Source organism: Gopherus evgoodei, chromosome 2 (assembly GCF_007399415.2).
Source record: "Gopherus evgoodei ecotype Sinaloan lineage chromosome 2, rGopEvg1_v1.p, whole genome shotgun sequence".
Taxonomy (NCBI): domain Eukaryota; kingdom Metazoa; phylum Chordata; order Testudines; family Testudinidae; genus Gopherus; species Gopherus evgoodei.
This window is the reverse complement of record NC_044323.1, coordinates 282524501-282596589: the sequence shown is the minus strand read 5'-3', so window position 1 is coordinate 282596589 and position 72089 is coordinate 282524501. Positions and strand designations below refer to the sequence as shown.

The 72089-nt window shown below is 41.2% G+C and overlaps 1 long non-coding RNA gene and 1 other non-coding gene across 2 annotated transcripts; both read left to right on the top strand.

Moving 5' to 3' along the window:
- Positions 1–16707: 16707 nt before the first annotated feature.
- Positions 16708–16825, top strand: LOC115647294. The gene has a single exon (XR_003999255.1). It is a non-coding gene; the product is annotated as a U5 spliceosomal RNA (small nuclear RNA).
- Positions 16826–31648: 14823 nt separating this feature from the next.
- LOC115645243 lies at positions 31649–52873 on the top strand. Its single transcript, XR_003998691.1, has 3 exons — positions 31649–31744; positions 37005–37009; positions 52837–52873. It is a non-coding gene; the product is annotated as an uncharacterized LOC115645243 (long non-coding RNA).
- The last annotated feature ends 19216 nt before the right edge of the window (positions 52874–72089 follow it).

Here is a 72089-nt window from a genome sequence, read left to right as displayed (position 1 = left end):
GGGAGGGGGAATCTCATTGAAGCTTCAGTCAGAGCTGGCAACTTTAGCTCAATCCAATCCTGTATGTGGTACTTAGTAGGTTAATAAGCACCTAGAAACAGAGGTGCTGGAATAATTTTTATAGTGAAGGTGCTGAAAGCAATTTAACCAAACTGTGAACCCAGGATATAATGGAAACCACTTCAAGCCAGGGAGAGCTGCAGTGCCTCTAGTTCCTGCACCTATGCCTGCAAGCACTTTTTCTGTGTCCTCCATCACCAGCAAAGATAGAGGACTTTACTTGAGTGGGAGGTTTGCTCCCTGAAACTTTGCACTGGAAGCAGCATAGTGAGCATTAAAAATTTCTGGCAAAGTGCAGCATCTTCTTCAATTGGCAGTAAAAAATTCAAGTGAATCACGACGAACTGCTGTAATGGTGGCACTCAGCCCCTACTAGATTACGAACCATCTGTAATTAAAGACTGCACTTTAATCAAATGGAAAAAAGTTTGTACCACTGCAAAGTGTAAATTCACAAAACAGCCCTTCTTCCCTGAAACCGCCCCCTAGGAAATCTGAAAGTTAAGGTTCCAGTATAGGAGCATTTGTTTAGTTGTGTAGCATGTCCTGAATGTTTTGTGGCATATTTCCTGTACCATGTGCTGGGTAATAAGAGAGAACTCCATTCTTTTTCATTTTTTTAAACCTGTTTATTAAGACAAAGTTACAATGAAATGTTAACCCCGTACATGAATATTAAAGAACCTAGCTAACGATTCTGGCTAGCTGGCTGGGGAGCTCTCCTCCTCTGAGTAGGCTAAAAAGGCTGACCAAATTTCCAAATACCTATCCTTGTTTTGTCCCTTCACCTGATGTGAAAGCTATTCCATTACAAGGAAATCCATATTTTACTATATCACAATTCCATAAGAGGAAGAGTCACATTTTCCCAATAATATGCAATACCCGGTAGAGCTCAGTGGTGGACAACCTGCAGCTCCCATTGGTTGGGAATGGTGAACCGTGGCCATTGGGAGCTGCAGGCGGCCATGCAAATGTAAACATACTGTCTGGCAGCCTGTCAGCAGATTACCCTGGCCTGCGGGCTGCGGGCTGCAGGTCACCCGCAACTGGTCTAGCTGCTGATAATGAAAAAGAACCTAACTTATCATTCTGTTTAAAATGTAGATCCTTTACTGGAGCATTAAGTAAGCAGGTCAGAGGATCAGTAGGAAACAAGCATGTTGTCATAAAATTAACCTCTTTAATAATTTCCTCTCCAAACCACCTAATTCCTGCACCACATGTGCAAGTATGTTCCCTTCTCCCTGCAGCTAGACATGCCAAATCGGTGACAAAAATGCAGAATAGGGCTTGTTATTGGCTTAATTGGCTTGTGTTGCTTGTTGGCTAGTTTTTGGCTTGTAGCTTGTTGTACCTTGTTTCTTTTGTTTGATTGGCTACCAGCAAGAATGGCCAAGGGAGTGGGGGGGGCAAAACGGGGCAGGGAGGGGGGAACAGGGGTGCACAGTGGGCTGGCCACAGTCCCAGACTGCTTGCCAGGGGGATCTAGTCACACAGAGTGTTGGGGTTCTTAGGAACTGGCTTGTTTTGGCCTTGTTTTGAAATGGGATTAGCTTGATTAGCTGCGGGGGAGAGATAGCGCAGTGGTTTGAGCATTGGCCTGCTAAACCCAGGGTTGTGACTTAAATCCTTGAGAGGGCCATTTAGGGAACTGGGGTAAAAAAAAAATCTGTCTGGGGATTGGTTCTGCTTTGAGCAGGGGGTTGGACTAGATGACCTCATGACGTCCCTTCCAACCTTGTTATTCTATGATTTTTGGCTTATTGTGAAAGTCAGGGTGCTTATTTACCACATGAAAGTTGGCAACGGTGCCTGCAGCCCCTCTAGCAGAGCGCCTCTCTAGTAGCAAAAATATGATGGACCTCAACTGAAGCCAAATGGCACCTATACAGTAATTTATAAACATTTTATTCTTATTAAACTAAACTGGCTCTTTAATAAAGCGACTATTTACAGAGCTACACCAGCTGCAGTTTAGCATCCCAAGCCATGTGCACAGACTGGCTTCCAGGTAACTTCTCCAAAATCTTCCCTCATGCAACCCAGGCTCCTCCCTGCAAGTTCCATGCAGGCTGCTACAGGACACATGAAAAGTGATATATTCAGCTAATCAACACATACACAGAGACACACACACACATGACTATAAAACAGAACATATGTACAAGGAGGTGAAATTTGGTGTTGGAACCTTAATTTTTGCGTGCTTTTTTATGCCTTTTTTTTTCCATTCCTTTATTTTAAAATAAATATTTTTGCTTTAGTTGCATTACAGTAAAACAGCAATTTTCTAGGGTGTTTTGCTTTTTTACAGAAAATATTATTGAAAAGAAAAAATCCAAAATGAATGGATCTGTGGCGCACAGCCAATCAGCTATTCTTCACATAGACCTAGGGAGCTCTGCTAACTTCAGTAGAGGACCATACAGGCTGTTCCATCAGAACTCAAACAATCCTTCAGCCAATCAGCTGCATAAGTATGTTCTGATCTACTAAAGCCCTTGAGCAAGTGCGCACCATTGTCTCCCCCATGACTGAAATGCCTGTAACTGTTTGCAGATTTTGGGACATTATCTAGCTTTACATATCTGACCACTGCATCTCTCTTTATATGCACAGCTATCTGACCAATTGTAGCTTTACTGTGATTGCTCAGTTCCATGTTTTCAAATTCTCATAATTTTATCATAAGGTCTCTGTAATTGGTCTTCTTGAATATTACTGCAACTGCATAAGTCTCTCTCCCTTGCGAGTTAGGAGTTTTCCTACTACGAGCTCCTGATGATGCTTCAAGTTATGGAATGATCTTGTACAATTATAATTGCAGCAGCTAGGTGTACTACGCTGTGTACTAAAGAAGGAATAGCTACTTGCTAGATAATAAGAATTCAGGACATTTTAGCTAAGAAGGAGTTAGTGACAGCAAGAGGGAAGAATGCCTTGACATCTGGTTTCCCTATGTGACTACCATACGCCAACGATTGTCTTGCCATGCCAAAAATAAGTCCTTTTTTTTTTAAATGGCCTTTAAAAGAGGTAAGTGTATGAAGACCTTGTTGTTATTCTTGGCACCTCGTTGTACCCCAGCTATCAGTGAGTTTTAAGAAATGGAAAGATAAGTATTTGGGACAACTAACTGGAAGCCTGGTTGTTCCCCGAACTTCTCCCCCTGCTGATAGACAAAAGTGCAGAAGTTATTTTCTCATTTTTCCCTTTAGCTTGCCGTTAGCACAGCATTGCTTCATAACCTTCTGTAGTAAGTGTACAAACCAAAGGGTCATTATGTACTTTGTGTGTTTGTTGTTTGACATAATGATTCAGTCAAAAAAAAAATCTAGCAAAACAAAAAAGGAAAAAGTGAATACCTCCCACTACCCCTTTTTTTATCCTTTTCTTACTCTAAAATGTTTGGCACATTTATTTTAGTTCTTTAGTCAAGAACAAAAGATGCTGCTGAATAGCTGAGTTTGATTCCAGTACCAAAGCACTTCACATATCTACACCTGTGTAACCAAATAGTGTAACCAAAATTTTACCTCCGTAGTACAAATACATCACTTCTAATGTATTTTGCCACTCTTGACAGAGGCAGATATGAGTGCAAACAGTCAATGCTCATTAGAACTGGTCAAATAACCTAAAACCAATTCGCTAACAGTTTTCCCTTTTAGAAACACAATTTCAGCTAATATGTACAGTGCTATTATCCACTATGCACACACACTAGTAACCAAAGTACCATTCATCAGAAGTGGAAGTCATTTGTAAAGATTAAATCATCCAATTAGGAAATAGAAAAATATACAGCATGTGATGTAGGCAGCCAATCACAAAGCTCAAACAGCAAAAGTTTCAATTGTTGGTTAATGAATGCCATAACAATTCGTAAACAATCTACAGGCTCAGACATATCTGATGCTGTTTACCAGATAAACAAATCCATTAAATAGTGCTCTGTTGATAATTATTCATATTTCACTTCACAGCAGTCAGCAGCACAAGAACCAATATTCTGTTTCTCTCTATGCCATTCGGTAGGTGCTGGATCATTAGTGTGAAATGCTGAGCAGCTGTTTTGAAATTTATCTAAAAGATGAACTGCAGTTCCTTAATGGTCCTAGTTTGGGAAAATAAATGAAATAAAATAAATCCTTAATAGTAGGGCAAAGGGGAGGACCCAGAAGCAAGACGTTCCTGGCAGTAGAATGACAAAGCGTGCTGCTGGGAAATGCCCTATTTTTGATTAGACATTACTTATTTCCTGTCAACACTCTTTGAATCATGTAAAGGAGTGTAATTGGCCTCAGGATAAGTATTTTTCACAACATAAAGAATGCCAAGGGGTTGTATGTGAATGGACACCCCTGTGATGCAAGGAGAGTAATGTATTCACCACAGAGAGGCCAATATAAATTGAATAAACCACAGACTAAAGTAGCACTGAAGTCAGACTTAATCAACCCATATTCTCCTTTTTTCTGCAGGAGAATCATTGTGATGTCCTACAAGCTCCGTTGAACTCCATTATGCAATCGGCAAGTTTCATTAAATGGATGTGTTTATGTGCTTTGCAGGCACCAGGGGAAATGGTCAGAGGGCAGCTGGACACTCAGAGTTCTCGTTGACTTTCCATAGGAGTTGGGCTTTAGCCAACGGACTTTAGCAAGGAAAGAAGAGGAGGAACTGGAATATAAATATGCAGCAGGGCACCAGGGTACTTTATCTAACCCCAACATTTTGGTTATGTTCAGGAGGGCTAGGTTTGGGTTTGCTGTTTTCCCTGCAAAACTGGTTCCACTCATGCTTATATAAGGTGGTATATGTTTTACTGAGGGGCTCATCGAAAACTAGTGCATAACTGATTTCCCTTTTGTGGTGCATGTCACTACTACATTGTGATGCCTTGTCTTTTCAGTGCATTGCACCTTTAAGGGTATGTCTACCGCAGTGGCTCTCAACCAGAGCTACGTGTACCCCTGAGTGTAATCAGAGGTCTTCCAGGGGGTACGTCAACTCATCTAGATATTTGCCTAGTTTTACAAGAGACTACATAAAAAGCACTAGCGAAGTTAATACAAACTAAAATTTCATACAATGACTTGTTTATACTGCTCTATAACTGAAATGTGAGTACAATATTTATATTTCAATTGATTTATTTTATAATCATATGGTAAAAATAAGAAAGTTGGCAATTTTGTATTTTCACGTCTGGTTTTGGAAGCAAGTAGTTTTTAAGTGAGGGAAACTTGGGGGTAGAGAAGACAAGTCAGATTCCTGAAAGGGGTACAGTAGTCTGGAAAGGTTAAGAGCCACTGGTCTACAGTTCGAACTGGGGTGTAATTCCCAGTTCAAGGAGTCACACTCAGGCTAGCGCTGATCAAGCTAGTGCACTAAAAATAGAGTGCAGCCACCGCTGTGTGAGTGGCTTGAATGGAAAATGATGTTGTTACTAAACAACATGCAGAACATGTAAAGTACTGGCTGCTGCTGCTGCTGTTGCACAGGAGATATTGGAAATCAAAGCAAAAGTGAGGAAACAGGACTTCCTAGAAAGAGATGAGATTAGTGTATGATTGGGGGCAAATGTTACTATGAACCAAAGTGTGAATGAAAGGAAGGGGATGATTATACAGTTATGCCTATGCAACCCAACAGGAAACAAGGGGCCTGCACAGCTATAACTGAGAGCAGGATTTGGCATTTATAATCTCTGACTGGTGATGATAACATGTGAGAAGGACAGAGCACAGTCTGGCTTTCAGCTCTCAGGCTCAGTATGCCGCATTTTTAGGTCTGAAATAATCACCTGAATTTGTAAATTAGCCAAGTCTGATGTGTCACCATTGAGATCCATGGGATTCATGATACCACTTTTAAAAATCACCTTTCAGCTTACCACCACCTTTTAAATATACAGATGCTATACAACCAATCAACAACAAAGGGCCTTCACACAAACATTGGGAAAATCTATGTTATGACATACATTACAACGTGCAGGAACTTCCTGGCCTAGACTTCAGTGCATCAGCAAGCCAGAAGAGGTGGTATAATTCTGACTTATCTCTGTCACATTTTCAAATTGTTTTGACATGTCAGTCAAACCTGTGCAAGACAAACTATGTATTTATCAAGCTGCAGTTGAAAAGAAATAAAATTCCTGGGCGCATTTCCACATACAGCTTGCTGGTATTTGAATGGCAGAAAGAAGTGCCAGTACATAGGAAATTATAGTGAAACATAAAAAATAGAGTGTTATTTGAAAGAGGGTGGGGGTTTTTGTGTTTTTCTTTCTGGCATGTTGTGTTCCACCTATGCACTTAAGCTCGTATGTAACTGTAATGCACACTGCCTATTCTTTCCATTATTTCATCTGTAGCCTATACAAATGTCTGAACTAGATGTCGCTTCGTTTTTTCAAGAATGACCTGAGTGACTGATTCCTATAGGATGCAGACTAACTTCTTTCTCACTGTAAAATCTAAGCAATTCTCTCTGACAGTGTATAATGAAACTATTAATGTAACAGTGTCATAACAATCATAGCAAATTAGGGAGATGACTCTCTTGCCAGCAACTGCATGGATGTTGGTCTTATTCCTTACTTGTGCTCTCTCCGATGCTGGTATTCTCAAAACGTAATCTTTCACAGGACTTGTCTACATGAGGACACTCAGGCCTGGTCTACACTAGGAAATTAGGTTGATATAACTACGCTGCTCAGGGGTATGGAAAGGCCAATGTAGGTAGTGCTAGGTCGACAGGAGAATTCTCCCATTGACTTAGCTACTGCCTCTTGAGGAGGTGGAGTACCCACACCAAACAGGAGAAGCCCTCCCGTTGGCATAGATGGCCACTTTACTGAAGCAATACAGTGGTGCAGTTGCACTGCTGAAGCGTTTTAAGTGTAGAAAAATCCTCAGGACAGTTAATCTGAATTAATTTCACAGTGGATTAGTTAAACTGCATTAAACCCCTGTGTGGATGCAGATTTAAGGAGGACACTAAGATCTGGTCTACAGTGGAAATTTCGGTAACATAACTAAATCAGTCAGGAGTGTGAAAAATCCACACCCCCAAGTGGGGCAGTTACCATCACTTATGTACCTTAAATCTCAGGTAGGTGGATTAACTATGCCAATGGGAGAATCTCATAGCATCTGCACTGAAGGACTACTGCAATGCAGCTGCAGAGGAGCATCTGTAGCATTTTAAGTGTAGACATACACTTAGTCCGAATAAGAGCATCCACACAGAGGTTTAATGTGGTTTAAGTAATCCACTTGAAATTCATACCTTTAGTTAATTTGAATTAATTTTCCTGAGTGTCTGTGTGCAAACAAACCCACAGAATTTAATCCCAGAAGGGAGCATAATGATCATCTAGATTAAAATGTTCAAAAGCACCTAAGTGTCTTAGGCTCTTTAACTTTTGACTTTCAATGAGATTTAGGCTCCTAAACCACTTCTGAAAATGGGACTTGCTGGCTTTTGAAAATTTTACTCCTAGTCTGATCCCCTGTATAACACAGCATATATAATTTCACCCAGTAATTCCTGCAGTAGAGTAAATCATTCTTCCCTCCAATTTAAAGAAAACTCTTGAGCCCAATAAGCTGTGGTTGCACTGGAGCACATCTTTCAGAAAGACATCCAATCTCAATTTAATAAACTTCTCAGTGAGATGAATGTAACACTTCTCTTGGTATGTTGCTCCAATGGCTGACTACCCTCATTGTTAAAAAAATTGCATCTTATTTCCAGCTTGATTTTTTTCTAACTTAAGCTTCCAGCCATTGGATCTTGTTATGCTTTGGTCTATTAAAGGTTAAAGAACCCTGCAGTGTATCAAGTATCTTTCTCCTGTGTTGGTACTTTAAAATTAGTTAATTGCCTCTTAACCGTTTCTTTGACAAACTAAATATATTGAGTTACTTACATCTCTCATTGTAAGGCATGTTTTCCAGACCTTGAATCATTCTTGTAGCTGTTCTGTGAACTCTCCCCAATTTTTCTACATCCTTTTCAAATTGTAGATACCAAAATGAACACAGTAGGCTGGCATTGGTCTCACCAATGCTGTATAGAAAGGTAATATCACTCTATTCAATATTCCTATGTTTATATGTTCATCAATCATGTTAGCTGTTTCCCCATTCTACCTATATAGACTACATACCCACAAGTAATATTTGTATGGGGCTTATCACTTTTATAGCCAAGTCCTGCACAAAATTTTGGTAGACACTATAAGAAAAGTAATTAAATTGAAGGGACTATTTTTCTTCTATTTATTTTATTGAGATGACTGCTTATCTTTGTCATTGGATCATCAGATGTACTCTTTTTAGCAGACTCTCAAGAGTTTGATGATGCAAATTCAGTATTATTAGATAATCTACAGATGGGAAATGAGTAATAATAAGAATCTTGACTATCTCTTATTTTAATCTTCCATTCACAGATCTCACAATAGTATCACAAAATGGGAGCAAGTATCATTATGCCTATTTTGCAGATGGGAAAACTGAGGCACAGCATGATTTGATGTGATTTGCCAAGGGCCACCCAGGAAAATAGCAGCAGAGCTGAGAACAGAACCCCAGAATCCCAGTTCAGTGTTCTGTCCATTAGGACATGCAACCTCCCACTATCAGAAATCATGGCAGACAAATATATCACATTGTGGTATGATCTTATCACATTTCACAAAGTGGGCTGAGTCAGTAGTGGGAAGGAGATAGTCAAGAGACCTCTAGGTACTTTCTGAGTTAGTGCTAATGTTTTAAAAGATATCTTTCTCTCCAAGTCACTTCTAAAGTAATACCACTGCATGAGGGAATTGGAATTTTCAGACAAGAGATCAAACTAAAGTCCTGGACACCATGGTCATTAAAGACCCTATACCATCTTTTAGTAAAGACTGGATAACCTCTATGTCCTGGCAGTTTCCAGATTGAGTGATTACATTTAGCCTTCCTAAATATCTCTTGCAGTTTCAGTTGGTCTCCAGCAGAGATGGCATGTACCTTAACTCTGCAGTTCCTGGTTTTCAGAGGTGTGACTGTGGCCTAGTCTACACTGCGGGGGGGAGGGTCGATGTAAGATACGCAACTTCAGCTACGGGAATACCGTAGCTGAAGTAGAATTATTTTATTCCTACTTATCTCCTGTCCTCACCTCATGGGATGGACGTCCGCAGCTCCCCCGCCGACTCTGCTACCGCTGCTCACTCCGGTGGAGTTACAGAGTCGATGGGGAGTGCGTTCAGGGATTGATATATATCCCCGATAAATCGATCATTACCAGCCGATACGGCAGGTAGTCTGGACATACCCTGTAGCTGAACTTGTCATTCTGGAAGTGCACAGGGCACCACCAGGCAACTTTAATGCAGCGAACACGAAGTTCGGGGGCATTTGATATTCTCTAGCGTTGTCATGTGCTATTAAACAGGAGCTGCAGTGGATTCCTAATGTGATGGGCGAACAATCTCTACATATGATTTGCCTAGCTTGTTGGGGTGTTACAAGGCTTAACCAGTTCTTGCCAATGCTTTGTGATTTTTTTGGATAAAAAGGCCTACAGCTGTACAAAGCTGTACATAACGATAGATACCCTGTGTGACTTAAAGCTCCTGTGTTGCTTTCATGCCTTTGAGAGCCATCCAGCTAATGAAAATAATGTCGAGTGAATGTGAAGACATTTGTAAGATCTGTTTGGTCTGGATAAGTATTCCAAGGCTTGGATGCTTTTCTGAGCCTCCAGGGTCTAGAAATTGAGTTGGAAATCTCACTCTAATCAGTTTTGTGAGTTTTCCAGTAAGTGTGTGAAGCAGGCAGTGATCAGAGCACATGACTGGAAACCAGTAGCTCTGGGTTCTATCACCTGACTTGCTGTCTGGCCCTGGGCAAGTCACATAAGCATCTTTTTAAAGATCATCTAATGAAAATTCTGTCTGATTATTATTTATATTGCATTAGCACCCAGAGACCCTGTCATGGTATAATTCCCCACTCTGAACCTTAGCGTCCAAAAGATGGGGTACCAGCATGAATTCCTCTAAGCTTAATTACCAGCTTAGAACCTGTAGCACTGCCACCAACCAGGAATTCCAGTGCCTGGTACACTCTGGTCCCCCCAAGACCTTGCCCGGGAAACCCCAAGACCCAGACCCTCTGGATCTTACCACAAGGAAAGTAAACCCTTTCCCCCACCGTTGCCTCTCCCAGGCTACCCCTCCCTGGGTTACCCTGGAAGATCACTGTGATTCAAACTCCTTGAATCTTAAAACAGAGAGGAAAATTCACCTTCCCCCCTCTTTCTTTCTCCCCCTCCCAGACTCTCCCTGAGAGAGAAAGTAATCCTAACACAGAGAGAAATTAACCTCTGTCTCCCCCTTCCCTCCTTTCTCCCCACCAATTCCCTGATGGATCCAGACCCAGTCCCCTGGGGTCTCACCAGAATAAAAAGACAATCAGGTTCTTAAACAAGAAAAGCTTTTAATTAAAGAAGGAAAAACAGTGAAAGTTATCTTTGTAAATTTAAGATGGAATATGTTACAGGGTCTTTCAGCTATAGACACTGGGAATACCCTCCCAGCCTAAGTATACAAGTACAAATTAAAATCCTTCCAGCAAAATACAAATTTGAATTCCTTCCAGCCAAATACACATTTGAACTCCTTCCAGCCAAATACACATTTGCAAATAAAGAAAACAAACATAAGCCTAACTCACCTTATCACCTAGTACTTACTATTTTGAATCTATAAGAACCTGTATCTGGGAGATTGGAGAGAAACCTGGTTGCACGTCTGGTCACTCTCAGAACCGAGAGAGAACAACAACCAAACACTAACAGCACACACAAAAACTTCCCTCCCTCAAGATTTGAAAGTATCCTGTCCCCTGATTGGTCCTCTGGTCAGGTGACAGCCAGGCTCACTGATCTTGTTAACCCTTTACAGGAAAAAGAGACATGAAGTATCCTGTTCTATTAACCCTTAACTATCCGTTTATGACAGACCCCAGTGCAGATGACAACACCATCTAAAAGGAAGCATGGTCCAGTGTTTAGAACACTATCCTAGGACTTAAGAGACCCAAGATCAATTCTCTCTCTGCCAGAAATTTCCTGTATGATTGTAGGCAAATGACTTAGGGTTAGTCTACATCAGCAGTTTCTGAACTGTGGGTTGCTACCCAAAAGGGGTGTGCTATTAGCCAATGGAGTCATGGCAACTCTAGTTTGTGGAGGAGGCCATTTTGCTCTGCAAAGCATGACCTCACATATACTGTGTGTGCGAGGTCACAATGCATGGAGGATGCCCTTTTGTGCTACAAAGTGGCATCCTCTGCACAGCATGACCTTGTATGTGTAACCTACAAGCCACCTGGGTGTGGTGCTCTGTCCCATCTAGTGGCACCAAGACCACTTAGAGAGAAATTAATGAGTCTGCTCTACAGCCTTAGCTAACAGACAGTTGGCTTTAACCTCATGCTTTAGAGACTCATTCACCGAGCTTCGGAGGTCCCAGTTTGATCCCACCAACCAGGGTCTGTCGGCATTACATATGCAGCATTTGTATGAGGTCAAGCTCTGCAACGAATGCCATTTTGTTCTTCAAAATAGTATCCTCCATGCTGTCTGGGGTCCCACAAGGAAATAATTCACTAAAACGGGATCCTGCTAGCAAAAACTGTGGGAATTGCTAGACTATACTTAAAAGTTACATCAACATATCTTGCCAGGTACGGGCACCTAGTCATACACCGACAGGAGGAGGTCAGCATAAGAACAACTTCAGCTACAGGGACAGTAGCAATCTTCTGTCTATCTACAATGAGAGTTTTGTCAGAATAATTATGTACATCGGGGCTTGGGTTTTTATATACAAATCTCAAAACAAGATCAAATTCCTTTCAGCTTTGGATTGATTTCTTCTTCTATATAAACTTATTCTGCTCAATGCTCTATAAAACTAGTCTGAAAGAAGGAAGGGGAGGAGCGAGGAAGATTAGTTCTGAATAAACTCAGCTCGTTCACTCACTAGTAGGAGAAATGCATGCAAAGAGTAACACATTCTGCTGTGAACTTCAAACGCAGCTGCTGAGTTTTACTAACCTTCTCCACCCTAAGAACTCAGATAACCCAGGATCTAACAAACCTTGGCATCATGATGTTCCCAAGGAGAATCTTACTTTTGAACTATTTCCAGTTTAGGAAGACAGCTGCTAAAATGAGAGGGCCCCACTTGCATTTAATCCAAACTCCCACCGTGAGAGGCACTGGATCCTCTTTGAAGTATTTTGAGGCTTAGAGACAGTGAGTCGCAGCCCAGTTCCACCACATACTAATTCCCTAACATGCAGGATAGTATTTGATAGACCAGGCAGGGCTTTTCTATAGATCTTTGTGCCTTAGTCTGTGAGCAGGGCTGGCAGTATTTGATGTTTACTTTTTAACAATTTTGACAGATAATATCAAAGCTTATTTTTAAGCATTTAAATTTTCACAGTCACAGGAATTTCTAGGGTGGTGTCAGACACTGGGGGAAGGTCAGACAAGTGTTATTTAATGACAGTAGATGTTAAGAGTCAAATAGTTAAAACACAAATTGTCAACATCACATGTCAAAATATACCAAGTAAACTTCCTTAAATCAAACATAAGCAGCATTTTTCTTACTTTGTCTGAGAGCTTATCCATAAATTTCAATTTTTCATGGAAATATCTTTTAGTCGGCATATGTATGTAGTGAAATTGATGTTTACCAACATTTACCAATAAAAATCTAATCCTTCTAAGCTCATTTATGAGCAGGCTGACACTCAGATAAGTGATCTGAGGACCACATTCATTCACACATACACACACACCCTGACCTTCCTGCCTAATGAGCAGGGAGATGGGACTGGAAAGCCTCCGACAAAACCTAGTGGATTGATTGACATGACTGGAGTATTAAAAATCTCCGGTTATAACCTGTTTAGGCAGGACAGAGTGGGTAAAAGATGAGGGTGGGTCAGCATTCTACATTAGAGACACTAATACCCTGTTTCAGAGTTTGGGTAATTCAGAAGCACAGGCTCTTATATGCATATGGATCGACATACTAACTGGGAAAGCCCAGGAAGGGATACTGGAGGGGGTCTGTTACAGTATCAAACTAGAGAACAGGAGGAGTTGCTCCTTCAACACCGGTCTGTAATGCATGGAAAGAAAATTTGCCTAATCCTGGGAGATTTCAGTCACAGACACATGCTGGAGATCTCATGCAGCTGACAGTAACATATCATGTTGCCCCTTTGGCCCAAAGAGTTAGCCAACATTCAGGATGTAACGGTCTGTGATTTGTCCATGGCATATATACAGAGAGTCAGAAAAATAAATACTCATCCTAAGACGGTGCAACAAACACTACTTTATTTCTTAGACTCCATAAATGTAACATATGACAACCAGTTACAGAAACAGATGACAGACTGCTACCTAAGGCAGAGAGGCACAGCTCAACCCACCTTTTTTCAAGATTGGCTTTTTTCCAGACTAATGGATGAAGAGCCAGATCTCATGCTTCCCTACAAAGCCTCATAGCCTGAAAGCAGGACCAGGAATCCCCTTGCAACTTGAAGCTATACTTATTATTTTAACACAGTTTTCAGTACAATCTAATGATACGCTGTCTGACCCTTATGACCCAGAGTCCAGTGGGGATGCTGGAAGGGGTGACTCAGTCTCAAAAAAAAGCCTAATGATAACCCTGTACAAAGAGAGACAGAAATCCTGAATATGTGGATTTAGAAACTGCTGCAATGGTGATTAAGACCCAGCCATATTTAGACAGAGCATCTATCGAGATGTACCTAAAACCATCATTGTGTTTGGAGAACGGGTGCACATCAATCAAATCTGGTAGCCACTGTGCATCCTTATCTAAAATAATAATCTTCTTTCTGTTTGTGGGATGTGTAAGCATCCTGGTTGTTAGCCATTTGCTAATGTATGCATGGAGGGTCACATTCAAAACAAAATAAAAACGTAAAACCAACAAAGTTTATTGACCAACTGGTGAAACACCGATGTCACAACAGCCTGAGCAAAATCCAGGCATATCAAGTGTAAAGATAAGGCAGGCTTTTAGTGTTTCTTTCTTCCAGTGTCTTCTTGAGTGCCCTAGCTCAGGCTACAACTGTGAGGGTCCAGGAAAAACCTGAAAACTGTAAGAGGAAAAAAGTGTTTTTTCCTGAGTCCCCAGTACTAAAAAATTGGGAATTTTGGGCAAAATTAAAGAGAAACATTTCTGTGGAATATTTTCTTTCAGAATGAACAATGAAAAAAATTAGAAAAATGTTCAAAATGATTTTATTACTGCTGCACTTCCGTCCTTAAAGATGTTTTCTAATAACATAGGTGTCAAATGAAGTTATTTTATTTCAAAACTTATGGCTTTAGGCAATTACAATTCATATATGCTGCAAGCCCTAGATACCATATATATCTATGTAACCCCCTGGGGCATATTATTACAGCTCCCAGTCACTAGAGGAGGCTGTCTATAATATGTAACTAAACTATTGTATGTAAAGTAAATAAGGTTTTAAAAATCTTTAGAAGCTTCATTTAAAATTAAATTAAAATGCAGAGCACTCTGGACGAGTGGCCAGGATCCCGGCAGCGTGAGTGCCACTGAAAATCAGCTAGCGTGCCGTGCACGGCACGCATGCCAGAGGTTGCCTATCCCTGGTGTAATGCAAACTCTGCAAAAAAAAACAAAACTCAAAGCATTTTCTCTGGAAGTATTTAAAGATGGGTGGACAAATGTACAGGGATAAGTTATTAAAAAGATGTTAAAAACTGGTTGAGGCAGAATCAAACACACAAGAACATTAATACAGGAGAGAAATCCATATAGCAGAGTGTATTAGTAGTGAAATGAGTACTAGAAAAGGCTGGAAGTGGGAAAGTATTTCCTTTGTAGACTCACAATGCAGTAAAGGAAAGCAGCACAAGAAATCATAATGGACGTATTATTGCAATAGGATGCACTTCCCATGGCCTAAGTGCTTCAAATTTCAGATTTCATGAAGTTGGGCACACTGGAAAAGATCCATAAAAGAGCAAAAGGAGTTGTAAAACATGTGAAAACTACTCATATTGTATCTGCAGCCTTTAAGAAGCAGTGGGAAGAAAAGTATGGTAAGACTAAAATGGAAACCCTGAAACTTTCTAGCAAAACAAGATGGAGAAGTGTAGAGATGTCATTTGAAGGTTTATTAAAAATGAAGCAGTTTTTCAAGAAACCGTGATAATGGAAGATCTAAAGTAGTTAAAAGTGTAAGGCATGCTCTACTTTGAGGATATCTTTTGGGTTCACCTGCAAACCTCTGAAGATTCAACTCGCTATCTATATCAGACAGCATTTGTCAGACATTATCTTGGCCATAAATTGAGCAGAGTCAATTGTTGTTGAGAATCTTAGTGCATCTCCACTTGAGTCAGGATGATGTAAAAGTGAAGGACTTTATTTGTAGATGGGAAGAATTTTGCTGCAAACCAATACATGCTGTTGCAAACCTCTTAGATCCAAGGTTCAAAGATAGCAATGTTAGTGATGATAGCATTGTTACAGCATTTGACTGGATTACCAAACAAGCAACACTCTTAGGACTAGATGTTGCAAAGTACTTACAAAAGTTGCAGAATACAGAACCTCTTCCAGGAGTGCAAACTGAGAATCTGCTAAGCATATTGTTGCTACAATATGGTGGTAATGCCTTTGCACAATACAATCTCAGATTCCTCTTGCTTCTCTTCTGCTTCAGATTCCTCCATTTTTGGCAGCATGTGAAAGAAACTGGTCAGTGTTTGGAAATATACGCCCAGTCAAGAAACAGGCTACCATGTGAAAGAGCTGACAAGCTTGTTTCAATTCATGCAAATCCTAAGTTTAATATATCTTCATCTTTAACATAAAGATCATAGTGAAAATTCAGAATTTTGAACCCTATGGATATAATCTTTCTTTTTGTTTACAAGCAAACAATATTTATGCTTTCTATTTTCAACCTTTAAAAATTTTGTTTCTATTTTAGAGATATATCAACAGGCAAAAAAAAACCAAAAAACACCCAACACCACCATCACCCAACCGCAAGTACCTTAGAGCAGAGGTTCTCAAACTGGGAGGTGCACCCCACTGGGAGGGGAGGCATGGAATTCTGGGGGAGGAGAAGGCAGCATAAGAAACTGGTTCTGCCTTGAGAATTGGGCACCCCCAATCCTCCACCAAACAAAAAGAAACACATTTATAAACTGAAACCAAAAGATACTTCCCGTACCCCTTGCTGGAGAGATGGGTGGATGTTGTCCTGTTACTAGCCCCAGGGCATCTGTACCTTCCATTAAACAGGGCCTCAGCTTTTGTTGTTTCTCCCTGTAGCATGGAGACCAGCTTCTCATCCTGGAGAAGCCTGTCTCCCTGCTACCCAGAACATTACTTCCCTCCCTGACTCAAGGAGGGGTTTTTAAAGATCTCAGGCAGCTCTTAATTGGACTTAGATGTCCCTAACTGATCTGAGATAACCCCTTCTCAGCTTATAGGAAAAAGGGCCTTTATCATTCTAGGGCTAACATACCTGCCTTCCTTCTCTTCAGATCATATCAATATTTTGCCTTTTATTAAACATTTCCATGGAGAGAAACATTTATGAGTTTCTCCTCATTTTTTTGAACAGCTCTTCCACTCTCTTGCAGTCCTCCAGCCTAACTTCCTCACAAGCGGCAGTTCCCTGCCTGATCAAACCAGCCAAGAGTAACATCCGACACTGACTTCGATGGGAACTCATCCAGAGCCCCCAGATGCACTTCACTGCTTGTAGCACCCCTTATTATTCTATAGCATGCAGCAGTGCGCTAGGTGCTTCGTAGCACATGAAGAAATAAAAGATCCCGGCCCAAAAGAGTACACTCCAAATTTAACAAAATGAGTAGTGGGGTGGCAAGGAGCGAAGAAGAGACATGGCATGGAAAGATGAGAGATGCTATTAATGCAGCTACTATAGTTTATATATGTATGCACTTCATGATGGATCAGGTATATCAGGTTTTCAATGTCTAGAAGGAAACAATACAAGATAATGAAAATGCTCAATTGCTTTGTTGGGAGCATCCTGGGAGATATGAGTTTTCAAAAGGGTCTTGAGAATCTGATCCAAAGCGCATTGAAGTCAATGTGAGTGTTTCTGCTGGTGCCAGTGGACTATAGATCTAGTCATAGAAGGAATAGTTGAGCTTTCTAGGGGCATGACGTAATAAAAAGCATTGAAATGCATTTGGAAACATCCGAGCAATTAGCTAAGACAGTGTCAGGAACTCTGCTAGCTCGGTGTGCAGTTGCCTGGTGACCCAATGAGCTCAGCTGGGCCCAATAAACCCTCGCTAAGTGCCTGTGCTCCCTGGGTGGACAAAAGAGCCAACAGATGGCTATTTAAGCCTTGTAGCCAGAGCAGCACAAGGTGTTCCATGCCTGCAGCTGCACCAGACCTGCTTTCTGTGCAGGCCCTTGTTTCAACCCTAGTCCCTATTTTCCTCAGAACTCCTGCTTCTGACCGTTGGCCTGTCCCTTGACTTATGCCTCCAGTTCTGTGCTCTGATTCCACCCTGAGCCCAAGGCCAGATGCCTGTTCTCACCACTAGGTTGCACTGCCTGGACCCTGGTGTGTATCACACAGCAAGGGATGGGAAAAGAAAAGGTATAGGAAGGTGACAGCTACAACACAAACTGATCATGAAGTTTATTGTCGATTTTAACCTTTGTTTAAATGCTTTGTTATATTAAGATCTGAAGCAGACTCCAGAGCTGGAGGTAAATGTATTGTGCTATATTTTTTTGCTAAGGAAAGCAAGTTAAGTTTGGTTTTTTTAAATTATGATAAGCATGCACTGCAGCACTTTGCTGTTTAATCTCTGTTGATGCTGCCTTTTTGGGAGGATGAACATGATCAGGTTTGCCAATGAGCAGAGTGAGAAACTAGCAAGGCTCTACTCTGCATATTTAATCAATGGCCTGGAGAGGATATGGCTATGGACCACTGCAAAACAGAGTGAGAACAGCCAGTTGCATGAGTTTCTTTGTTCAACTGTGTGTGAATTTAAAGCTTGTTAAGGAGCCCTGGCTGACTGCTCTGGAGACTCAGGTCAAATTGTCAAACCTGTGTGCCTAAAGTTAGGCATCTCCATAAGTGACCTGCTATTCACAGGTGCTAAGTATCAGCAGCTCCTAGGGGAGTTCAGAGGTGCAGAATTCCAAATTTAGGTGCCTAGATCAAAGGCCTGACTTTTGAACTTGGCTCAATTTAAGGGCACCCACATTTTGCCCAGAAGTCCTCTCTGTTTATCCACAATATTGGCACAGCATAGACAGAGCAACACTCTCACTATACAATAAAAAGCCTGCCTCCCTTCACTGATACACTGACAGTAACCAGAAATCAAACTGCAGGAGAGTGGCTAAAAAGGGAACAAGGTAGGTAGAAAAGTCTCCCTGGAGTGAACCAAGTTGCAAGCAATTTCAGCATCTGTCAGAGAGGGAGTGTCACTCATGGCCTGTTGGGCTGAACATTCAACACCCCCTCTTTTTCTCTTCTCCAATTCCCTCCTTCTCCTTTGATGCAGAATCAGCAGTCACAGGCAGGTACCTTCCTTAACAGCATCTCAAGACAAAGCATCGATTTTAACATGGAAAGATCACTCCTGGTATGTCTCACAATTGCCCTCATTTTCATCACTTACATTCCTTATCTATTCATCTGAACAGACAGGGTACTTAATACACCATTACAATTACAATCCACATCCAAAGAAAGTACTGAACTAAGCGTGAAGCTGGAGTGCACACAATGCACCGTGAATACATTATGCCGGCTGCTAGCTCATGACAATGGGCCTGTATAATTAACTGGATGAGGAGATTCAGAAGAGCTGTTTCCAATTAAAAATAACACTTTTGCAAGGGCAAATGAGTGAGGCAGTGGTTGTAATTCTAATGCAGCTCTAGCAGCTGCCTCACTTGTCCTAGAAGAACCTGTCTTCCTGCCCCAAACTGGTGCCCTATACCCTCCTCCTCCTCCTCCGCTACCAAAACAACTTCTCTTCTCCCTCCAGGTGGTGGTAGTGCTTCTACATCCCTCCGTGCTTGAGAGCTACTGACCAGGGCAGGTGGATGGGAGGGAGGGGGGGTTAGAAATAATTTCCCCAGAGGAATTTATTCCACAACAGAGCAAGTCAAAAATATTCAGTCAAAAAATTGATGAAAAATGGTCCTTTTTTAAAAAATATTTTTTTTGTGGAAAAGCCTCTCATGAAATTTTCCATTTTTTGATGAAAAGCAACAATTAAACAGCTTTTGATTTTCTAAAACCTAAAAAATGCTTGGTTTTTTCATAGAAATATTATGAGGAAAAAAATGTAAAATTGGCATTGCTTTTAAAAATTTCCACACAAACTACCATTTTCTGAACAGCTCTATAATGGACCATTGTCAGGGTTCTTGCACCTTCCTCAGAAGGAACTGGTAGTACTCACTGTTAGAGACTGGACTACTGGGATGGCAATTCCTCTGCTTCCATACTGGGTTTAATCATGGTGCTTTTATCCAGGAAGGAGAGAGGGCCTAAAGAGTTCATCCCTACCTGTCATAAAGATTTGATAAGAGCAAGTGATAAATTCACTCATATTGACATTATCATTTCTCTTTGGGAAGACAAATGAGATTGAAAGCACCTCTCTCCTAGGCAACAATTATGGGCTCAGTCTTGTTCTCATTGAAGTAAATGGGAGTTTTGCCAATGGTTTAGCGGTAGCATGATTGGGCCCCTTAAATGCACACTGCATGTTGCTTTCAGTGGTCAGCAGACATCACTTCAGCAAATCAGTTTGTTATGTTGCATTACACAGTGTGACAAAGTGATGCAGTGAATAAGGAACGAAATGCTGACTCTTTCATAAATCTTCAACTTGACAAAGCTATTGTGAACCAGGGAAGCTACTGTCAGTTCGTTTAGCAGACAAACCACAAACTGATGATGACTGAACATTTAGTAAGTGACATCCATCCCTAAGGCGGGTGCTTTGGCCTCAGTTCATCTCTCCTCCCAGTGAAAGGACAGTACACTGTATATATACATGCATTAACCCCAAACAAATTAACAATCACCGTGGGAATTCAGAATTTCAAACTTATTTGTTTAACTTATGCAGTGTTGTTGTAGCTGTGTTGGCCCTATGATATTAGAGAGACTATGTGTGTGAGGTAATATCGTTTATTGGAACAACTTTTGTTGGTGAGAGAGACAAGCTTTCAAGTTTATACATAGCTCTTCTAATTAGGGCCCGACCAAATCCACAGTGCATTCTGGTCAATTTCACAGCCATAGGATTTGAAAATTGGTCAATTTCATGAATGCAGATGTTTACATCTGAGATTTCATGGTGGTATAACCATGGGGGTCCCAACCCATAAACGGCTTGGGGGGGATTGCAAAGGTGTTGTAGGGAGGCTGCGAGATTGGCACCCACATTTCTGTGCTGCTTTCAGAGCCCAGATCTGAAGGTAGCAGCCACAGAGCTTCCTGCAGCTGCAGGACATTCCTGGAGGTGGGTCTGATCTCCCCCATGCTGCTAGGAGCACCCCAGCTAGGGGCTCCTAGCTGCTAGTCCAGAGTTTCCTGCAGCAGGGGGAGGTATGTGGAGACAGGTCTGATCTCCCTCTGAGAGCAGCTGTGCAAGGGAAGAGCAAGTCCTATCTCTCCCCACTCCGGTTAGGGCTAGCATCTAGAAGACCCCGGCTGGAGTGCTCCCCGCAGTACAGATCCACCTCCACCTTCAGGAACCTCCTGGAGCGTCCTGTAGCAGGGGGAAGTATCCAGAAGTGTCTCTGATCTCCACCTGAGAGCAACTGTGCAGGGAAAGAGTAAGTCCCATCCCTCCCCAGCTTGGGGACTAGCAGCTGAAGCCCAGGAAATGGTAAGAGACCCTGGCTGGGGAGCCTCCTAGCCTTTCTCCTCACCCTCCAATAGCTAGATTTAATGGGGGAGGGCTTACTGCAGGGATCGGCAACCTTTGGCACGCAGCCCACCAAGGTAAGCACCCTGACGGCCCGGGCTGGTTTGTTTACTTGCCACATCCACAAGTGCAGCCGATCGCGGCTTCCACTGGCCACAGTTCGCCTCTCCAAGCCAATGGTGGCTGCGGGAAGTGGCAGCCAGGACATCTCTCAGCCTGCACCACTTCTCATAGCCACCATTGGCCTGGAGCAGCGAACTGCAGCCACTGAGAGCCGCAATCGGCCGAACCTGAGGTGGGCCGCGTGCCAAAGGTTGCCGATCCCTGGATTATTGTGTCAGTGGCATGTTTTCCATGGCTGTGAATTTGGTAGGATCCTACTTATAATAATCAAATGGATGCCAAAATGTAAGTCTGTCTCTTGATCTAGCTTTTCAATCCATTGTTCCTGTACATTAGCTTGCTACCATAAGATTGCTTATGAATATTGCTGGTCAGGAATTTTTTGATGAAACTTTTCTTTTTTCGGTGAGAAAAGCCTGATTTGTTAAATTTTTCATATGAATGTACCAGTCTCAATTAAACATTCATCAGGAAGAATTTCTCCGGTCCAGGATGGAATTTCCGGTTAAAATCAAAAGCCTACTATAGAATAACCTGCAGCTTAGGACGCTCACTTAGGATGTGGGAGACCCAGGTGCAAGTCCCTGCTCCAATGAATATTTAATTATTTACACAATGTGGAACAGTTCCAACAGGAGAGAATGAGAGAGATTCATCCCAGAATATACTCTGGCCTGTTGTCAAAACACTCTGCGGGGCAATATGGGAGACTAGCAGAGCAGGGCCTTGAACATACGTCTCCCACCTCCCATGTGAATTCCCTGAACAGGCTATTGGCTGTTCTGGGCTCCTAATCTCTAAAAGTTCTCAAGGTCTCAGGTTCATCATGCTGCAGAGTGGGAACATTTTTGCAACATCAAAACGTTTTGTGGGTCAGGAAAGCCATTTCCCACCCAGCTCTTTGGGCTGCTCTATTCAGCATTCTTCTACTGCACTATAATGTCAATGTCAATTATTTAAAAAATAAATAAAAAACCCAGAAACATGAATCTGTATGTTTCCAAGCTATGCAGAATGCACTCAGCCTCTGTTCAGAATGGAATTAGTGCTGTGCTGCAACCAAAGATGCACCGAAGCTGACAGAGCAGAGCTGCAATTATGGCTAATTACACTGCTCTACAGCCAAAATGCTTCTGAAATAAATGTAGTCCAACTTTACTAATTCAGGGTCACTGAGAACGAAAATGATGCTTAAAATTGTTGATTGGCTCTAGTTTTCAAGATATGCTATTGGGTCAGTATATACGACCCTTGACTTGGGAATGGCGGAGGATAAGTGAGTTATAAAGAGAAGGGATCTCAATTTAAGCCAGAAATGACTAAAATACATCTTTGACTGGATCTATGAATAAATCTATGACTGGGTTTGGACAGTACTTGCTTTTGAGGCAAAACAATGAATGATGCAATCTGAAGCTGGTATTGCGTCATACATTATATGAAATGCATCATGTTATTCCTAGAAGTCACGGATGATGCAATCATAACGAAGCTTACATCACTCTGCTGAACAAATTGCCCTATATCAGCTCTAGAAATCATACAATGTCATGCTCTCTTCTTTGTCAGTGTTTAATTTTGCAAAGGGACACATTTCTGTTTAGCCAAAGTGAGCAGAGATGCCTCGTACTTGTGTGAACAGTGCAGATAACTTCTGCTATGTTTGTGGTGAAGTGACTTTTGCATCACAGAAGGGCAGTATAACCACTATGGTTAAGAAAGCCTATCACCTTTACTTTGGCTGCAAAATTGGAGATCAGGACAAGAGGTGGGCCCCATACATATGCTGCAACACTTGTGCAACAAATCTTCGCCAGTGGTTGAACAGGAAAAGGAAATCTATGCCTTTTGCGGTGCCAGTGATTTGGAGAGAGCCAACAGATCATACCAGCAATTGTTACTTCTGCATGGTGCCTCCAGCTGGGAAAGGTGTGTCAAAGAAGAAAAAGCGGACTGTGCATTATCCAAACATTCCATCAGCTTATACGTCCAGTACCCCACGGAGAAGGACTGCCGATTCCTGATGCACCAGAATCATTCTCATTTGAGTCAGACGAGGAAGAGGAAGAGGATGAAACTTCTGGTCCTGAACTATCAGTGTCACAGGACCCACATTTTCTCCCATCCTCTTCCTCTGAACCACACCTCATAACACAAGGTGAACTGAATGACCTTGTAAGGGATTTGGAACTACCCAAGAATAAGGCAGAGCTGTTGGGCTCTGGACTACAGCAGTGGAATCTCCTGGCAGGCTATCAGGGCAAATGGAGCCCATCAATGCTTGCAGACTATTGCTGGACAGTGACAAGAGATGCTCCATTTAATGAATACAAGAGACAAGCCAAAAAGCGCCGAGTAGACACTGAATAGGACTAAACTATGTACATAATAGTTTTTTGCCTTTTGTTTCATAATAGTTTTATTTATATAACCCTTTTGCTGATTTTGAAAGTGTTACATAAACAGGACAGGTGAAATATTATCATGTAAAGCAACCATAAACACATGAAAAGACTTACGTTTACAATTTATGATTAAAACTCTACTATCTGCACAATATACATAGTCATAAAATGTAAAAACTTAAATATCTTAGAAACAGTAGCCAATCAGTTGTTTTAATTGTCATATTTGAATTCAGCACATCAAAATACATAATAAATATCACATTTTATCTCTGAAGCAGACGACTTCTCAAAAATTGTAGACTAGTGTTATATTTTATCTCCACCCCCAGTCTATACCTAGGTGACGGCTGCCATCTTGGTTGACACTGGCGATTGGAACAGGGACCTCAACAGCTTGAGTTAAACAGTCAGCTTCTGTAATGGGGGATGTAACTGAGTCCTCTTCTTTGTTGATCTGGGACACAATACAGCCAGGAGGTTATAGCTGCTCTTTGTTCCTCCTACTTGCTGTCCCATTCCTTACATTTCACTCAACTGAGCAATCCCCATTGTCACCCCAGTCTATTTCCAGCATAGATCCCCAAAGCATGCAAATCAGTGCAGCTCCACCCACTGAGTGAGAACCACAGAAGCCAATGGACCTATGCTGATTTACATTAGGTATGACTCTGGCCCATAATTCTTCCTCCTTTTGTGTCTCCCTAAGAAAAAAGCTCCTGGTTAACATTCACGGAGTCCCCTGGCTACAAACATTTCCAAGGAATCCACCTGTTCTGTGAAATAGTCCAGATACTGTTCCCAAATGCTTCCCTCATTTGTCCTGTGCAATACCAGGCTGCTCTGATCTTTAAGCCGTAAATTCTTCAGAACAGGAGCAGGCTTGTTATCAGTTTGGCACAAGATACGCTTCGTGCAGCATGGTATTTATTCATGGCACTATATTGATAGTATTAGTTTCTATTTTTGTTTTATTCTTATCTAATTGCCCCTTGCCTGGCTCAGGAACCCAGGACATTGTGCAAGCAGTTAAAATGTCTTATCGTTATCACAAAGTTGCTAGAAACTGACAACCCACTAGGAGTGCACAGCTCTCGCTGCACTGCACAACCCTAGTTCCTGGGAACTGCATGGCTTGCTCTTATCCATGCAGGGAGTGGGCTGATCCCAAATTTAGGATTAGAAAGCACAAAGGACTCCTACATACTTCCTTCCTGAGATGCTTCTAGGCTCTTTGGGCCTAGCTGAAAATATGGCATTTAGTATTTAGTATTTAAGTATTTAAGTGACTTGAGTTTTCTTTCTTTTTTAAACTCCAGCTCCCACTGAGAGATTTTCCCATCCTCTCAACACAGGGTGATCCTGTCCTCAGATCTGCAGGGGCATCACTTTGCCCTTGTCATGACATCGTCATGTCATCCCTTTAGACTTGCACGGAAATTGTTTTGCCATTATGTTATCTTGGTGATTCAAACTTGAACTCCAGTGAACACTACCCTCCAGGCTCCCTTTGAAAAGCTTGTGAAACATGCTGCACTCCCTCGATCACTCGAGATTAAGGAACTAGCCTAGAAGCTGCCTGTATTGATATTTCAGTGTCCGAAATATCTCTGCGAGTCTCTGGGAGAAAACATTACTATAATTAAAAGCTCCCTTTTCTTTTTTGGAAGATACTGCAACGGCTTAGCGTCCCTTCTCGTCAGTAGGGTACGAGTAAGTTTAAGACCCTGGTGGCAGAGGGCTAAATACTTCAGTCCTCACTCATTCAAAACTTCCTTTAACTTCAATAGTATTCATCATTAGTACACCACCTAGAGAGGCCAAGTGAAATCAGAGCCCCACCATGGTAGGCACTGCAAATACACATAGCAGCAAAGAGGGAAGATCTTCTGGTGAACACATAGGGCTGGGACCCAGGCAAGCTGGGTTCAACTCCCAGGTTTGATTTTGGGTAAGTCACAATCTCTCTGTGCCTCAGTTCCTTATCTTTACCTCCATTTGCTTATCATATTGCATCTATCACCATAGAAACTGTTGCTCCTGTTTACACACACAAGGCAGAGAGATCTTCATGTTAATTAATGCAGTTACCCTGCAAAGGATCCCATGGAGAAGGCACATGCTTTGATGGGTCATAATACCCTGTATACAGTACAACACTGTTTCATGTCCTCACATATCAGTTTGTAGTATAAACACGTAGTGTTTGCTATGTCCCCAGAGAAGGAATCTCTTGGGCTCCAGCTACCACTTCCCCAGGAGAACCTCCCAATTCCTGAACTATATTTAACTTGCTGTGACATGACAGCTCATTACAGTCACAGCATTTCACAGCCTTGTAGATGCCTCTTTGTAAAGAAAATTGATTATCCAGAATAAGGTTGCATCCTTGAGCCAACCTTAGTCGGCTCTCTGAGCCTGCTTTTGTGTGTGCCTGCAAAGCAACAGACATTATATCTGGAACAAAGCGAAGTTAACTCCTCTACTAAACAGAACTTAAGGGAGAATGTGACCCAGCAGTCCAAATAACTCATTCACTCCTGTCTAGACTCAGTTACCTGAATGACATGCAGAAAAGAATCCTTCCTATCGCCATCAAATGTAGCACAAATAACTTTAATAGATTGTAGTTTTACTTTGGTTCTCCTTTCTCTCCTGGAGTTTCCAGATAGAAGTTATACAGAGAAATGTACATAGACTGCAAGATCTTCAAGGCAGGGAATCTGTCTTGCTTTAAAAGCCAAATTCTTCTTCTTTTACTCAAGTGAGTAAAGCATTGGGACTTATTACATGAGCAAAGTGAGCAGCACTTGGACACATTTGCATGGCTTATATATAAATTTTCCATGCTGTATGCATGATTTCTGATTAGTAAGTTTGGAACTGTGCTCAGTTATAATATTTAAACTCTTATTTAGTGAATGTGAACTAATACACGTCCTGTGAGCTATGTTGTATTGTTACTGTGCTGCATCTGTGTAATATAAAATCCCAATAACCTTTGAGTCTGGTTGGAGATTGACTGAAGTTGCATGCAATCCTGATTATCAAAGCACTGGCAAATAGAGGAGGGAGTGGTAGGAATTACCTGTGTTAATATAACATATGGCATGCATGAGTAACATTTTTAAAAGTCAAGAAATGTTGACATTAAAGGTTGAGCTATATTATTAACTTGGCCATGTTGCAGTAATCTAATACCCTTGCTCTCTTTCCTTTCCATTTTCTCCATCTTTATGACGTCAAATATTGTAATAATTCTTTGACCACTGAGGTCTAAGTGATCATCATTGTGCTATACACCACAGCAATCAGCATTTCACAGTGAAAGAAGGACCAAAATTTTTCTCTTCCTGCTCCTAAAATTTGGGATCTTCCATTAACCTTGTTTCCAGACTCCAAAGTAGCAGTGCATTGCCACTAAACATGGAAAAATCCCTAGCTTCTACATTTGCATTGTACTAGCAGTGAGAGTTTGCCACATGTGATATACAGATAATTTATAGTTAGTTTGTATAATAAACTTTACATAATAATCTAACAAAATAGATAAAAGAGAGGGGCGGGGAAGAAACTCGTTTAGCAGAATGAATTACAGATGGGTTAGTACAAACACCATAAGAATTGCCATATTTTGTACCAGCTGGCCTGTTTCCTGTCTCACCTTGTTGGCTGTGCAGCATTGGAATGATTCTTATTTGTGCTTTTATTAACCTAATTTACCAAGTCTGTGTTAGTGGCTGTGTCATCTACTCCTAATTTACTATTGCCTGCAAATTTTATTAACCTGTTGTGTGAACATTTTCTTCTTCAAGATCCTACATGCTCTCCACACTCTTCTCTAAATCTTTAATAGCCATCACTAGGCTGATCCTTGATTTTTTTTTTAACTCATAACTAGGTACTATTCAATAGTAAAGAAAAGGATGATTTCCTACTTGTAAGTTCTTCAGGGGCAGGGACCATTTTTTAAGTATTTGTACAGCACCTAGCACAATGTGGCTCTGATTGATGCCCCTAAGCACTACTGGGTTAATTTCTACTTTCATAGAATTTGCTCCTGTCATAGTTTGAAATATACATCTAATTTCTGTGCAGTTATCTGGGGCGTGTCAGTCATTCAATAGTAATATAGGCCATGGCAATACAAACTTATTCTGTCAGAAATATTAGTTCATGATATGGAGCACTCACGATTGTAGTTAAATTGTTTACTGTGAATTCTAACAGGATAATAAAACAGGGTAGTGTTAGATTGAAAAGACACTTTGTGCTCTGATATGTCTAGGTAAACTATGACCATCAGAGTTCTACTGAAAAGGAAAGAGATTAAAGATTTTGTTATGATTAGACTATCTAGATCAGTGGTTTGCAAACTTTTTTTTTCCACGGACCTCTTGAAAATTGTTGATGGTGTCGGCGGAGCACTTAACAATTTTTCTAAATATTGTTTGTACCATTAGCTAACTATTGTAAAGTGCTTTGGATAAAAGCGCTATATAAAAAAAATTATTATTATTGTTTTTTGTTCTACAAATAAAAGCACACAACTCATATTTTAATATCAGAAGTCTTACCTTTCTAATGCGATGGATGTGCCCTCTCTCCCCCGCCATGGCAGCTCCTGGGCTGGGATTGGGAAGGGAAGGGGGTGTCTCTGTCCCACCACGGCAGCCCTTAAGCTGGGGCTGGGAAGGAGGGAGGGTCTCTCCCCCATCATGGAAGCCCCTCAGCTGGGGCTGGGAAGGAGGGAGGGTCTCTCCCCCATCATGGAAGCCCCTCAGCTGGGGCTGGGAAGGAGGGAGGTTCTCTCCCCAGTAGCCACAGTCCTGGAGCTGGGGAAAATTGCCTCTTTCTCTGTCTGCCGCAGCCCTGCACATCCCAAATTCCCCCCACCCCCTCTTCTCACCCCAGTGCCCTCTCCCACCTACCCCCTGGTCCCCCCAAGGCCACCACCTCACCTTACATGTGCATCTTCTCCATCTAATTAGTGGAGCCATGCCTGCACAGCTTCACTAATTAGATGGGTGGCCCTTCATTCTGTCATGTGTGGCTCTCCTGTCTAATCTACACAGTAACTCCCGCCCGCCTTACTCTGTAGGAATTTCAGCCTTATCTAGTGGCAGGGACTTGGGGGTTCAAAGTTAAAGGTACTTTGTGGCTGCTTGGATCCCAGGTTTTGGTTTGGACCGAGCTGGAATAATTATGCATACAGATCCTTTTCTTTCTTAAACTTAAAGGAAGAAGCTAGCTTAGTGGTTGGCAGGTTGTCATGTAAGAGACCTGGCCTTGATTAGTAGACCTGGGCTTTTGCTCCTCTGGCACAGTGCACATCTTTAGGGAAGACTCCAGCCCGCATCACACTGTGACTGAACTGTAAGAGGACATGATTAGTGATGCACAAACCTTCCACGATTCGGAGACTCAGCTCTGTTCAGACGAGCACCCGGCAGCTCAGATGCTTATTCAGACTCTCTGAATCACTTCAGAGTGAAAAGCTGGACTGGAAATCTCATGAGGGAAGTTGCTTGGAATAAATCTACAGCAGTTCTTGCTTCCAGCTGTTCCAGAAATACCTCATCCATGGTATTTCAGGCACTTCCTTTTCTGGTCCTGGCTAAAACAAGAAAGTTCACAGGCAGCAGTAAAAAGAAAAAATTGTGAGGTGAGGGTGGGGGAGCAGGACTCAGGGGTCGGATAGAAGGTGAGGGACAAGAACCAAATATTTTCATAGCTAGAAAAATGCTTTTTATTCAGGCCATTTATTCTATAGGAACTGATTTGCCCATTTCTGTATTTGCAAGACCATTATGTACTGTTTCAAGTTTGTTTTCCTTTAATGCTATTAATGCATCCATTAACCATTTTCCCCTAAATCCAGACAGCTAAGCAATAGCATCTAACACACAAATTTCCCTTCCCCTTCCTTGCCATACCTGTAGTCCACAATATAATAAGAACATAAGAATGGCCACACTTGGTCAGACAAATGCTCCATCTAGCGCAGTATCCTTTCTGCTGACAGTAGACAATGTCAGATACGTCAGAAGAAAAGAATAGACGTGGATAATTATCAAGTCATCCATTCCCTATTGGACAGTCTTAGCATCTGGCAGTCAAAAGTTTAGGGACACCAAAGTATGGGGTTGCATTCATGACCATCTTGCCTAATAGCCATTGGTGGACCTATCCTTCATGAATGTATCTGATTCTTTTTTTAACCCATTCATAGTTTTGGCTTTTGCAACACCCCGTGGGAATGAGTTTCACAGGTTAACTGTGCGTTGTGAGAAGAACTTCCTTTTGTTTGTTTTAAACCTGTTGCATATTAATTTCATCAGGTGACCCCAAGTTCTTGTGTTATGTCAAGAGGTAAATAACACTTCCTTATTCACTTTCTCCACATCAGTCATGATTTTATAGACCTCTAGCATATCCCTTCTCAGCTGTCTCTTTTCTAAATTGAACAGTCCCAGTCTTTCTAATCTCTCCTTATATGGAAGCTGTTCCACACTCCTAATAATTTTTGTTGTTCTTTTCTACACCCTCTCCAGTTTTAATATATCTTTTTTGAGATGGGGTGACCAGAACTGCATGCAATGTTCAAGATGTGGGCATACAATGGATTTATACAGAGGCATATGCTACTTTCTGTTGTATTATTTATCCTTTTCCTAATGTTTGCTAGCATTCTGATAGCTTTTTGACTTCTGTTGCACATTGAAAAAGATGTGTTCAGAGAACTATCCACAGTGAGCTTTTTGGGACAGTGCATATGTACGTACAGTACCTAGCACAATGAAAGCACAGTCTTGGTTGGAGTCTATAAGCACTGCTGTAACCGTGCTAATAGTTTGGGATTGTCCTGATCTCGATTTTTCAGTCATTCCATTACAGACATAGGATACATGTGAGATATTTACATCCAGATCTGGATTTTGAAACACATTCTCTCATCCCAAATTTTAGGAGTGTTCAGCTCTATGGCTTTATTTCAGGACCATACTTGGGATATTAAATAAAACCTCCAGGTAAGTACACATACTTGACCTTCCCATTGGTTTGTTTTGACTTGTTTGCATTAATAAACCTTTATGGTCTATGAGTAATAAACGTTTACGGTCTATGATTACTTAATTACCCTTCGTTATTCTTAGGAACATGACTAAAAGTCTTATCATTTATGACAAAATTATAGTTAATGAGATAAAGAGGAAATGGCTCTACAAGCAACACACGTACCACACCACATCCAGCTCATTAGGCTGACGTCACAAAACAGAGTCAGATCTCTGAAATTAGGAAGAAAGAGATGAAGCCTCCAAAAAGCAGTGGTTTGCAAAGTTGGGGTTTCTGACCAGTGGACACTGAGAGGTCTATGTTCCAGTTCAGTTCCAACTTCCCCATTTCCCAAGTTGTCAAGCTCCGAACAATATGATGCTCTTGGGCCTACAAAAGATGGACCACACTGTGACATTGCACTCCGAATGTTTTATGGAAATATGCTAATGAGTGTGAATACAACATAACTGGAATATGATTCATGCAAAAATCTTTTTGTAAGGTATCATTACAAAGTTTATAATCTACTGAATGTGGTCATCCTATTTGTATGTATGTATCATTCTTGTATCTAAAACTAGAAATATGAAGTATAACTCTGAAGTCCTATTGTAATTATGCAAAGTGTGGGCCATTAATGGTGGTTTAGAATCTTGATGGCTCCTATTGACTAGAACAGTTGACTGTAGGTGGCTCTGTTTACCTGCAAGCCTCCTCTGCATAGGTGTCGGCCAGTCCTGGAAGAATGTCACATGATACTGGACTCCATCTTTAACCTGGTAGTTTTTCATGTAGAAGGAGGGGTGGGACCCAGAGAGAGACAAAGGATTCCCACCTTGTGCCAAAGCTATCAAAGTGGATGGAACAGAACAATGAGGGACCTGTCATGAGCAATCCCCTAGTTACTACTTGAGATGAAACTAACAAGGATTGTACCAGGGGAAAGGATTGGACCCAGACAAGGAAGGAGTCTGGTCTGTGAAAGCATCTTATTGGAACATCTCTAAGGGTGAGATTTACTTGTATTCAATTTCTTAATGTATTAGGCTTAGACTTGCGTGTTTTATTTTGCTTGGTAACTTACTTTGTTCTGTCTGTTATTACTTGGAACCACTTAAATCCTACTTTTAATACTTAATAAAATCACTTTTGTTTATTAATTAACCCAAAGTAAGTGATTAATACCTGGGGGAGCAAATGACTGTGCATATCTCTCTATCAGTGTTATAGAGAGTAAACAATTTATGAGTTTACCCTGTATACGCTTTATACAGAGTAAAACAGATTTATTTGGGGTTTGGATCCAATGGGGAGCTGGTTGTCTGGGTGCTGGAGACAGGAGTACTTGCTGAGCTGTTTTCAGTTGAGTCTGCAGCTTTGTGGGGCATGGTTCGGACCCTGGGTCTGTGTTGCAGCGGGCTAGTGTGTCTGGCTCAACAAGACAGGGTTCTGGAGTCCCAGGCTGGCAAAGAAAACAGGCTCAGAGGTAGTTTCAGTACATCAGGTGACAGTCCCAGGGGGGTCTCTGTGGCCAAACCCATCACACCCATATAACAATTACTTTTTCTGCTTGGCAGCTGGCCAGAAGACTCGTGCTGCTATCACTCATCATTTACACTTCTAGAAATACCATTTTTGCAGTGTGGGAGACTCAAGTTCCTGTTCTGCCTGATTTGGAGTCGGGACTTCAATCTGGATCTCCTACATCCCACATAAGTGCCCTACTCCCTGGACTACAGAACTGGGCTGACTCTTTCTCTGCCCCAATCACTAGGAAATTATTTACGCAAATTGTACCAGCTCCAGTAGGACAAATTGAGAGAGAGTGACCAAACCCTCAGGCTATTGGATTTCCTAGGGGGTGACTGTTTCTCTGTTGAAACTGATACATTTCCATGAAACACTTCAGTTTCAATTGGGAAAAAAAGTGTTGAACATTTTTTGACTAGTTCTAGTTCATAGATTCCAAGATCAGAAGGGACCATTGTGATCCTCTAGTCTGGCCTCTTGTATAACACAAGCCAACAACTTTCCCAAAGTAATTCCTAGAGCAGATCTTTTAGAAAAACATCCAATGTTGTTGATAGGCTTATTTGCAGAACTATCTAGATTCCATGCACCATAATTTAATACATGTAAAAGAAAGAATTTGAAAAGGTAGTTTAAGGGATTACTTCTTTTTTTAACCTATTCTTGTGTTCTACAGAAGAATTTCCCTCTGCCACAGTAAAAAACAGGGTCATTCCTTTACAAAGCTATGGTCACAGTAAAATACATCTATATATGTTGTCATTAAGACCAAATTACTTGAGAGGGGAACTTCCCCCTCCTTATGTATTTTAAAAAATTTTCTAAGAGAATTCTAACTAGTATTTGACTTTTTGAGCAGCTGCCTACAACTATGTCCACTCTCTGAAAGGAGAAGGATAAGAGACACTTTCTGGCTTTTTTAGCAAGTCTGCAAGACACTTCAGCAGGACTCCCCTCACCTCCTTCCAAAACAAAATTATTCTAAAACAATCCTATTATAATCCACAAGCACTGTCAGTAAGAGTTTATTTATTTCTGAGTGCTGCAGGTAGATTACACTCTGGACCCCAGGTGCTATAGATAACACAGAGTAAAGACCTGTTGTCATAACTGGACTCCATGCCAAACCCTTATACAAAGAAAGTGGTCTCTGTGGTTTCTCCTACTAATAAACTGTAGTTCATTTTGCTCCAAAAACTCTGTTTACATGCCATCATCTTTTACTTACATGATTGGTACCTTCATAAGTACATAGATTAATGTACAAAATATAATTACATTTAACATCCTTTTGTGTATGTGTGTGTGTGTGGGGAATATATAGGATAGACAGAGTAGGTTGTCCTGGTGGGGGAGTGGCACTATTTGTGAAAGAAAAGCATAGTCAAATATAGTAAAAATCTTACTATACAATCTCTATGGATAGAAGTTCCATAGTTCACTAATAAGAATATAGCAGTAGAAATATACTACAGGCCACCTGATCAGGCTAGTGACAGTGATTGTGCAATGCTCAGGGAGATCCATGAGGCTATAAAAACAGAAAACCATATAGAAATGTGGGATTTCAACCCTCCCCATATTGACTGGAAACATGTCACCTCAGGATGGGATGCAGAGATACATTTTTCTAGACACCATTAATGATTGCATTTTCGAGCAGCTAGTCCTGGAATCCACAAGGGGTAAATTCTTGATTTAGTCCTAAGTGGAGCATAAGATCTGGTCCAAGAGGAGCATATAGCTGAAGCGCTCAGTAATAGTGGCCAAAATAATTAAATGTAATATTCTGGTATGGGGAGAAATACCAAAGAAACCCACCACAGTAGCATTTAATTTCAAACAGGGGAACTGCACTAAAATAAGGAGACTAGTTCAACAGAAATTAAAATGGTAAAGTCACGAGAGTGAAATTCCTGCAAATTTCTTGGAAACTTGTTTAAAATACCATAAAAGAAGCTAAAACTTTATGTACACCAAAATATAAAAAAACAGTCAGAGGACCAAAAAAGGCAACCATGGATTTCAAATATGAAATTACAGAATTACTAACTGTGATGTGTAACTGATTGCTTAAATCAGCCTCTGTACCAGGTGACTGGTGAATGGCTAATGTAACGCCAATTTTTAAACAAGCTCTACAGGCAATCCTGCCAATTATAGGCTGTAAGCCTAACTTCAGTTCAAGCAACTATAGAAACTATAGAAAAGAACAGAATTATGAGACACATTTGAACACAGTATATTTGGGAACAGTCAACATGGCTTTTGTAAAGGGAAATCAGCCTCAGCAATGTATTACAATTCTTTCAGGGAGTCAACAAGCATGTGGACAAGATGATTCAGTTTAATAGACTATAGTTGGAATTTCAGAAAGCCTTTGACAAGGTCCCTCACCAAAGGCTCTTAAACAAAGTAAGCTGCCAGAGGATAAGAGGGAAGGTCCTCTGATAGGTCGGTCACTGGTTAAAAGATAGGAAACAAAGGGTAAGAATAAACTATCAGTTTTAGGAATGGAGAGAAGTAAGTAGTGGTGTCCCCCAGGGGTCTGTATTGGGACCAATCCTGTTTAACATATTCATAAATGATCTGGAAAAAGGGGTAAACAGCCAGGTGGCAAAATTTGCAGATGATACAAAACTACTCAAGATAGTTAAGTCGCAAGCAGACTGCGAAGAGCTACAAAAGAATCTCACAAAACTGGGTGACCAGGCAACAAAATGGCAGATGAAGTTCAATGTTGATAAATGCAAAGTAATGCACATTGGAAAACATAATCTCAACTATCCATATAAAATGAAGGGGTCTAAATTAGCTGTTACCACTCAGGAAAGAGATCTGGGAGTCATTGTGGATAGTTCTCTGAAAATATCAGTTCAATGTGCAATAGCTAACAGAATGTTAAGAAACATTAGGATTTATATAATCCTACTGTATAAATCTATGGTACACCCACACCATCAATACTGCATGGAGTTCTGGTCACCCTGAAATTATATTTATATAACAATTGAAGAAAGTAGAGAGGAGGGCAACAATAATGATTAGAGGTGTCAGCTTCTATATGAGGAGAGATTAAGACTGGGAGTGTTCATTTTAGAAAGAAAATGACTAAGGGACTCCTGGCACTGTACACTATCGGAGGACAGGATACTGGGCTAGATGGACCATTTTTCTGACCCTCTATAGCCATGCTTATGTTCTAAAGTCACACTGGGAGCCTGTGGTGGGCCTGATTACTGAACCCAGATCTCCTGAATGTAGCTGAATTAAATGTTTTGGTGAAAATGCGGATTCAGCAACACCAACACACTTTGTGAACTTGTGTAGATTTTGCCAGATTATTTTGGTTGGGGAGAAAAAAACTCTAAAAAAAAATGAAAAAAATTTAAATATTTCGTTTTGATACTTTGAAAATAAGATGCTTTGATTTTTTTTGGTTTGAGATTTACCTTTTTCTTTTCAAAATTTCCTTTCATTTTATTAAAAACAAAAGTGTTTTTAAATGGTTGAAAATTCAAAATTTAGATTTGCTGAACAAAAATGCTTCATTTGACTCAGAATGCAATGGATTTGACTTTTTGATTTGCTGGATATTTTCAGAAATGTTTATTTTTTGTTTGACTTCCAAAAATATTTATATAAAAAATCATTAGAATTGCCAGTGAATTGAAAAATCTGTTATTTGCCCAGCACAAGTCCTGGATCCTTTCCCATAAGACCGTCCTTGGAATGTAAAGGCCATGTCTACACTACAAAGCCTATGCCAGCATTGTTATATTGGTATAGCTTTGCCAGTGTAGCCGCCCAGTGTAAACTCAGAATATGGCAATGGAAGCAGGAGATTTCCCACATCCCTGAACACCACTAGCTATGCCAACAGAAGCACTCTTCTGTCTGCATAACTGCATCTACACTGGAGATTTTGCCAGCACAGTTATGTCTGCCATGGGGTATGATTTTTTTTCACATTCCTACTTGACATAGTTATGCTGTCATAATTTTGTAGCGTAGACCAGAAGAAAATGAGTTTGATTTAGATCTGGATTTAGTGGCGCCAGCTTATCTCTGCTCTACACATTACATCAGTCATCCTGAAGGAAAGATGTCTACATTTTAAGTCTCTGGGTTTTTGTTCAAAGTGGAAGGTTACATCTCACATCCATGTAACACAAATCTCAGGCATGTGAGTAATATTCATTTTAATTTTTCATCCTATGCAAGGTTTAGATGCATAATGGACACTTGTTAACCTTTGCATTTGCTTCTCTCTGCTCAGTTCCTTGTCTATAAAATTGGAATAACACTGACCTTCTTCACATAGATGTTAGGATAAGAAATCCATTAATATTTGCGTTATGAGATGACAACTGGAAGGTTAAGTGGTTGTTGTTTGTGCCAATAATTCATCACAGTGGGCATAAATTTAAAGTTGACAATGATCTTTCCTTTCACTAAATCCTCTTTTGGGATAGACTCTGATATCCTTTATACTGGTATAAATCCAGAATAAACTCATTGATATCAATGGAGTTGTTCTGGATTTGCACTGGTGGAAGTGAGATCAGAATGTGTCACTTTGTTTTAACAATTTTCATTGTTCAATCAGACATCAAAGATTATGCAAATCATTCCAGCCTGCTAAATGTTTCCATTACTGGAATAAAGCTGATGCAGAATCTACAATACATGGCTTCGATCAATTCATCTAAGTAACGGCAACTTCCGACTCAGAGCAAACTCTTTCCTAAGGTAATGTAAGAATTGCCTGTTAATTACATCTTTCTTCACCTTGCTGGAGGAGAACAGCTCAGTGCCAGAGGGACAGCGGGAAATTTTGCATGTGCATGAGAAGGCGAAGGAGATGTTTTATATTAACCCAAGAGTACCGTACAAGGGGGTTCATTTAGGATTGTAGCAGCAGCTAGATATTTACAGAATCATAAAAAGAACTTTACTTGATGGCTCTGAATCCTGCAATGAAAGAGATTTCATTTATGTGTTCACTTTGATAGAGAATAGGTTTAGCCATCTTAATGGTCAATAAGCTGCTGACTTGGTGAAAACTCAACACAGACACATACGTGTGCAGGCACACAAGGGTCTGATTCTCTACTCCCTTACTTTTTGCAGTGTCACTTATATTTCCCCAAAGAGAATGTGAAATGCTACAGTTTGGATCTGGCTGTGCTTTGCACGCCTACATTGTCATCACTCTGCACAGATTTAAATGATGAAACAAGGATGCAAGGAAGTGGAGAATCAAGTCCATAAACTTTATTCTATACCTGAAGCTGATGAGTTTTTCAAAAATTCAGTGCCGTACCAATGTGTATCGTGTACTGTGGTTTGGTCTTCACTCCAAAAGGAGGTATGTGTTCGCAGTGAGAAATACGTAGAGCTAAAATCCTATTGAAGAGAAGGCATAGGTAGGTTTTACCTCCATGGAGCTAACCAATGTCAACCCTATACCCCCTTACCTCTATTAGTTATATCAAGCTAAAAACTACAGAGGGCCTTACATCAAGATCTCAGTATAAAAGCACGCTGTGACTTCACCGTGAAAAAAAAGTGGGGGGGAACAGTCTGTGACTCTGTTGGGAGAGACATCTGTTCTTATAAGTTAAGCAATAAAAGAAACATTGTATCTATCACTGCAGAAATGCAAGAACCCAGATCATTCTTCCCCATGCGATTGCCATCTCTAGTGATTCTCTGGTGATATACATTTTGTATCAGCCACATAAAGTACCAGCAATTTATCAAAATTACCTTTCATCCATTACTTCAAATTATTTTTCAAACTATTATCCCAGTATGGAATGGTGCAGGGAATTGAAATGCATACTTCCCCATGTTATTTTGGAAGCAGATATGCCGGCAACTGAACCACTGCATATACGCGTGGATTTACAGTGCCATAAGAAAAGTGCTTCTATTGAGCCAGTGGTCCTATAAATCATCACAACTCTTATTACATCCGTTTCACCATGTCCCAGAATGGACTGAATATTTGGGCTTTAAAATGAAACTGGACCATATAAATAGTAGTTTCAACATTCTGCACCTGATTCTGATCTTCTCACTGGTGTATTTCCTTTGATGTCAGTGGAGTTACTCTGGGAACAAGACAGCAGGGTCAGTCCCTCTTTCACTTCTAACACTGTCATATTCAGCATATCCTCTTATAAAAGAATCGCTTGCAACTGTAAAAATCATTCAGCAGGGCTGAATTCTTCTGCCACTATAATAACATCCAAAGACAGCCAAGAGTTGTGGATAGCTATAAAGACAGAGTGCAGCTTGGTGGCGGAATCAGCATTTTGATAAATGCAAATACTGTGAGTTTCCATCTCCTGTATTCAATAAAATCAACCTTAGAAGATAGGGTGCCCAGAATACAACTAAACTTTCTCCTCCTAAATCTCTAATCCCACAACCAGTTCTGCATTTATAAACCCTCTCCTCCTCCCCCCCGTTCCCTTCAGCACATCTCCATTCGGGAAGCTGAGAAAACAAAATAATGGTAAAACAAGTTTACCTTCCTCCCAGTTCCAAGCACCATTCGATTCACATCTACTAATTTAGCTGCATAAAGTTCTCTTCTTTCAGCTAACTATTCCAAACTGAGCAGAGACTTCAAGGCCTCAATTGGTCTCCACTTAGGGGACTCCAAAAAAAGAAGCAGGACTTTAGCAAGGCACCCACACTATACTGAACAAGCTGGTAGACACTATAAAGAACGGAGGGATACTTTCAAAAGTATGCTCATGAAATGTGCATATGTGAAGCTAAGAAGACTTTGTGCTGCATCTAAAACGATGCCGAGAACTGCCACTGACCCCAGCAAACACCTGGCTGGCAAGTGTCAAAATCTTTCCTATACTGTATTATCCCCCTGAAATCTCTGGACTTTCTTCCCTGGGTAAAACAGTTGCTAAAAATCTTATTTGCATTACAGCCTTGCCTGTACTAGCCAAGGAAAAAGGCCTTGTGGTTCAAGGCACTGTATGGAGATGTATCATCAACACAACTCTTACGTCTATAGAACATCTGACACAATGACAATGTCAACAACTGCAAAGCAATTTGTTTTTTCTTGGCTCTGATTTGGGACCTAGATTTGGGATCCTGTAGAAAAATACAGGATCAAAGATCTGTTTTAGAGGTGATGGCTACAGCATGCAACATATTATGTGGGTGCTTCGGTGGCAGAGATTATAAAACCTAGTTAAGAGAGCACACTTTTAAAAAAAGATGTTTCTGGTTTTTTATCAAGAAAATAATCTGTGGGTGGGCAGGATAAGCATTGGTAACAACACCATGGTTTGCAAATGCCTGAAAAAGCTGCTCAATTCCTGTGTGATCTGCACTAAAATCAGAAATTAGAATATCACAGGTGATATGAGCAATGACTCAGAGGCCATGAGAATATAACAAGTGTTAGCCCCTTATAAACAGTAAGGCTGAGATTTCACAAGGGCTCAGCATTGACCTAAGTCTTCTCCCACTGAATTCAAAGGTAAAACTCCCTTCAGTTCTCCCACCATTGGCTGTGAAGGAATTCATAGAGTGGCTCAGTTTATTGGGGTGAGAAGAATGATGGGATGTGCCCCAGAAGTTTAGAGCCACACACAAATTAATGCAGTGCCTGCGTGGATGCAGCACATTGCAGCAACTTGACTGTTATTCTTTACTATTGTTCCTCTCTCTTATACTAAGAACATAAGAATGAGCATACTGGGTCAGAGGATGGTCCATCTAGCCTAGCAGCCTGTCTTCCGACAGTGGCCAACGCCAGGTGCTTCAGAGTGAATGAACAGAAAAGAGCAATTGAGTGCTTCATCTCTTCTTGTCCAGTCCCAACTTCTGGCAATCAGAGTCTAGGGGCACCCAGAGGATGGAATTGCATGCCTGTCCATCTTGGCTAATAACCATTGATGGATGTATTCTCCATAAGCTAACTTGAAGGGAGTCCTACTAGTCTGGATCATAGAATATCAGGGTTGGAAAGGACCTCAGGAGGTCATCTAGTCCAACCCCCTGCTCAAAGCAAGGCCAATCCCCAACTAAATCCCCAAGTCTGCTCCCTGAAGGGCTGAACTCACAACCCTGGGTTTAGCAGGCCAATGCTATCCATCCCTTCTGCCCCAAACAGGATAACTACCATTAAACACTGAAGGCATACCCATTGAATTTAATGGGAGCAGAGTTGTGCCAACTCTGAGTGATTCTGAAACCTCCTGAGTGATTCTGAAACCCATGAGTAAGATATATATTGTGTCCATTTTAGCAATGTGAATAATAAGGCATGGAAAGATTAAGTGACCAGCCCAATTCAATGGCTAAACCCAACAGTCCTTTCACCTATGCTACTTCTCTAACTGTTGCTTTTCTCTAGTTTTGTACTGATGGAAAACACTGGGGAGTCATGCACACTGCTATCACTTCTCTATTTCCTTCCTTTATAGTCTAATGTTGTGTCTACATGGTACAGTTAATCTGAGTGATTGGCACCTGCATATGTCTAGTCCAGGTGAGAGCATCCTCATAGCAAAGCCCTACCTGTGTGACTGCATCTTCACTGTTTCTGCACTCCCGCTTCTGTACTATATCATAGTTCTTTGTGCTGAGACACTCTAGATTATTTCCCTGTCAGTTGCAGGATAAATGGTCTGTCCTTTGGGGGGGAATTGTGGGAAGGGAATTGAAGGACTATCAGCACTGTCAAACTATGATCCTGTGTGGGATGTGACTGCAGATACCAAAGATCATCCTCCATTTGGGGAGCTGGGTTGGTGGACTGCAGGGGGCAGACGAAACAGTAACTGGCTGGAACTTACACCAGGTATTCATTGCTGGGCTCTATAACCTTTAAATAGAGATATCTTGGCTGTTAAATACAAGCGCTCCATGCCTAGAAAGAACACCACATGTCTTCATTCCCTCCTCTGTCTGTCTTGGTTATTCAGCTTTAAATTGTGTACAATATGGACAAGGTCTTACTTGTACAGCACCTCACACAATGATCTTGGTTGGGGCATGTGCGATATAAATAACAATGTTCAGAGATGGGAAAATATTTATTTAGAAAAATCTAATGTTATTTTACTGCCTGCCTCTCCCCTTCTTTTTCCAACTCAGTGAAGTTGTTCATCAGCTCTATTTCTCCTTTGCTAGACAATCTTTTCCTCTGTCTTCTTCATCTAGCAGTGTATGCTCACAGTTCTCTGGTCCAGCATCTATCTCCAAGTCTTGAGGTTTCCCTTCAGCCTTCTTCTTTCCTCCATCATCCACTCAAAACCCCTTCGAAACTCAGCCATAGTTTCTAGCTGCATCTCCAAACACTGGACCTTCTCTCTCAGGTAGCACTTCATATAAACAAAGCACCTTTTGGGTCCCCTCTCCAGAATAACATATATCTCACAGTTTCCACATCCAGTCACCTTCATTGTTTCTTCCATTCTTGGGTCACTACCACTACTGCCTTGCTAGCTGTCATAGCCTTCCCTCCTGCACGCCTGTCAATAAGGAAGAAAAAACACACACATACCACACTCACTCTCCCCCAGACTCTCCTGTTTTCAGCTCTGTTTGCTGGCTCCTATGCTGCTGGCTGACCAGTTGGCAGCTTTTACAGGCTTGCTGTCTAGGAAAACCTGCCCCTAATCAAGGGACAGCTGTGGTCAAAGGCACTGCTTCTCTCACAACACACTGCCCCCACCAGACTTTCCCAACTGAAAAACTGAGAACAAACCAGCAAACAAACACTCAAAAACTCATTCATTGCTCCTCTGAAATAGGGGCTGAACCCTTCAACAGATCTCCACTCAAACTCCCCCATTTCGGCTCTATTTGCTGGCTCCTGTGACATTGGTCATTACATTGTCATTAATTGAAAATCCAAATTTCAATCTATAACATTTTAGGTAGAAAACTTTTGATAAGTGCTGTGAAATCCTGCTTGGAAAAGTACAGCTAATGATATTTAGAGGAGTGGATGCAATGCAGATATTTAATAGGAGAGGGAAAAGCCTGGTAGCAGACAGAAAGTTAGCTCTGAGTTTGCAAAATGCTGGAGTAGCAATTAAAATGATCGAGAGCCAGGATTGCACTAAGAGGACATCACCGTAACAGTGTAGACGTTGTCCACAATATATGTCATGGCAGTAAAAGTATCTGGGAGTGTTGCATTCAGTTCTGGTCATGAAAAAATGTTGACATATTGGAGAGATTTCAGAGAAGACCAACACAAATGACTGGAGAGACTGACCGAGAAGGAAGATTAGAAGAGTTAAGTTATGTGTAGGAGGCTAAGTGATGACTGCAGGAATATAACTGGCTACAGATATCTGAATGGTGTACACACCACAGAGGGAGAGGAATGTTTCATAATGTTACAACAAGGTTTAACTGGGAGTAATGTGATGTAATAAGAAAGGGAAAGTTTAGGCTGATTTCAAGCAAAGCTTCCTGACACCAAGATCTATTAGCCTCTTTATAAGCCCCCAAAAGAAAGTATATAAGCTTCACTCTATTACGTGGCAAGTCTAAAAGTTGCCTGGACAGAGCACTGGCAGGTGTTCAACAGGGAATCAATCCTGCACTAGCTGTGGGATAGAATGGTAACATAATGGGTAATTTCTGTCTTTAGCTTCTTCACTGCCCTGCTGCTGGTGAAGTCAATCACATTCTGACAAGCAGTACATCTAAACCAGGATGGTAGCACTTTACAGGGTTGGAAGGGACCTCAGGAGGTATCTAGTCCAACCCCCTGCTCAAAATAGGACCAACACCAACTAAATCATCCCAGCCAGGGCTTTGTAAAGCCGGGCCTTAAAACCTCTAAGGATGGAGATTCCACCACCTCCCTAGGTAACCCATTCCAGTGCTTCACCACCCTCCTAGTGAAAATTGACTTGGTGAAAATTACTGCACAACTTGAAAGGGATTTGATTCTATAGAAAATTAAACAAGGAACACCCTGTTCTACAAAATATCAGGCCAGCTGATACTATTTAGCTTGAGGAAGAGACCTCCTGTTGCACAGAAGGCACTGTGTATTTCACTAGTGAGAAGAAAATATCCATTTTAAAGAGAACTATATTGTATTAAGCAAGAAAAGTGCATTTCTGCTGACAATGCTTGGACAGAGGTTATTTACACTATAGGGATCTGAAATGAAACAAATCACTAAGAACTATACTGTCTAGTTATCTAAATCAGAGGCGCTTACACTGAATTAGTGATAAGGGCATCTCAGAAACTTCAGCTTGGTTTTTACAAGACCCTTACCACTGGCTTAACAGGACCCCTGCTGAATTTGGCTTAAGTTCTATGCTTTGGCCTTTCAAGGGACAGAGGTGGCCCAGAATGCTTGGCCCTTCTTGTGGGCTTGGGATAGCCACGTAACCAGCTCTGCCTTACTTTCCCCATCTACAAAATGAGGATAATATAGAGTTACCTCTCAGGGTTATTGTGAGGCTTAAAAACCAGAGAGTGGCTTTGAGTTTGAGAACTCATGCCATTTTGAAATAGCAGATGGCCCCAGCTGGGATAGACAAGTCTGCTCAGAGATTCCAGAAGAGACCAGAGGACTCAGGGCAGTGCAGGGATGCAGACTGATGCTCATAATTCTATATATTTGCATGTTTCTACTTTGAATGTGCTGATAATCAGATATTTACAAACGTAGCTTCTTTCCTACTGTTTAATTAATCTGAAAGTAGAAATCAGGCTCTCCCCACTCAGGCCCTGGCTTTCAGCTTGCAACAGGCAGAGGCTACATTAGTATATTCATGTTTCTGCTTTATTTTCTCATTCAAGGTCTTTAAATTTGGTGAGCCCTTAGGAAAAGCAGAAACTGACCTAGAAAGTGTTATGAACTAGTAAGTATAAACTTTTAATTGTACCTTTAAAGGCACCGCTCACAGCTCTGGGGAGGTTCAGGAGGAATTCTCCCTCAGGAAGCACTCACAGCTTGTCAGCACACAGGGGGAAAAACATGTTGTCACACTGAGTGTCATGCTGTTGGGAGTTGCTCACAACCCTGAGCCTACCTCAGGGCAGACTGTCAGAAAACAGGGCAGAAAAAAAAATCACATCACATTTAGGTTGCTCCTAAACCCAGGAGCCCAGTCCCCTGGCCCAGATCAATTGATACCCTAGGTCTTACACCATAGACAATCCTGGCAGCCAATTCTATGGTAAACTAACTAAAGGTTTATTAGCTAAAAAGGGGGAAGTGAGAGTTATTGAGAGGTTAAAGCAGGTAAAATATATAAATACAGGTGAGTCAAAGTCTATAATTCCAAATCTAGTAAGATGTAGTAAGCTGCCAGTTTCCAAAAGTCTCTCAGGGCTACCCCTAATAACTCTGGGGATCTCCATCTTCTCGTTCAATTATTCTGCCCTGTTAGAATCCAAACAGTCCATAGATGAAGGATCTTTCCTTCCATTCTTATAGCTTCTTCTCTCAGAGAACAAGCTGACAGGGTCACTAGCAACATGGGGTTTTCCTTTGAGGATGGAGAGTGAGGAATGCATTTAGAGTCTTTGACCTCCAATCATAGAATATCAGGGTTGGAAGGGACCTCAGGAGGTATCTAGTCCAACCCCCTGCTCAAAATAGGACCAACACCAACTAAATCATCCCAGCCAGGGCTTTGTAAAGCTGGGCCTTAAAAACCTCTAAGGATGGAGATTCCACCACCTCCCTAGGTAACCCATTCCAGTGCTTCACCACCCTCCTAGTGAAATAGTGTTTCCTAATATCCAACTTAGATCTCCCCCACTGCAACTTGAGACCATTACTCCTTGTTCTGTCATCTACCACCACTGAGAACAGCCTAGCTCCATCCTCTTTGGACTCCCCTTTCAGGTAGCTGAAGCTGCTATCAAATCCTCCCTCACTCTTCTTTTCTGCTGAATAAATAACCCCATTTCCCTCAGCCTCTCCTCGTAAATCATGTACCCCAGACCGCTAAACATTTTCATTGTCCTCCTCTGGAATCTCTCCAACTTGTCCACATCCCTTCTGTAGTGGGGGGACCAAAACTGGACACAGTATTCCAGGTATGGCCTCACCAGTACCAAATAGAGGGGAATAATCACTTCCCTCGATCTGCTGGCAATTCTCATACTAATACAGCCCAATATGACATTGGCCTTCTTGGAAACAAGGGCACACTGCTGACTCATATCTAGCTTCTCGTTCACAGTAATTGCCAGGTCCTTTTCTGCAGAACTGCTGCTTAGCTAGTTGGTCCCCAGCCTGTAGCAGTGCACGAGATTCTTCCTTCCTAAGTGCAGGACTCTGTACTTGTCCTTGTTGAACCTCATCGGATTTCTTTTGGCCCAATTCTCCAATTTGTCTAGGACACTCTGGACCTTATCCTTACCCTCCAGCATATCTACCTCTCCCCCCAGTTTAGTGTCATCTGTGAACTTGCTGAGGGTGCAATTAATCCCATCAGCCAGATCATTGATAAAGATGTTGAACAAAGCAGCCCCATGATAGACCCCTGGGGCACTCCGCTTGATACCAGCTGCCAACTAGACATCGAGCCATGATACCTGTTGAGCTCGACAATCTAGCCAGCTTTCTATTCACTCTATAGTACATTCATCTAGCCCATACTTCTTTAACTTGCTAGCAAGAATACTGTGGGAGACCGTATCAAAAGCTTTGCTAAAGTCAAGATATATCACATCCACTGCTTTTCCCATATCCACAGAGCCAGTTATCTCATCATAGAAGGCAACAGGTTGGTCAGGCATGACTTGCCCTTGGTGAATCCATGTTGACTGTTTCTGATCACCTTCCTTTCCTCGAAGTGCTTCAAAATCGATTCCTTGAGGACCTGCTACATGATTTTCCAGGGACTGAAGTGAGGCTGAGTGGTCTGTAGTTCCTCAGGTTCACTTTCTTCCCTTTTTAAAATATGGGCAGTATATTTGCCTTTTTTCAATCATCTGGAACCTCCCTCGATCGCTACGAATTTTCAAAGATAAATGCAATTTCACTACACACATCAAAGCGGCAAGATCAGACAACACTACATAGATCAAACATGTTAGAATGAGAATAGCAATAATAAAATAGGAGAAGGCATACATGAATGGGGAGAAGAAGAATGAAGAGGAACAGAGGAGAGAAAGGGAATAAGAGGAGGGATTAAGTGGGATGGAAGTCTGGCATTCTTTGAGCCATCTCAACATTGTCATCCAAATATAGCTAGAAACAGGGTCCAAATTTCTCAGATTCATATAATTCCCATCCATGGTGATAAGTTATTCTTTCTTTGGCTGTTAACTCAGACAGATCCAAATACCACATCTCTATTCTGGTCTCTAGTCTCTTGTTCTTTCTTGCTACTTCCCTATTCAGGGTTGGCAACTTTTATAGCCTTCTTCCAAAACTCATGACAGTACACCAGGCTGCCATGAAGATTGGTCTCTGAGGGCAGCTGATATCCAGCCCACAAGTCAAGTCTTTGGTCTCCCTCTTGGTCATCTTCTGGCCACAGTCACTGAAAGAGCCATCTCTCAGGTCTCTGCTGGATATACTCATACCAACACCACCTAGACTCCCTCAGCTGGTCTTCAGTTGGAGCAACCCACATAGGAAATGAAATGAGGTTGTAAAGGCCCTATCACAGAGTGTCCAACCACTGAACAGCTTCACATCTTCATTTCCATGGTGGAGAGCATACTTATTTCCTTTCTTGTGACTGGCCAGTTTCTGTGCTATACATTAAGATGGGTCAAATTACAGTGTTATACACTCAACCTTTTAACTTTGTTTTCATCTTTATATCACAGAACTGGGGTCAACTCCTGTCATCTGCATCACACAGCTTTAGTATGATGCCAGGCATCACTCAGGAGGGTACCTTTGTCAGCAACTACTGATTCTAGGTATTTAAATCTTTTCAGTCTTCTAAACTCTCTGCCTATCATATTCTTTGTGGTGGAGTCCTCCTTGCTCAGTTGTCATATATTCTGTTTTATCAACTTTGTCTAAGCCCAGATTGCTCAAAACTATATTACCACTGTTAAAAGTTGGCTTGCAAGTCTCAAAGTCTTCCACATAAATCACTAAATCATCAACAAACAGCATATTTCAAGGCTGCTTCCTTTGTGTATTCTCACTTATATCCATAACAACCACAAGCAAAGGGGCTCAACTCTAACCTCTGATTCAAGCCAATGTTTACTTGAAATTCTCTACTGTAGCCCCATTTAGTTTTGACTACAATGGTCACTCCATCATGCAAATCCTGGATAAGAAGGACATCTCTTTCTAGCACACCTCTCCATCGCAAACTCCACTAAACTAGTTCTCTTGGCACATAATTATACATCTTTTCCATATCCTTGAAGACCCTAACCAGTTGCTGTCTGTTTTCTCTGAAATTCTCCATGAGAGTTCATAGCCCAAATATGGCATCAATTATACTCCTTCTTGCCATGAATCCATAGCAACCAAATTTCAACCAATCCACAAACACTTTTCAATAATCTTCTCTCATACTTCCATAGCATGTGATATCAGTTTAACTGAGTGATAATTAGCACACAGTTTAACATCTCCTTTATGTTTAAAGAATACATCACACTCATCCAGGATTTCTCTTTCTTAAAAATACAATTGAACAAATTGGTAAGACACTTGATGCCTTCCCATCCCAATATCTTCACCATATTCACTGGTGCTTTATCTGGCCCAGGTTGCTTTCTCCTTTTTCATTTTCCAAGTGCCTCTGCAATCTCTTCCTCCTGTATGCAATCTATCATGCCCTGGTTTAGTTTACACATTCTTAATTCCTCCTCATTCAGCACTCTTTCAAAATAATCACTTCAAATTTTGTTGTTCGGTTCACCATTGTTTGCAATATACCATATGAATTTCAAATATAAGCAAACTCCTTAATCATTTTCTCTTTTGCCTTGGCAAGACTAAAGATGGTCTTTTCTCTCTCATATCCTCCCATTCCATTATATAGCTCATTGCAGGCTATACTTTTAGCTGTCACAACACTTCTTTTGGCCTCCCTTTTGGCTTTTATAGTTGCCTTCTTATCACTGCTCAAGGCATTGGCCAGCCATTTTTTGAAGTTTACCTTCCCCCCCCCAAGCAATTCTTTAACTTGAGGGTTCCACCCATAAGTCTCCCTTCTTATCCTTTTTGGCACTGGTTTCCATCACTCCCAGGACTTCATGTACTGTTTCCAGCAAAGCTGACTTTCGGTTGAACCAGTTGTCCTCCCTACAACCCTGTGTGTTGTCAGAGTGTCTATGCATTACTCCTTGTTTGAAGGTATTTTCATTCCCATCTTTCAGTTTCCATCACTTAACTTCTCCAGCGCCCAGGAGTTCAGATGCTTCAGAGTCTCTGTATTCTGAAGTCCATAAGAAGTCTATATTGTCTCACAATGCACTCGCTGGGTACCACCTGTGTTAGAGCAACACCCAGTCCTTAGGTGGCTTATGTAGGAAGATGAGGCTCATTATCCTTAACAAATCTAGGAGAAGGAAAACTCTGATTCACAGCAAAGGGCCCAGTTTTCAAACTTAAGTGACTAAGTAAGAACCTAAATCTGTATTTAGACACAAACACAGGGATTTGAACCAATAAGACTATAGGTGCCAGATTTGAAAACTGCTTTTTTTTTAAAAAAAGCCAGGTTTCAGTGAGAATTGTATTAGAAAATAGATATTAACGTAGAACTGTGCAAGTAACTGATTTGTCAGTTACAAAAAAAAAATCTTGGCTTGACCTGAAAACTTTTGTGACTATTCAAAATGTTGAAAAAATGAAGAGGCTTAAATCATGAGTATTTATGAAATATATTGGAGATCCTGGACGAAGGTATGAAACCATAGTTATTGTTGTCAGGGGAAATCATCTTTCCCCTCTTGTAAGAATTAAATATCCTGCTTTTGTCAGCAAAAAAATGTAGTCCTATCAAAGAATGTTGCAAGGTGACAATTTCAGCAGTACAGAAGCATCCTTGGGTAACTGAAATCTCAGCTCAACAGACTGCAGAGGCCCTTTTTTATTTTAAGAGCAATAACATTTTATATGTGGCAAGTATTACCATTTTCCAGCCAAAGTTTAAAGTTGAAATGGCATTTATTTTATGATATAGCAGCAAACTTTGGTTGTTTTATTTAAAAAAACAACTAAGATAATGAACCATATATCATCTCAGTTATACAGTACATCAACAAGGCTAATTAATAGCTATTACGCTGGGGTTAGTTTTAGAGGAAAATAAATTAAACTGAGTTCATACCAAGTTTCTGCAAGGGATATATTCAGGTGTCTGGTTTTTACTGCCATTAAACTTAACTACTGTTTGTGCATCTTCATCCTCCTCTTTTTATGAAGGCTATAAAACTGAGATGCAATATTTAAGGCAGTGGCAGGGAAAAAATTGCCCTTTTATAATTCAAATCATTTCTGATTAAAAAAAATTCTGAGCCACCTGGCCATCTGGGTACTCCAAGACTTTTAACAGATATAGCAGCATGCACATTGTGCTGGATATTGTACGAAGTACCAGGGAGATACCCATTCCAGAATTCGTGTTATCTGAACAGTTCAAACTTTAATTTCTTTGTAGAGAAAATTTCAGTAACTGCTTGCGCTTTAAGATCCTGAATCAGCAAGTTACTTAAGCACATGCATAATTTGAATTCAATAGGACTAGCTCACATGCCTAAAGTTAAGCATGTGCTTAAGTACCTTGCTGAGTCAGGCACTAAGGTCAACATTTTCAAACTTGAGTTTCTGAACCTATACATCTAAATAGCCTGACATCGAGAGACAGAGTCCCTACAAGCCCCATTAATGTCAACATATGGATTTAGGATCCGACATATGGATTTAGGACCCATGATAATACAGTTTGACCTGTGTTTCTTTGTTGATGTATTTGAATTTCATAATGCACTGATCTCTCTTTTTTTTCCTCGTAGCACACTCAAGTATTGAAATTCTGGTTTGGGAGAATATCTATACTATTTTAAAATGTTGATTACACTGAACATATAATATAGTTAGTCTGCTTAGAGAGAACAAAGTATTTTGACATAATACCAATTTATCTGAAATGCCAGTGCTGTTCTACACTGAAAAGATGCTATGTAAAAAAAAATGGCACCTTCTTGCTCAACAGATGAGTTCCCAGTGTGTACGATCTGCTGACTTTAGTGACAAAGATATTTCTCCTCCTTTGCATTCCTGTTAGCCCAGCAGAGCTGGCATAGCTAAAATTCGCTGAGTTGGATTCTATTCCTTCTTATGCATCAACATTAGTGTGTTTACTAAATTCCAATCAGTTACACCTGTGCACTCATGCTGACAGCAGTGGTGTTGCGTTGTTATCACTGAAGGCCTTTGTAATTGAAGTATGAGAAAAAGAATTCAGCTCTTCTCTCACACCGCTGGCTGAGTCTACAGGCCTGACAAATAAATCCTTTGGGAATTAAGGAATATGGAAGCCATGATACTTTTCAGAGTAGCCCACACTTTAGTGGCAATTCCCATAGATGAATCCCTATTTTTGCAGGGTTAATGCCCAGGGTGAAGCTTGGTATATATTCTCTTATCTCAGAGGAAATGTCACTCACTTTTTATTCAGTGTGCCTTACTGTGACTGGGCAATGACTTACTGGTGCGGCGCCTCTTGCTGGTTATCCAGGGAACTAGCTCTTTCCAGCCCAGAGCGCCCTCTCCTTGCCAGCATCTCGCCTGCCTCTGGCTCCCATGTCCCTCCCAGACCCCGGTGCCCCTTTTCCCAGGGTTCTGCTCACTGCAGTACCCCCTCTCTCTGGGTCTCCCCTCCCGGGGAACCCTCAACCCTCTATCCCCACCTTGCTTCAGTGACTACTGCCAATCTCCATTTAGCCCCCACTCCCTGGGGCAGACTGCAGTCTATAAACCATTCATCTTTGGCAAGGGGGGGTTGGACCTGGTGCCTCTGCCTATTCCTGGGCTGGCCCTCTGCAGCCCTAGTACCCTTTTGTGGCCCCTTAACTCAGTCTGCAGCCTGGGGCTTTGCTAGGCTGGAGCTCCCCAGCTCCCTCTGCCCTTCCCCAGCACTGCTCCACCCTAGGTACCCTCCTCAGCTTCCTAGGCAGCCAGGTCCTTCTCTCTCTCTAGGGAGCTAAAGAGAGTGTGTCTTTCAGTCTCTGGCCCTCAGCCCTCTTACAGGGCCAGCTGTGGCCTGATTGGGGCATGGTCCCACTTGCGGCTGCTTCCCCCAATCAGCCTAGCATTTCTCCACCACAGCCCTCTCCAGGGTGCCTTTAACTCCCTCAGGACAGGAGTGGGTTGAGCACCCCGCTACACTCACCCAAAAAGGTTTCTCTATATTGCTTCTTTACTAGGCATTGCATAGTAAATAGATCCAATGCTAATACTTAGGAAATTGAACTGAGAAGCTTTTCACCTGCCAAGATCTGACCTAACTTACCTGATCCTATTGCCATGAAAGTCAGTGACAAAGCTCCCACTGATTTCAGTGACAGTCGAAATGGGAACTAGGCTCCCACAACAGATAATGACATTCTGAACAACTAAGACAGTTCAGGGAGCTTCATTGCACTGCTTGAGGTGTAGCAAAGTTACAATGACTCATATTTACTAGGCAGCAGACAAAGTCTGTAATTAGCGAAAGAGTGTATGCAAGGACTGATACATCTTAAATCTGGATCTCAGGGTAAAAGAGGTAAAAATAAGAATAATCCAAGTTACTTTCTGTGTGGAATATCACCAGCTCCTGTTTAGGAGCAATTGGCTCCTCTGATTACCAAACATATGGCTCCAACTGCAGTCTGAGGTTAAGAAAATGATCAGCTTCTACCATAATTCACAAAAGTTAAATGAGGACACAAAACCACCTCTTTTGTTCCAGTTTGCATCTTAAAAAATGTGTCCTTTTACTCAGTCTTTGGAATCCTCCAACTCTTCCTGAATCCCAAACTACAGCTGCTTCACAACCTCCAAATATGAGCAAGAGGACCTCAGTGGGTAAGTCTGATTGGCTGTTACAACATGCCTTCCAGTTTTGCTTAAGGTGTTTCCTCTGCTCTCACATGACACAGGAAATTATCTTAGTTTTAACATATTTAAGAGTTTTAAAGAAACAAACCTAAAACATTTTACATCAATGTGCTACGTAACAAATATATACATTTTAAAGATGTTTCCAGAGGTTACATTTGCAGTATGCCAAAGCTTAATTACTTTTTTGGGATTAAACTAAACACACAAATGAGATTCCAGCCTGGGGTCTAGACATTTTCACATCAATTAAAAAGTACAATGCAAAAATAATTACAAAACCAAAAAAGTAAATTATACCTCCCCCACACCTCAATCACTACCATGAATCAACAAACACATTTTGAAATAAAGAAAGACTCCTCACTCCCTTATGGTGAGAGAGAGGTGTGTATGTTAGACTCAAGCTTCCTAACCCTCATTGTACAGCAGCAGTAAAACAAAGCAAAGCTCTGAACTCCAGACTTGGCAAGCAGAGGAAGAAGTTGCTGTATTTTAAAACTGTAAAAGCAGCAAAGAATCCTGTGGCACCTTATAGACTAACAGACGTTTTGGAGCATGAGCTTTCGTGGGTGAATACCCACTTCCTCAGATGCATGTAATAAGGTGCCACAGGATTCTTTGCTGCTTTTACAGATCCAGACTAACACGGCTACCCTCTGATACTATTTTAAAACTGGTTTTCCATGCTATTTTAAAATTTAAACATAGTCTATTGGATTATTTACTTGAGATCTTAAAATAGTTTTTACTTATGTAAACAAAAACACATTTCCCGTCACCTTTTCTGACACAGGCAAAGTAACTTTGAGTCAACTCCCTGACGGAGTTAGTGCCAGTCCTGCATACTGCCAGCAATGAGCATGCACCAAGAAAAATCAAACACTCTGTAGCTGGAGGATTAAGGAACGCTATATGTCTTGCAAAGCATAAGCACAGTGGAGAGTGAAGAAGCATTAATTTATTATTTTTGTCATTCTGAGATCAACTTGAAAAGGGGTCTTTAACTCCTGCTCTATTGAAAATAATAATTTTCTCTATCACCATTAATTTAAGGCACCTATCCTACAAGTTGTTCTGCACTGACAGATCCAAGCCCAACATAGAGACACACAGAATTCAGTAGGGCTCTGCACAGACTCCAAGGTGCACCCACACAGGACAGCAGACAGGATGAAAGGTTTAGATTCGGGGGGGGACCCAAGTGTTAGGCCATGTACAAGGCTAATCTGAGACAGTCTTTGCCCCTAAGAGTTTACAATCTAAGAAGATGCTGACGCAATATTAAATATATACATATAATGTAATATTAAATTATAAAATTTGAAACAAAACAATGAGGTTAAATGAAACATTTTGACATAGTCAGAATAAAACTGGACAGCTCCAACAAAATATTTTGATTTTGAGAAGACAACATCTTCTGACAGAAAACTGTCCCAAACATTTTTCAACCAGTTCTAGACTGATACTGTTTGATCACATTAGCATCTCGGATTGGAAAAGATACCAAAGGAACTCAGGTAATTCCAGGTGTAGTGTTTGTTCTCTTCAACAAGTATGGGAGAGATACATTTGTTTCAAATATAAGCAAGTTTTCACCTTTCTGGATGGAAAAGTACAGGAGCATCCAAAAAAATTGAAGTCACAGAGAAAAATCAAGGACAAAAGACATAGCCAAAGTCATCTCATATAACTACAATAAAAGAGAGAGTTAAAATAGAGCAAGAAAGTGCATAGAAGAATGTGGTAATTATGAATGGTAGTAAGAGAAGCCGTGAGCCAGTGAATATGGAGCCTTTCAGCCTATGCAACAGGTGTTCTCATCTTCAGAAGGAAGCAACATGAGGAACAATAGAAGATCAGGAAGAAGCTAGAGAATGACATTAACCCAAGGCAGGCCCTGTCCTGAAGAGACTGTGCTGTAAACACACAAGACAGATGGTGGGAGAAAGGGATTATCATTTCCCCCACATTGTGGAAGGGGAACCAAGATCAGCAAGATAAAGTGATTTGCCTAAGGTCACACAGGAAGTCTGTGGTAAAGCTGGGAACTGGAGCTAGATAGCCTGAGTCTCATGCCAGAGATTTAAGCACAAGCCCATCCTACTTCCCAAAGGGAGGCAGAGATGAGGAGCCTGTTTAGATTGCATCCACTGCAATGGAAGGGACACCTTCCCCAAAAGCCTGGCAGAGTGTGTTAGATGGGATTTTAAACATTTGTTCATAAATTGCTGTCCAGAGGCAGACAGTCAGAAGGGGGGTGGGCCACATTCCAAAAATGGAAAACCAATATTTCCAAAACATTTTCATTCCACAAAATGCCCAGGAAAACCCCAACACTGATTTTCTTCATAAACATCAAAACAGGGATTTTTTCCGCCACAAAAATTGGGAAAAAATGGGGTTCTCAACCCAGCTCTACTGGTAAGAGAAGAAGGGTTTCCTGTTTAACTTAATGCACTTTGGAAGTGGATTTAGCTCCTTCAGAATAAGGCACTTGTATTCTGGGATAACAGCAGCCACACATGGAGTTAATCAGAAATAGTTAATCTGCTTTAAATTCACACCCTACCTTATTGCGAGCAGGAGATCGCAAGAGGGGAGGACACCTTGCCCAACCACAATGGTCATTATTTGTATTACCACAGTGCCTATTATCCTTCTCAGGCATGGACCAGGACCCCACTGTGCTTGGTGCTGTGAAAACACAGAACAAAAAGACAATCGTTGTCCCAAATAGCTTACAATGGGAGAGTCAACAGATGGGTACAGACAGACAGGAGAGTACAATGAGACAATATTGGCCAGCATGATAGGCTGTGGGTGGGGTTTATCTGTAAGTAACTCTGAACAACAGAGTGACAAAGGTTTTGGTGGTGGGAGGATATTACTGTTCTTCAATTATTAGCCATACAAGTCACTCCACTTCATTCGGGCCCTTATATTAACCTGTAAGACGCACTAATTCCAAGCTTCCATGAGCTGCGGCAGCTCATTATTTCTGAGGATTAGCCTATGGTGTAGTGTAGCCTAGATGGGACTGATTTATTCTGGAGTGTTTATGAGAAATCATGGGGTTGTCATAGAGAACAGGCCGAACAGAGAGGAAAGAATGGAAAGGAAAAAGTCAAGTAGCTCAGTTCTGGGTATCTAACATGCCCATTATCTTCTCATTGTGATTGAATTAATTAAATCTACACTGGAGTTGGGGGAACATGGGGTAGGTCTAGGTAGAGCAGCTGCCATTCCAGACACAATTTACTTCTCCAGAATTTCTATGGAAGTCTTTACCCTTGTGGAAAGGACGAAACTTCATCCTCCAGAGAGGAACTGCAGAGCCCAATGAGAATTCAATGGCCCGGACATTGGTATCACTGGAATGTTTTTGCTGAGCTCTTACTGGCTGCTCACTTCTTATGAAGACCAGGGTTTAAAGTGTGTCCAGAAAAGGGACTTTGTAAAAAAAGCTCTTACCTATGTAGAAAACGTTTACACTGTATGAGCTAACTCCTTCTCATTTCACAGAAATAATTCCTTTGAGTAGTGATCCCTCCTGGCTTCTGAGTAAGGCAAGCAGGATTTGGCCTTGCACGGTAGGCCACGTTACAGCTGTTAGCTATTGATTTTACTGCATTTTACTCTGGTTAGGAGTGGAGTGAGTAGGACCATGAAGAGACCCTCAAACAAGAAAGAGCCCTGCTTCACTTTCAGATCCCAGGGCTGGCAGTTTACAAAAAGAAGGCAATCTTTTTTACTTACAATCTGAACAAATTTGGCATGGAGCCATGCAGAGAAAAATGGCCTGGAGGCCCATGAAACCGTTTGTACAGAAATTTGTCACTTTGCAAGGACTCTTTAACTGCAACTTCTGCTTATCATGCAGAATGTACTCATTTCACTCCCCAACCCCCCTTGATTTAATAGCTTTTATGGATTTTAGGGCCAGCAGGAACCTTTTCAGCCATCTAGTCTCACCTCTATTGTAACAGACCAGAGAACCTCACCCAGAATTTTACCACATCCATGGATAATCTGTTTCAATGGTCTCATTCAGCACCATTCCCTAAGGGGCAAGGCCATAGATGAACTGTTTCTCTGTGTGGTTGGACCACAGGGAGCTCTACAAGGTAGGTGACCCTGTATTCAGTGAATTGCAGAGGCTTCAGCTATGCCAGGCTCAAGCTTTTGGGCAAAAAAGGACAGTCTTGTGGGTAAGGCACTGGACTGGGCCTCAGGAGATCTACTTTCAATTCCCTACTTTACCACCAACTGTGAATTTGGGCAAGTCACTTAATTGCTGTGCCTCAGTTCCCCCCGTATGATAATATTTCCCCCCCCTCCCCAGGGTGTTTGGAGATATTGCCTCTAACTCAGAGAGAGGGGAACAAAACATTGCCTGTACTTTCTGGATAAGAGCTCTTACAGTTTGCTACAGACAGTATTGTATCTAGCTCCTAATGCCATATGGAAAGAAATAACTGGCTATTAAAAATATTGCCTTCATAAACCTCTTTTTAAATTCATGTCTCAGTCTAATATCACTGCTCAGAATATCCTAACTCCAAAGTGTGCTGCTCCTTTGAAGAGAGATTTTTTGTTTTTCTAATGGGTACCATGAATTAAGTCTATTTATGCAGGTATTCATCCCCATCTCACGGTTATTAATGGATTTTATCCCCACGGCACTCCTGAAAGGAGGGAAGTCTTAGCGCTGTTTTTAAAAGTGGGGAACTGAGGCATAGGGTAGGTTAAGTGACCTGACCAATGTAAAATCACACAGGAAACCTGCAGCAATGCCAGGACCTGAACCCATGTTTCCTGGGTCCTAGGATTGTGCACTGTGTACTAGGCCAGTGCATCTCAACCTTTCCAGGTTGGGGGCCCCTTTTTCAACTCACATCTTTTCACAGTCCTCTTACATTTACTATAAAAGAGTAAAAAATATGACTGAGCTAAAGCTAAACCCACATAATGTATCTATTTTTTTTCAAAAGATTGACAAAAATATTTGACAGGGGAGAGGATGTGTGCAGGCAGTGGGAGAGTGAAACTATTTTTGCTTTTAGACTGTGATTAAAATTTTCAGCACCTGGTAATCCCCCTGTATTAATTACAGCCCTGGCAAATTCTTTGGGAAGGCACACACCCTGCTGGATTTTAGGGCATTGTTTATCAGGTGGCCATCCTGGTCTGGATAAGGACAAGGTGACCTCCATGTTGTAACAGTTTCGTGTTCCCCTATTCTGGGCAAAAGGTGGGAAAGTGAAAAGAGGGGGAATCAGTTGTTGTTAAGTAACTGGTTTCTATATAAACAAATGAAGGGAGGGGCCAGGGGCTCTTGAGGAGCTCTTTGGGGCTCCGGTGTTTAAAAGCTCTCCCTCTGTGGTGTGGTACACTTCCCACATTGATTACTGGCCTGCAGCAACCCACTCACTGAACGAAGTTGTTATCTTGAGGTTTATTAGTTATTTTCTTTTGGGAAGAGACCTACTCTCTCGGACTAGATCTGGTTAGTTAGATCTGACACTCACCCACAGATGAAGCAGCGAGGGATAGGGTGGGTCTGAGATAGGATTACTTACCTGTTCGGCACCTGTGATCCATCATTGGTGTCTATCGCTGATCTCACCAGTCCAGGTTGTGCCGCCTCGCCACCGGCAGTACCTGAAGGAGGTAGTCACACATCTTTGCTTTATTGAGTGTGTGTGTGCATGTGTTTGCTTATATTCCAAATCTCCAGTGTCCTTAATCCATCCCTTTCCCCTTCCTTCCTTCTCCTTTAGTAAATAAAGTGTTGCTGTGAGTTCATATCCATGTGGTGGTTTCTTTTATTCCAGCTCTGGTAGATGGGCTTAAGAGGGGACCCAGTGGAAGGTATAATGTAAGGCTCCCCGAAGTCTTCTGGTCAGATAGACACCCTGCAAATCCTTATACCTGGTGTCCATCATAACATCCAATTGAGAGACACTATGCTAGACCATCCTGCTTAACTCAAAGGGTAGTGTCTTCAAGTATTGTTATTGCTAAAGCCCCAATCCTGCAAACATTTATACATGTGCTTAGACAAGAAGAGGTGTACTGGGTCAGACCAATAATCCATCAAGCCCCAGTATCTTGTTTCTGCAAGTGGACAGTGCCAGATGCTTCAGAAGGAATGACCAAGTGATTGAGTGAACAGTACCCTGTCATCTACTCCTACCATCTGACAGTTCAAGGTCTATGGACACCAAAGCATTGTGTTGTATCCTTGACCATCTTGGCCAATAGCCATTGATGGACCTATCCTGCATGACCTTCACAACATCACCGTCAATGAGTTCCACGGATTGACTATGCGTTGTGTGAAGCAATACTTCCTTATGTTCATTTTAAACCCGTTGCCTATTAATTTAATTGGGCCCCCTAGCTTTCGTGTTATGTGATGGGGTAAATAACACTTCCCTATTCACTTTCTCCAAACCATTCATGATTTTATAGACCTCTATTATATATCCCTCTCGTTGGTCTCTTTTCTAAGATGAACAATCCCAGTTTTTTAATCTCTCCTCATATGAAAGCTGTCCCATGCCCCAATCGTTTTTGTTGCCCTTCTCTGCACCTTTTTCCAATTCTAATACATCTTTTTTCGATGGAGTGACCAGAACTGCGCACAGTGTTCAAGGTGTGGGCATACCATGGATTTATATACTGGCTTTATTATATTTTCTACACCTTTCCTACTGGCTCCTAACATTCTGTTAGAATTTTTGACTGCTTCTGCACATTGGGTGGTTGTTTTCAGAGAACTATTCATGATGACTCCAAGAACTTTTTATTGAGTAGGTAACAGGTAATTTAGCCCCCATCATTTTGCATGTATAATTGGGATTATGTTTTGCAGTTTGCATTACTTTGCTCTTTTCAACACTGAAATTCATCTTCATTTTTTGTTGCTCAGTAACCCAGTTTAGTGAGATCTCTTCAGGGTCCCTTTTGGACTTAAGTAGCTTGAATAAATGTGTATTGTCTGCAAATTTTGTCACCTCACTGTTCACTCCTTTTTCCAGATCATTATGAATATGTTGAACAGCATAGGTCCCAGTACAGATCCTTGAGGGACCCCATACCTCTCCTCATTGTGAAAACTGACCATTCATTCCTATATTTTTGTTTCATATCTTTTAACCAGTTACTCATCCATGAGATCACCTTCTCTCTTTTCCCATACCTGCTTACTTTGCTTAAGAGCCTTTGGAAAGGGACCTTGTCAAAGGCTTTCTGAAAGTCCAGGTACACTATATCCACTGGATCACCCTGTGGACATGCTTCTTGACTCCCCAAAAGAATTCTAATACATTGGTGGGGCTGATTTCCCTTTACAAAAGCCATGTTGATTTTTCCACAACAAATCATGTTCATCTATGTGTCTGATAATTCTGTTCTTTTCTATAGTTTCAGCCAATTTGCCTAGTACTGAAGTCAGGCTTATCAGCCTGTAATTGCCAAGTTTGCTTCCTTTTTTTAAAATCAGTGTCACATAATCTGTCCACCAGTCATCTGGAACAGAGGCTGATTTAAGCAATAGGTTACATACTACAGTTAGTAGTTCTACAATTTCATATTGGAGTTCCTTCAGAACTCCTGGGTGAGTACCATCTTATCCCTGGTGACTTATTACTGTTTAGTTTAGTTTATTAATTTGTTCCAAAACCCTCAGTCTGGGACAGTTCCTCAGATTTGTCACCTAATAAGAATGGCTTAGGTGTGGGGATCTTTTCCATATGCTCTGCAATAAAGACCACTGCAAAGAATTCATCTAACTTCTGGGCAATGGCCTTGTCTTCCTTGAGTGCTTCTTTAGCGCTTTGATTGCCCAGCGGCCCCACTGATTGTTTGGCAGGCTTTTGGCTTTTGATGTACTTAAAAAGATTTGATACTAGTTTTTGAACTAGCTCCTTCTCAAATTCTTTCTTGGCCTGCCTTATAATACTTTTACAGTTGACTTGCCAGAGTTTATGCTCCTTTCCATTTTCCTCAGTAGGATTTAATTTCCAGTTTTTAATATTGCACTTTTACATTTCACTTCAGTGGGACTATTTGAGTGTAAATTTAAACTGGTGCGTAAATTTTTGCAGGATTGGCACCTAAATTCTTACCTCCTTATGGTAAACCACAGGAGCCAATTGTATTATCTTGTACCAATGTCAAACCAGAGTACCTCCACGGGCTCTGTATTGATGTTGGTGTAACGGCAGAATTTGGGTTCAGGTTTCTAAACTGGCTTTCACTTCAAAATTGTAGGCAAAAGATATTTATTTTAAAGCAAAATTTTCATCTCTTCAATAAGATCACTACACTGCAGCTAGTAAATGATGGGAGTAAATGGATTTATGAAACCTCTTGCAGGACATACCAGCTAGGAGCCTTCCTTATTTACTTAGACATAATTTGTGTTCAGCAGGTCATGGAATTGATAGGTCTACTTGATCTATCTCTTCTCTTATTAAATAAGACAACAGCTTCCCTGTAGGGCAATACAATACATGTCCAGGCTAGCTTTTTATCTGAATATAATCAGCTGTGACATATGGAACCCTCCATGATTTACACCAGATTGACAGTTTGGGAATAAAGTCATTTTAAGATTTTAACAACTCAGATATGTAATATTCTTCTTGAAGCTGGGATTAATAACACTCTGGCTTCTTAATATCCCTAGAATACATCATTCGCTGAACTAGAAAGTACATCTGAGAAAGCTAACCTGAGAAAAACTAATGCAGGAGCTGAACTTCTATCTCACCTGAAAAGCTTAGTAAACTTTCTACTTTGGATTATTACTCATTTCTAACATAGTAGCACCTAGTGGCATCAACCAGCTCAGTGCCCCAATGTGCTAGGTGCTGTACAGATGCAGGGATGGCTCCAAGGTTTTTGCTGCCTCAAGCAGCAAAAAGAAAAAGAAAAAAAAGCCGTTATCATGATCTGCGACCTGCTACTGAATTGCCGCCGAAGAGCCTGATGTGTCGCCCCTCTCCATTGGCCACCCCAAGCTTGCTGGGCTGGTGCCTGGAGCCGGCCCTGTACAGATGCATAGTATAGCTTATAGTATAAAAAGACATAAGATGTGGCTGAACCAAGCAAAACAACAATAGGATGTGTGCACAGTTCAGAGCTAATCAGGAACAATAATCATAGTAGATATATAACAAAATTACTCTGAAATCACCAAATAGAGCTGGATGAATAATTGGCATGATATTCATTTTTCTTGTAGTTTGAGTACAAAATATTATTGCTATTCCCAGCTCTAGCAGCCCAATAATTGTTCAGAATAAACAGTCCATACAAACGACAGCCATTCAACAGAATTACAAATGCTCATGCCTCAAAAAGTTCCCAGCCTGTGCAAACCCTCAGTCATCCCCAAATGCCTTTGCAACGGATGTTGTTTGCAGCATCCCCTATGGGGTTAGGGGTTTCTGGGTATTTCAAATGCATATGTGTTACACAATTTATCAGAAACATTCAGACCTTTCTCCTTTCTGCTAGTTCTAACACAATCAGATTGGACACATTAGAATAAACTAATATTCTGCACAAAATTCTGGCTGTGGGGCTAGATGGGCTAATCTCCTCAATGGTAAGAGAAAATGAAAATGTAATAGGAAGACTTACCAGCTGTAAGGAAGGAAGAAGCTGTAACCAGCTATCAACTACAGAATGGCTATTTTAGGGCTGCAGCTGCTTTCTCTACCAAGTTAAAAGGGCCAGCAATCACCAAAGCATTCTGGGAAAGTTTCCTATATAAAAGGGAGATGTAGTAAGTAGTAGGCAGGTATTATTTAAAAGAATAAAAATAAAAAAGTGTGTGTGGAACTTGGTTTCTCACTTTGTTGGGTAATACCCTTAGGTTGTCTAGATTTGAGCCTGATCTTTCAAACTGAGTTTTTTAAAAACATTATATTTTATTTGTAATATGAAAAGGGAGATTTTGGCAATAACTTCCTGTTGTGTTTAGCACATCACCCAGACATCACTATGAACTGTCTGCTGCCAACCAAACCTACAGGAGAGTTGCATGTTTTGCTGCTTCTGCAGGCCGAGCTCATTGCACACACCAGAGGCTCCTTGCTTCCCTCCATTCTCCCCACCAACTCCCTGTGTGCCCCCATATCATTGTACCCCATGTCAGGGGCTCCGTGTGACCCCCTCTGCACCTTTTCCCCCTTAGTACCCTACTGGGATTCCATGTGCCCCTGCTCCCTCCACCCATGCAAGAGACTGTGTGACTCCTCTTCCCTCATGCCAGGGTCCTCCATACCCTCCACCCAGCGAGGGTGAAGAGAGCTACCAACTGGGCAATAATTGTTAACAATAACCAGAAATGAGTCATGAATCACTTTGCACTTCTATTGCACCTTGCAGGGATCTCAAAAGTGCTTTGCAAACATCGAGAAGTTAAGCCTCAAGAAACTGTGAGCTAGGTAAGCAATAGTAGCCCCATTTTACAGTTGGGAACAATGAGGCTCGGAGAAGTCAGTCAAGGTGCTCTGTGTGCTCCCTCATTTCTCGCCTTCCCCCCCCACGCCAGACTCTGTGTACCCCCCCCATTCCCCATGTCCTCCTCCCCTAACCAATTTGTGAAAGGTCATGTAGGCAATTTCTAGGAATCAGTGGCCATAATCCTGAAAACATTTTCTCCCATGTGTAATTTTTCGCATGTGAGTCCCATTTCCGTAGGCACGGATCATGCAGACACTTATGTACGTGCGTAACTTTAAACATGTTAGTAGTCCTAGTGACTTCTTTGAGACTAGCCACATGTTTAAGCATGTGTATGTTTGCAGGAGTTGAGCCTTAAATGAGACAGTTCATCAGAGTAAAGTTATGCATGGTGGGGGAACGCTTGCAGAATCAAGGATCAAATCCCCTACCTCCAACTTCTGTGCTTCAGCCACAAGACCATCCTCTAGCAGCATTTCCTGTGGCACCCAGGAGTTTTCCTTCAAAATATCCACTCCTAGTATTTCCATGGGAGTTTTACCCGAGGAGTACAGAAGTGGACCCTAAATGGGATACAGGGCAACAGCTGTCCCAGTGCATCAAAGGAATTCATATAGCATAAACTAACTGCCTGGAATACTAGTGTCATCAGCTTTAAGGGAAATAGGATGAATAAACACAAGCGAATAAAATACTTTAAGGACAGTATGGCACTAGGGAGTTGTAAGAAGACAGAGTTGTTGGTGGAAGACTGGCTGTTATATAGGTAGATAGCTGCTTATCTTTTTAAATTAGGGTTTCAGGTATGATAAGAGAAGAACAGCCAATTTGGGCCAGACCAATGGCCCATCTATTCTATATCCTGTCTTCCCGCAGTGGCTGGTGCCAGATGCTTCAGAAGTAATGATCAGAATAGAGCAACTATCAAGTGATCCATCCTCTATCTTCCAGTTCCACCTTCTGGCATTTCAAGGTTTACAGACAACGAAGCATGGAGTTGCATCCCTGACCATTTTGACAAATAGCCATTGATGGACCTATCCTCCATGAACTTATCTAAGTCTTTTTTGAACCCAGTTATACTTTTGGCCTTCACAACATCTACTGGCAATGAGTTCCACAGGTTGACTATGTGTTGTGTGAAGAAGTACATCCTTATGTTTGTTTTAAACCTGTTGCCTGTTATTTTCATTGGGGGATCCTTAGTTCTTTGTGAAGGGGTAAATAAGACTTTCCTCTTCACTTTCTTCACACCAGTAATGATTTTATAGATGTCTATCATATTTCCACTTAGTTGTCTTTTTTCTAAGCTGAGCAGTCCCAGTCTTAAATCTCGCTTCATATGGAATGTATTCTATACCCCTAAGCACTTTTGTTGCCCTTCTTTATGCTTTTTCCAATTCTAATATATTTATATATATAAATTATGAGATGGAGAGACCAGAACTGCACATAGTATTCAAGGTGTGTGCATACCATGGATTTACATAGTGGCATTCTGATATTTTATGTCTCATCCCCCTAATGCACCACATGAAAGTAGTTGACCTTCTCTTCTCAAAGCCTAAGCTGTTCAATTAAGTGACTTAGAAATGGTTTCTGAGCTGTAGTTCATTGCCTGAAGACACTATCTACCTTTATATCCTTTTTAAAAAATATGCATTTATATTAAAATTAGATATTGTATCATAATCCACTTTTCATTACTGGTTCAGCACTTAAAATGAATTTGATCATGAATGCTAAGCTAAATCTTGTAGCTACTTACCATGTATTGATTACAAAGAGGAAAGCAACTCGTTATATAAATCAAAGAAAGTGACTTTATCTTAAGAAAGTTACTTATCTTGGCAATTATACATTGTGTATACTGAGCCTACAAACTTTGCGGAGGGAAGTGCTTACTACTTTAGCAAAGCCGTGATACTTATTGCCAAGGGTAGGGCTTATATTGGCTAACCCCACTGAACTCCTGGCATGTGAAAGTTCTCACTACTCCTTAGATACAGTCAGCATTTGCCTTTCTCCATGGATGGCCGACTCCACTGATTAAGAGAGGGTGGGGTCATGGCATCACCGGCTCCTCAGTGTGTCAGCACACGTTCAAACCTGTTGATAGCTGGGATAGGAGTGAAATACAATTTTAGCTGTGTTGGCAGAACTGAATATGACCCTAGTTTTAGTTTGCTATACGATCAAGAGCGTGAGCTTGTCCAGAAAAAAATCAGGGACGCACTGAGACAAGGTTTTGTAGGTAAAAAAAGGCCATTTGCACCTTTCCCCAGAAAAGCATATGAATCTTGTTAAAGCCCTTTGTCATTCTAAATAATGTAATGTTTTGTGCGACATCAGGGAAAGAGAAAAGAGCCACTTTGGGGAAAGATTAGGAAGAAGGATTCTGTAAAGAAATAGGAAACAATTCTTAGAAGAGACATTAGGAGAAAGGGGAAACAATGTGAGTGAGGAGAGTGGGATTGAAAGTAACAGGTGTAAGTCCAACAACTAGACTAGAGAGTATGTAGCTACAAAAGAGGGCTCAAGGAGAAAGCTTGGATGGAAAAGTTTTTCTTAGATCTTGTTCAGTAGAAGCTGCGGAATGAAAACTCAGTATCTTAGGGAGAAGCAGAGAAAGGCATATCTTTAGTAGGCTCTGAAAGCCAACATATAGATGATAGTGGCATTCACAAACCACTGCTCTGCTGCTGCCTAAGCCTGTAGGTGCCCAAAGTCCCCAAGATGCCAACATTTTGGCAGGTTGGTATATCCACAGCCACCTAAGTCCTGACACCACCCAGCAGCTAGATGCTTAAGCTCCAGTGGAATTCACAAAGGAGGCATTTCCCCAGTCCATCTCATCTTCGGGGTCTGATCATGTAGCCGTGCTCTGAACATACCTAAATGCTCCCAAGAGACATGGCTGGAGGAGCAGGGCCCATTCCTTCCATGTCACCTTTAGCCCAGTGGTTACAGCACCTATGCATGACATGAAAAAAGTGGGTTCAAATCTTCCTCTGCCTGATATAAGAAAAAAGGACTGAAATGTGGGTCTTCCAAGAGCAAGCTCAAACTACTGGGTCATGAGGTGTTCTACCCCACAGATCTCTCAATCTGCCCAGCTGAAGCCATTCCTCTGTGCATAATTAACTAGTCATGGGTCATGAAGGACTAGAACCTGAGTCTCCCATGGAGATGCACACCCTAACCACAAGGCCATAGTGACAGCAGTGTAACAGTGTTTAAATATTAAAAGCCTAGCTTGAGTAATATCTAAGACTTTCCAACTTAATATCCAGCTATTAATTTTTCAAGATACACACATACTAAAGTTGTAATCTGAAAGTCCCTGAAAGTTAAGCAATAAAACAACTGTGAAATCTCTTTAGTTTTAACATCTTACTTGAAAAAAGACAGAACACTGAGAATGAGAATTTTCACTTCCTTTGAAGCTGCTGTTTCTGTAACTGACAATGAATGCTGCTAACTGAACGAAACATGAAATGCTCCATAATTTGCATGTTGGTTGGCTGTGCAGCACAATGTACAGAATTGCACTATGTTACAATATGACTTGCATTTTTGCTTCTAACAGATTGCAATAAAACTAGAATTTAGTTTTAGAGCTAGTCAGAAAATGTTTCCCTCATCTCTCCCCCCTCCTCACCCCATGTGGAAAACATTTAAAAAAAAAGGAAGAAAAATTCTTTTGGTCAGTACTTTCCAGAGAAAATTTCAATTTTTCAGTCACAAATTGAATTTTTTTCAGTTTAAAACCAAATATTTTGATTTGAAAATGACACTGCAGTGTTTCATGGGAGTTGTAGTAAGAGTGCTTCATATATGAACTCTCTTCTAAGGGCTGAGCTCTCTGGATGCACTATATTTCCCATTAAGCACCATGGCATCTTCTCTTTCTGAGCCTCCAAGTTGCATCACAGGAGTTCCATGGCCATGATGCACCAGGGGAGATGTAATCCAAATGGGAGCCTTGTCTATAAAGGATAATGGACGTAAGGCAATTGAACTACAACTCCCAAGAGGCACGATGAGTTTTAAAGTAAATTTTTTCAGGTTTGGGCAGAAAAATGTTGAGTTTTGGCCAAAAGCTGAAAAAAAAATTGGTTTATATGTACTAAGTTTTGTTTATTTGTTTATCTATATAAAAAGAGAAAAAATCTATAGAAAGCAGATACCATTAGCAAAAAATTTAGTTTAATCAGCCCCCCAATTTTCATCAAAAAACAGTTTCAATCGAAAATTTTCAATCAGCCGTATTTAGTTTATTTCATGGGCAGAGCCTGAGTAGAATTGGGCAAAAAAATTTTGAACGGTTTTTTTTTACTGAAAAATGCAGATTTGGAGAAACTGAAACATTTCACAAAATTATGTCTGAGTCACCAAATTGTTCTGACTAAAAAGCACCAACCACTAAATTCTGAAAAAGTCAAAATGTTCTGACTTTTTTATAAATGAAACATTTTGACTTTTCAATTTGAAAAGACTTTTCATTTCAATTTTACTTCAATTTGATTAAACATTTTAAAAAGTAAAAGCCTCTGAAAACAAATGTCTCATTTCTCCTGAAATGATTTTTTTTTAACTTTACAGTTCTCCACAAGTTAAAAAAAAATTGTCAATGCAAATTTTTTCTCACCAATTTTTTGGTTCAGCCACCTGGCTGAAAAACCTGTTAGTCACACACTTCTGATCCTTCTGAATGGTCTGTGTTGTGTCATATGAACTGACAATTTTAACTGGGACTTTTCCTGATGTTTTTCTGATAAAATTTTTCAGAGTATTAAAACTTTGTTTAATTTAGGTTCCAAATGACTACTAGCTTCTGCAACTTCTTTCTGGCTAGCTTGCACCCTGGATGGTGTTAGCAGGAAGCAGACCTTGTGCCCAGGGACTGAAACGGTGGCTGGACTGTGCACAGACAGGAAGGATGAAGGAATTTTTCCTTGCATGCTCCGTTCCTGTGTTCCCACACAAAAGCCAACCATAATCTAGCCATGACTGCACATGCAGCAATTTGTAATCACATATTTATTTCATATATTTGCCACAACCACAAGAAAGCTCTTCATCACTGACGACTGGGCATAAGTGGACTTCAACACTATGGGACAAAAGCTTCAAAAGCATTCAGATTGGCCTAATTGCATTCCCACTGAATCCAATGGTTGTTTCAATGCTGGCTTGACTTCAATGGGAGCGGAGTTAGGTCAAGGCTGGGCACTTCTGAAAATCTCACTCTTAAAGCATAGTCATTTAGGAGTCGTGTTTGCAAAGGGAGTCTTATGAATAGTTTTCAAATCAGCAAATGATACAATTTTTTCCATTCATCCATGTCAGAAATGACTGAGTGGATTTTACTCCAACCCACCAAAAACTTTGCTTCGGGCTGCAGGCACATCTGGAAAATTTGAGCCCACAAGGTTATTTTTTGGGGAAAAAGGTCTAAATAAGTAAAACCAGGGGCTAGCGTGAAAGCTGAGTTGCAAGCAGAGTGACAACGTTTGCTGACGTGAAGCCTCAGAGAGGCCACTGTGTCATTAAACGTTTTGTTAATGTAATAGTTGAGTCAAGATTTCCCCCTCAATTTAATCATGTAAAACAAAAGGAAATTAGCATAGGAAGAACTACAATACTTAATTTACCACAGCCTTCCCCAACAGATTAAAAGATTTGAAACTTTGTAGTTTGATGTAATATCTTCTGAGAATCAAAGATGTGCTCAGTGATAGAATACAGCTTTACAGATTGCAGCAAAGGGCCCTGATCCTGTAGCTGACGCAATGCAGGTGGATGTCTGTGCCTGAGGAGATCTCCACTGAAGACAAAGAGGCTCCATCCATGCACAGGGATCTGCCCATACAGAGACAGTTGCACAAGGAAGGCCTCGCTGATTAACAGGATCTGATTCCCAGTTGGCTCAGATCCTGACTGGTGCTGAGAATTAGTAACTCCCAGTAATTCAGAGTGGCATGGAAAGAGGAGGGAGCACATTTGGCTCCTTCGTGGATGGTGGTGTTGTAGCCAAGGAGCTTCACCCTCTCACATATGCTGGTGTAAATCCTGAACTACTCCGCTGAAACCAATGACATTATACAAATGTAAAGCAGCTGTAGGTGAGACGAGAACCCAAATTTATATTCACCAGTATGACTTTTCCCCAGCAAACCTATTCACTGAGATCAGGGGAAGAGAAGACTAAGTCCAGGAAAAAGCAACATTTGCCCTGCTTCAGCATTTATTGCAAGTGGTCGGGACCTTGCTGCCATCTCAGGAAATAGCAAGATACTTTGATTTCATTTTACAGTGCTTGCCAGTTTCTTTCACTGTTTATTTTATTCAGTAACCAGTCCTTCATGCTGGGAAAATGCTCTCTCTCAAATCCTAGCCAGCAGCCATCTCTACACCCGTTCTTTCTCTTTTCCTTTGCCCACAAATCCCTGGCTTTGTTTCACCTGGTTTGGTAAACTGCAATTGCCTTGATTCTTTTCAGATCATCGACGTCTCTTATGCACCATCTACATCTGTCACAAGATTTTCAAAGCAAATCTGTAGTTCTTTCTTCGGTGATGAGCAAAGGATGGAGAAGGAAGTATTGATATCTCGTGGCTGCTTGGAAAATGCATTTCTCCTCTCTGTCCATCACAGTTTCAGTCACTTCATTGGCATGACAAGGAAAGCATTGCCCAAATGAATTACTGCACATGTACAGGACAAGTCTCACAGCGCTGGCGGGGGAGGTGAATTTTATGGGTCAGAAGCCCGGTTTTGACCTCCATTACATTGGTGTTATTCGATTGACTTCACCAGCTACTGCTGAGTGTCAGCAGTTGTAAGTGAGATCCGACTCTGACCCCATTTTGTATCACTGGCCATGTCCAATTCCTTGGCAGGCTGCCACTTATTTTGAAGCTGCTTCAGCAATTTCTTTCTTTTCTTCTGAATATGAACAGAGTTTTTCCCACTTGCATTAAAGAAGTAAGCCTTTGATCAGAGCTGGTAACCAGAGATGGTCTCTCCATCTTCAGTTTCGATAGCATGTGATGTCTGAAGTTAGAAGAGCCTCTCCTCCTCTCTCGCCTCCTCCTCTCCCCCCCAGCCCCAGTCCTGCATCTGGAGGCACAGGGAATGCATCAGCAGGACTTTGGGATTTTAGTTAGTGCTTTGCATGTGCCCATGTGGTATGGAAAATTAAATAAAGCTGATCATGACTTACTCTAATCTAGAGATGTAATGCACTAACACAAGTCTCCTAGTAACCTGCTGTGCTACATAGCCAAAATAGCAATTAGGAATGGGATGTAGTGGCAAAGCTCTGATCTGAACAAGAACTTCCCCAGAGTTTGGAGATGTTCAGACCTGTCTCTTTGCTTCAGTCTCTTCTGTCTTCATAAGCCAAATATATGTTTATCGCACAGGCTCTACCTTGGTTGAAATGGGTTCCATATAATGCATCCATTATGAATCTCTTACTCCTTCTCCTTTTACAGCATTCATAAACTCTCACTTGCAAGCTGTTGATTTGTCCTGTTTGCCCAATTCCAAGGATTATTACATGTTATCTCCAAGAGCCGTAAAGAGGAAGATGCACACCGATTCATCTAATCTCCTGATCTCACTGGAACATCTTTCAGCTGTTTTAGGGTTTAACAACATCTCTGAGTTTCATCAGTGTTAATGACTGTTAATCTACTCCCATGCTCATTTGACTTAAGACCTGCTTTAAAGAGCACCCTACCTGAGAGAACACTCAAACTTAGTTGAAACAATCCATGTTTTGAGGAGTTCCTGCTAAACCACAGTCTGAAGACTTCAAAGGGCTTCTGTAGTGCAAGGAAATGTTAATGTCTACATGTTTCCTATGGGTAAGTGAAGTTGCGATCTCTCAGCAAGTCAGTGCTAAAATTGGGTGGAAAGCCCATTAGTCCTGATTTTAGCCTGCCCCAAGCACTAGACCAGATTGCCTAGCCAATGAGCACCAGAAGATGTCTACTTGGCAAGTAAAAGAGTACGTGCAGTTGGTGATGATACCTTGAAGGAAAGAGAAACATGACAAGGTGCAGACATTCATGTTACCGAAGACATCCCCCAAATGTTTCACTCTCTCAGTATTGCTATTATTTTTTATATTACAGCAGCACCAACTGAGATTGGGGGGCCATTGTGTGAGGTGCTGTACAACCCATAGTAACAGACAGCCCCCACCCCAGAGATATTATAATCTAAATAGACAAGAAAGACAAAGGGATGGGAAACAGAAGTGAAGTGACTTATTCAGAAATCACAAAGCAGGTCAGTAGCAGAACTGGGACTAGAACCCAATGTCCTGGTGCCCACTCTAGGGCCTGTGCATGAGCCCATATTCCCTCCTTAACTACAAAGGAGAATACTTTAAAAATCTCATTCAGCATTTCCCCTCCAAAATATGTTCATGAAAGCCCCATTTAGGAAAAGACCCTGGCAAGTTTGTCAGCTCAGGAGTTCTGCCTGGCAGATCATCTTTGGGAAGGATTTACACAGAAAGTTACAGAATAAACCTGATCCAGTTAGCCTTGGTGAAAATTATTTTTAAAGAGGCAGAGTCTGCCCTGTCATAAACAGATAGCTAAGGGTTAATGTCTCTTTCACCTGAAACACCTGACCAGAGAACCAATCAGGAAACCGGATTTTTTCAACTTTGGGTGGAGGGAATTGTGTGTCTGGGTCTTTTGTCTGTCTGCCTGCTGTCTCTGAGCTTTGGAGAAGTAGTTCTATTTTCTAGTCTTCTGTTTCTAAGTGTAAGGACAAAGAGATCAGATAGTAAGTTCTATGGTTTCTTTTCTTTGGTATTTGCATGAATATAAGTGCTGGAGTGCTTTGATTTGTATTCTTTTTGAATAAGGCTGTTTATTCAATATTCTTTTAAGCAATTGACCCTGTGTTGTATCATCTTAATACAGAGAGAACATTTGTATTTTTTCTTTCTTTTTTATATAAAGCTTTCTTTTAAGACCTGTTGGAGTTTTTCTTTACTTCAGGGAAATTGAGTCTGTACTCACCAGGGAATTGGTGGGAGGAAGAAATCAGGGGAGGTCTGTGTGTGTTGAATTGGCTAGCCTGATTTTGCATTCCCTCTGGGAAATAGGAAAGTCCTTTTTGTTCCCAGGACTGGGGAACGGAGAGGGGGAATCACTCTGTGTAGTTTCACAGAGCTTGTGTCTGTGTATCTCTCCAGGAGCACCTGGAGGGGGGAAGGGAAACAGGATTATTTCCCTTTGTTGTGA